Here is a 72,089-nt window from a genome sequence, read left to right on the forward strand (position 1 = left end):
TATACTAGGAATGATATGTACAGAGTAGATATACTAGAATGATATGTTCAGCAGTAGATATACTAAAATGATATGTTCAGCAGTAGATATACTAGAATGATATGTTCAGCAGTAGATATACTAGAATGATATGTACAGAGTAGATATACTAGAATGATATGTACAGAGTAGATATACTAGAATGATATGTACAGAGTATATATACTAGAATGATATGTACAGAGTATATATACTAGAATGATATGTACAGAGTATATATGCTAGAATGATATGTACAGAGTAGATATACTAGGAATGATATGTACAGAGTAGATATACTAGAATGATATGTACAGCAGTAGATATACTAGGAATGATCTGTACAGAGTAGATATACTAGAATGATATGTACAGCAGTAGATATACTAGAATGATATGTTCAGCAGTAGATATACTAGAATGATATGTTCAGCAGTAGATATACTAGAATGATATGTTCAGCAGTAGATATACTAGAATGATATGTTCAGCAGTAGATATACTAAAATGATATGTTCAGCAGTAGATATACTAGAATGATATGTTCAGCAGTAGATATACTAGAATGATATGTTCAGCAGTAGATATACTAGAATTATATGTTCAGCAGTAGATATACTAGAATGATATGTTCAGCAGTAGATATACTAGAATGATATGTTCAGCAGTATATATACTAAAATGATATGTTCAGCAGTAGATATACTAGAATGATATGTTCAGCAGTATATATACTAGAATGATATGTTCAGCAGTAGATATACTAAAATGATATGTTCAGCAGTATATATACTAGAATGATATGTACAGCAGTAGATATACTAGAATGATGTGTTCAGCAGTAGATATACTAGAATGATATGTTCAGCAGTAGATATACTAGAATGATATGTTCAGCAGTAGATATACTAGAATGATATGTACAGAGTAGATATACTAGAATGATATGTACAGAGTATATATACTAGAATGATATGTACAGAGTAGATATACTAGGAATGATATGTACAGAGTAGATATACTAGGAATGATATGTACAGAGTAGATATACTAGAATGATATGTACAGAGTAGATATACTAGGAATGATCTGTACAGAGTAGATATACTAGGAATGATCTGTACAGAGTATATATACTAGAATGATATGTACAGCAGTAGATATACTAGAATGATATGTTCAGCAGTAGATATACTAGAATGATATGTTCAGCAGTAGATATACTAGAATGATATGTTCAGCAGTAGATATACTAGAATGATATGTTCAGCAGTAGATATACTAGAATGATATGTTCAGCAGTAGATATACTAGAATGATATGTACAGCAGTAGATAGTGAGATATGTCAAGAATCCAGTATATAATAAGTGTTGTGGATAATGTTAAAACCAGATGGCACTTGGTTTTATACTACAGCCCTATTCCCTATATAGGGCACTACTTTATACTACAGCCCTATATAGGGCATTACTTTATACTACAGCCCTATTCCCTATAAAGGGCACTACTTTATACTATAGCCCTATTCCCTATATAGGGCACTACTTTATACTACAGCCCTATTCCCTATATAGGGCACTACTTTATACTACAGCCCTATTCCCTATAAAGGGCACTACTTTATACTACAGCCCTATTCACTATGTAGTCCTGCTTTTGACCAGGGCCGTATGGTGACTCGGGAGCCATTTGGGAAGCAAACCGGTCTGTTAGCTCACAGGTGGCACTCCCTCAGACACTATCCCTCAAGAACGCCAGAAGGAAAACCAATCAGAAGGCAGCTCTCTCAGCCAATGGCTGCTCAGCGTCTGTGGTAACTGTAGCATTGGGCCTGGTTGTGATTGGCCAGGTGTTACAGGCAGGAAAGGCTGTGATTGGCTGCCTGGGAGCTGTTGCTTCAGAAGCTCCATGGCAACATAGCTTCAGAAGGTGAATGGATGGAGGGATGGAAAGAGAGGCTGCTCGTTTCACTCAGACACCACCTCTGCATTATTCAACCGGAGTCCCTGAGGACTTGGAGAGAGAGAGAGTCAGTGTGTTGACTGGCAGGCTGGGGTGAGGGAACAGCAATAATTGCATCTCACAGTGCAATTCAACCAGCCAAACAGCTCTTTCTCTCCATTTCTAATTCAAAGGGCTTTATTGGCATGGGAAACATATGTTAACATTGCCTAAGCAAGTGAACTAGATAAACAAAAAGTGAAATAAACAAAAAATGAACAGTAAACATTACACTCACAGAAGTTCCAAAATAAAAGACATTTTAAAATGTCATATTATGTCTATATACAGTGTTGTAACGATGTACAAATAGTTACAGTACAAAAATAAATAAGTATAAATATGAGTTGTATTTACAATGGTGTTTGTTCTTCACTGGTTGCCCTTTTCTTGTGGCAACAGGTCACAGATCTTGCTGCTGTGATGGCACACTGTGGTATTTCACCCAGTAGATATGGGAGTTTATCAACATGGTGTGGTTTTTGTAATCTGAGGGAAATACACATTACCTAGAGTATGTGGACACCTGTTCATGGAACATCTCATTCCAAAATCACGGGCTTTAGTATGGAGTTGGTCCCCCCTTTTCTGCTATAACAGCCTCCACTCTTCTGGGAAGGATCTCCACTAGATGTTGGAACATTGCTGCAATAACAGCCTCCACTCTTCTGGGAAGGCTTTCCACTAGATGTTGGAACATTGCTGCTGGGACTTGCTTCCATTCAGCCATAAGAGCATTAGTGACTTTGGGCACTGATGTTGGGCGATTAGTCCTGGCTCGCAGTCAGGGTTTCAATTAAATCCAAAGGTGTTCGATGGGGTTGAGGTTAGGGCTCTGTGCAGACCAGTCAAGTTCTTCCACACCGATCGACAAACCACTTCTGTATGGACCTCGCTTTGTGCACGGGGGCGTTGTCATGCTGAAACAGGAAAGGTCCTTCCCCAAACTTTTGCCACAAAGTTGGAAGTACAGAATCGTCTAGAATGTCATTGTATGCTGCAGGATTAAGATTTCCCTTCACTGGAACTAAGGGGCCTGAACCATGAAAAACAGCCACAGACTATTATTCCTCCTCCACCAAACTTTACAGTTGGCACTATGCATTGGGGCAGGCAGTGTTCTCCTGGCATCTGCCAAACCCAGATTCATCTGTCGGACGGCCAGATGGTGAAGCGTGATTCATCACTCCAGAGAACGTGTTTCCACTGCTCCAGAGTTCAATGGCGGTGAGCTCTACAGCACTCCAGCCGACGCTTGGCATTGCACATGGTGATCTTAGGCTTGTGTGCAGCTGCTCGGCCATTTAATGAACCTCCCGACTAACAGTTCTTGTGCTGACGTTGCTTCCAGAGGCAGTTTGGAACTCGGTAGTGAGTTGCAACCGAGGACAATTTAAAAAAAATAATGTTTTAACATAGTTAATCACTCTGCAGTCTTGTTCTGTGAGCTTGTGGTCTGACACTTCGCGGCTGAGCCGTTGTTGAACTAGTTGCTGCTGTTGGCCCCTTGGTTAGTGACAAACAACAGATCATCAGCAAAATGCAGTGTTCATGTAATTTCATAATTCCAATATGTTTTCATTAATTTAATTCACTTAGTCTATTTTAATGAGAATTTGTAAGATTCTTATTTGCATAAAATAGACAGAGACCAGTCTTATCAAATTTAGATAATAGTATTTATTCTCGGAGCGCGCTGCCATGTAACCACGAACAACAGTTTATATACAAACGTCTTTCCCCCTATCAACCAAGACCCAACAAGTTGAAAAGTTAATTCCAACCCACTAGCTCGCTCACTCCAGACACATAACTTCTGGAATCTTCACCTTCATCCATCACTATTTAGAAGACAGTTCCAGATAATGGAAAACCCAGGAAAACACTCTCTGCCCTATCTAAACATCCCAGAGCTAAGTTGAGTCGGTTCAACCATAGGTTAACGACCCCTTTTGCTTACTTAAAACCCCACAATTCCAGTCTTCTCTAACCTGGCTGGAATGGTATTTAATTACCACCCTTCTCATGCTTCACAATCCCTTCCTTATTAATCAGATATAATAAAGCAGAGTATAAATTTACTTAGTTACAGTTCTATTTATAATGGGGATATTGTTTAGTCATTTATTCCTAACAGGTAGACATTTGACTTCAGATTCTAGTAGGATGAGGCCGGGTGCAGCAGACTTTGAGTGAGTGAGTGAGAGACTCGCCAATTCACTGATATAAATCAAATCAAATGTATTTGTCACATACACATGGTTAGCAGATGTTAATGCGAGTGTAGCGATGTTGAAGAGAGTGGGACTCAAGCTGCATCCCTGTCTCACCCCACGACCCCGTGGAAAGAAATGTGTTTGACAATTTTAACCGCACTTGTTTGTGTACATGGATTTTATGTCATGTTTCTCCTCCCAAACACCACATTGCATCAATCTGTATAGGTAACCCTCATTCCAAATTGAGTCAAAATATTTTTTTGAAGTCAAGCATGAGAAGACTGTCTTCGTTTTGGTTTGTTTTTCAATTACGGTGTGCAGGGTGAATACGTGGTCTGTCGTACAGCAGTTTGGTAAAAACCCAGTTTGACGTTTGCTCAGTACATTGTTTTCACTGAGGAAATATATGAGTCTGCTGTTAATGATAATGCAGAGGATTTTCCTTTAGGTTGCTGTTGACGTGTCTCTCTCACACACAGATTAATGGGCCCTCAAATCATGACAAACAAAACAGGAAAACAGAAAGGAGAACGCCACACTGCTGTTCGTGCTCCCAGGTGATATTTATTAACGATGTTTTGACCCTTACGTCTTCATCAGGCATCTATATCCCAGGTGGGGGTATGTATATATATGGTCTTCATCAGGCATCCATATCCCAGGTGGGGGTATGTATATATATGGTCTTCATCAGGCATCTATATCCCAGGTGGGGGTATATATATATATATATGGTCTTCATCAGGCATCTATATCCCAGGTGGGGGTATGTATATATATGGTCTTCATCAGGCATCTATATCCCAGGTGGGGGTATGTATTTATATGGTCTTCATCAGGCATCTATATCCCAGGTGGGGGTATGTATATATATGGTCTTCATCAGGCATCTATATCCCAGGTGGGGGTATGTATATATATGGTCTTCATCAGGCATCTATATCCCAGGTGGGCGTGGAAGGTCATATATATATATATGGGCAGTACTCAGTGACATCACTTCCTGAAACAGGAGGTAAAAAAATACCACCTCTCCACCGGCTGGCCTCCTCTCCACCGGCTGGCCTCCTCTCCACCGGCTGGCCTCCTCTCCACCGGCTGGCCTCCTCTCCACCGGCTGGCCTCCTCTCCACCGGCTGGCCTCCTCTCCACCGGCTGGCCTCCTCTCCACCGGCTGGCCTCCTCTCCACCGGCTGGCCTCCTCTCCACCGGCTGGCCTCTCCCCAGACAGCTCAGCCTCTACTGGGGGAGCAGAAAAAGATCTCCTGCTGGGAACAAAGACCACGCGTCCGGACAGATAATGTGTTTTTACCCGCCGATAGAGTGATGAGAGCCTGAGGAATGGAGAGGGGAGTCAGGGAGGGGTTAAAAACACCATCTCACACACCCACAGGGATTAGGCCCGTCAGGCTTGGTGAGACGGACCAGACTCCTCCCCTACACCCTGAGTGTGTGTTGTCTTGCAGGCCAGCAAGCTGGCTGGCTTTTTTTCACCTTGGAAATCACTGGTGAGATGGTAACAGGCGCTCAGCAAAACACAGCACGCGCTCCCTTTTTTATTACCATAGCAACCTGCCCCTGGATACGGGCAGATACAGCTGGTTGGACCACCACGTCATCCTCTAGAACCTAGCGGTTGTTATGGCAGCACACTGAAACCGCGTGGTGGGGGAGGGAACATGAGGGGAGGGTGACGAGGGAGGTCAGCTCCAAGGGCTGTTGTGTAGGGAGGCACATTAGACTGTTGTTGGTAAATAGACAGCAAACATGTAAACACCAGACGTCCCCGGCCCCTCCCCCTTACCCACGTGCTTCTGTCCCTGAGAAACTGCTTTCTAATGTCAACTATAAAAATAAAATAAAAATACCAAAAACAAAAAGGAATCATGTTTTATATAACTTTATTTATATAAATCACTTTGAACAACAAAGAACTGATAAAAGTGAAAAATAATAGCTTGAATGATGTCTGAATTGAAGGCCTGGTTTCCCACAGACACAAGCCTAGTCCAGTAGGGGATATAAAGGCCTGGGTTCCCCACAGACACAAGCCTAGTCCAGTAGGGGATATAAAGGCCTGGGTTCCCCACAGACACAAGCCTAGTCCAGTAGGGGATATAAAGGCCTGGTTTCCCCCAGACACAAGCCTAGTCCAGTAGGGGATATAAAGGCCTAGTTTCCCCCAGACACAAGCCTAGTCCAGTAGGGGATATAAAGGCCTAGTTTCCCCCAGACACAAGCCTAGTCCAGTAGGGGAAACTACAAAGCAGGATCAAGGAGTTAGCCAACTATTTATGATGGAATTAGGTTCAACATTTTGGGGCAGTTTCTCAAACAGACTAAACAGAAAATGTTTTTAATTCCTAAATCTGTGTCCTGGAAACTGCCACGTTGAATACAATTCCATCATAGACAAAGAGAATGGAAGCATAACTTTAAGACAACAGGACATGTTTCTATTTATGAATGTTTTGTTTAGAGTCACATGATCTATGAGAACACTTAACGGTATCCAAACTATGAGTTCTAACACACAGAGAACAGTTAACAGTATCCAAACTATGAGTTCTAACACACAGAGAACAGTTAACAGTATCCAAACTATGAGTTCTAACAAACAGAGAACAGTTAACAGTATCCAAACTATGAGTTCTAACAAACAGAGAACAGTTAACAGTATCCAAACTATGAGTTCTAACACACGGAGAACAGTTAACAGTATCCAAACTATGAGTTCTAACACACGGAGAACAGTTAACAGTACCCAAACTATGAGTTCTAACACACAGAGAACAGTTAACAGTATCCAAACTATGAGTTCTAACAAACAGAGAACAGTTAACAGTATCCAAACTATGAGTTCTAACACACAGAGAACAGTTAACAGTATCCAAACTATGAGTTCTAACACACAGAGAACAGTTAACAGTATCCAAACTATGAGTTCTAACAAACAGAGAACAGTTAACAGTATCCAAACTATGAGTTCTAACAAACAGAGAACAGTTAACAGTATCCAAACTATGAGTTCTAACACACAGAACAGTCTCAACTTGACATAAACCACAAACCGCTTGGAGGGAACAATGGTTTCATCACAAATGGCACCCTATTTCAATAATTAACCCAATAGGGCTCTGGTCAATAGTAGTGCACTATGTAGGGAATAGGGTCCCATAGGGCTCTGGTCTAAAGTAGTGCACTATGTAGGGAATAGGGTCCCATAGGGCTCTGGTCTAAAGTAGTGCACTATGTAGGGAATAGGGTCCCATAGGGCTCTGGTCTAAAGTAGTGCACTATATAAGGAATAGGGCGCCATTTATTGTGCTAGAGGTGTTTAAACCTTGTGGAACAAACAGGTTGTGGCTGTTTGTTCCCCATCAGAACTAACAAAGGGGGGGGCAAAGTGGGATTTAGGTAGAAATGGGGAGGGAGGGTTGAGTTACTTAGTACTGTGTGTGTGTGTGTGTGTGTGTATGTGAGACCTCACAGGGCCCCCCCCCCCCCCATGACGTAGTGTGGTCCATCACTGTCAAGATGCATCATCACATCTGACTTTTACTCTGCTGGTCACCCTCCAGCACCAACAACCTCTGCCCCATAGACAGAGTCACCGCCTTAATCTAGAGAGGGGAGGGAGATGAGAGAAGGAAGGGAGGAGGGGGAAGAAAGGGAGGAGGGAGGGACAGAGGAGAGGGAGGAGAGACAGATGGGGATAGAGAACGGAGGGAGAGAGGGAGGGAAGGAGAGGATGAGAAGTCATTAAATTTACAAGGTGGAAAACCCAAACATGGTCTCTGCCTCTCAGACAGAATACATTAAGAAACAAGTGTCTGAGTAAAGGAAACCCAAACATGGTCTCTGCCTCTCAGACAGAATACATTAAGAAACAAGTCTGAGTAAAGGAAACCCAAACATGGTCTCTGCCTCTCAGACAGAATATATTAAGAAACAAGTCTGAGTAAAGGAAACCCAAACATGGTCTCTCTGCCTCTCAGACAGAATACATTAAGAAACAAGTCTGAGTAAAGGAAACCCAAACATGGTCTCTGCCTCTCAGACAGAATACATTAAGAAACAAGTCTGAGTAAAGGAAACCCAAACATGGTCTCTGCCTCTCAGACAGAATACATTAAGAAACAAGTGTCTGAGCACGTCACAGTTCAGCTGGCGTCGAGTCTAACGACTTTGTTCGCATTAAAACACCTTGGCTTGAAAAAGCGGCAATAGTAGTTCGTCCATTTTTGAGTCGGCGTAGTCGGTATACACTTCTTCAAAATAGAATTAAATCAAAGATCCTGTACCGCGAGAAAATCGGCCATTAATTGACATTTTTGCTGAAGAGATCTTAGGCGACACAATTTGACATCGAACTAAGACGACTGGTGAAGTATTTTTCTATGAAAGAGTCCGTAGCCCCGGCCAGAGTCCGTAGCCCCGGCCAGAGTCCGTAGCCCCGGCCAGAGTCCGTAGCCCCGGCCAGAGTCCAAAACGTCATCATAATATATGCACAAACGCTGCCAAACTGTTTCAGCTGGGAGGCACCTTAAGTCAGACCCCCCCCCCCCCACACACACACACAAATAAATGGAGAAGGACATTCTATTGTTCCTGCTGGTGCAGTGTCGAGGAGTGTCTGAATGCCGTTCCTGAGCAACACCACCATCTAGTGTGTGTTTCTCTCCAAGACAAACACAGGTACTAAGCAGACAAAGAACAAGCCTGAGTACCAGTGTGCCACCAGTGTGCCCTCATGCCTCGTGTCTACGATTGGCTTGTCAATAACCTCGTCTCCAGCCTATAAGCCTGGGATCTCCACAGTGACCATAGAATTCTATAGGACTGACATACTGAGTAAAGTACTTGTCATTTCATTTTTTGGCGAATCACACGACTGCAAGGCATGGGGACTGCGAGGCACGGGGACTGCGAGGCACGGGGACAGTTAGGAGGAAGTTGCTGTGGGAGATGATTGGTTCGTAGATTAAGGCCAATGTCCCGGGTCTCTCTCTATTGGCTAACGAAGACCCAGTTTGGCATGTCTCTCCACCAGACCAGATGTCCACCGGACAACATGTCCTCATCAATGGGCACAACTCTGAATTTTTACTTCAATATAAATGTATGGCATGAAATTACTTTAGTAAAGAGGGGTAGTTTAATGTGGGTGGGTAGTGAGGGAGGCGTGGTTTGATGTGGGTGGGTAGTGAGGGAGGCGTGGTTTGATGTGGGTGGGTAGTGAGGGAGGCGTGGTTTAATGTGGGTGGGTAGTGAGGGAGGCGTGGTTTAATGTGGGTGGGTAGTGAGGGAGGCGTGGTTTGATGTGGGTGTGTCTTAACCAATCCACTCCCACGAGATCATTGCAAGTAATACCTTCTTCAAATACACATGACAGAGCCCTGATCAACAGTAGTGAACTAATGGGAAGCATCACAGTTCAAAGAGGGTTACCTCATCCAGTTGTCGCTCTACAGCCTGTCTGTACTCCAGAGTGACCGGCTGCTGCTTGGGGCTCACTGCTGCCACCTGCTGACTGGAAGACCCCAGGACATAGCTGCACGGACCACAGAATGATTTTACATCAATACAAATTACTTTTAAATTATTTTTTTTAAAGCCAACAGAATAGACAAACTATTGTCTCGTAAATGCATCTAAAATATTATAGCGGGGCTGTTACTACTGGCAACATGATTTATCATCTTGAGTGTCAGAGATGCTGTGTGATGGTGTCCCGGTGTGAGAGAGACCACACTAAGAGATACATATTTCCACACAGATCTACAAAGAATATGAACAATAAAAATAAAAAAAACATTGGTATTTCACCTAACAGAAATGGGAGTTTATCAATCACAGCAGCCAGATTTGCAGACCGTTGCCATGAAGACAGGACAACCAGTGCTGCATAAACAGTGTGAAAATCACCAATATTTAACAGCCAATGTTTACTACAACTATATCAGTCACTGGTTTAAGTCCTGCTCAGACTCCCCCCCCCCCCCCCCCACATCGCTACATGGCTCACCTCTCTATGGCAGACACATTGAGGCAGAACAGAGACCTGATGTGGTCCAGTTTCCTGGGTGTAGAGATGTAGACGATGCCAAGCAGAGAGCTGCAGCCACGACAGGTCAGATGGACTTTCAGGCTGTAACAGGGGGAATATCACGCGACAGGTCAGGGGGGGGGGGGGGGGGGGGATATCACACGGCAGGTCAGGGGGAATATCACACGACAGGTCAGGGGGGGGGGGGGGGGGGGAATATCACACGGCAGGTCAGGGGGGGGAATATCACACGGCAGGTCAGGGGGAATATCACACGGCAGGTCAGGGGGGATATCACACGACAGGTCGGGGGGGGAATATCACACGGCAGGTCAGGGGGGGGGGGGGAATATCACACGACAGGTCAGGGGGGGGGGGGGAATATCACACGACAGGTCGGGGGGGGGGGGAATATCACGCGACAGGTCAGGGGGAATATCACGCGACAGGTCAGGGGGGGAATATCACACGACAGGTCAGGGGGGGAATATCACACGGCAGGTCAGGGGGGGGGGATATCACACGGCAGGTCAGGGGGGGGGGGGGAGAATATCACACGACAGGTCAGGGGGGGGGATATCACACGACAGGTCAGGCGGGGGGAATATCACACGACAGGTCAGGGGGGGGGGGGGGGATATCACACGGCAGGTCAGGGGGAATATCACACGGCAGGTCAGGGGGGGGGGGAATATCACACGGCAGGTCAGGGGGAATATCACACGGCAGGTCAGGGGGGGAATATCACGCGACAGGTCAGGGGGGGGGGGGAATATCACGCGACAGGTCAGGGGGAATATCACACGACAGGTCAGGGGGGGGAATATCACACGGCAGGTCAGGGGGGGGAATATCACACGGCAGGTCAGGGGGAATATCACACGGCAGGTCAGGGGGGATATCACACGACAGGTCGGGGGGGGAATATCACACGGCAGGTCAGGGGGGGGGGGGGAATATCACACGACAGGTCAGGGGGGGGGAATATCACGCGACAGGTCGGGGGGGGGGGGAATATCACGCGACAGGTCAGGGGGAATATCACGCGACAGGTCAGGGGGGGAATATCACACGACAGGTCAGGGGGGGAATATCACACGGCAGGTCAGGGGGGGGGGGATATCACACGGCAGGTCAGGGGGGGGGGGGAGAATATCACACGACAGGTCAGGGGGGGGGATATCACACGACAGGTCAGGCGGGGGGAATATCACACGACAGGTCAGGGGGGGGGGGGGGGATATCACACGGCAGGTCAGGGGGAATATCACACGGCAGGTCAGGGGGGGGGGGAATATCACACGGCAGGTCAGGGGGAATATCACACGGCAGGTCAGGGGGGGAATATCACGCGACAGGTCAGGGGGGGGGGGGAATATCACGCGACAGGTCAGGGGGAATATCACACGACAGGTCAGGGGGGGGAATATCACACGACAGGTCAGGGGGAATATCACACGGCAGGTCAGGGGGGGAATATCACGCGACAGGTCAGGGGGGGGGAATATCACGCGACAGGTCAGGGGGGGGGGGAATATCACGCGACAGGTCAGGGGGAATATCACACGGCAGGTCAGGGGGGGAATATCACGCGACAGGTCAGGGGGGGGGAATATCACGCGACAGGTCAGGGGGGGGGGGAATATCACGCGACAGGTCAGGGGGAATATCACACGACAGGTCAGGGGGGGAATATCACGCGACAGGTCAGGGGGGGGGAATATCACACGGCAGGTCAGGGGGAATATCACACGGCAGGTCAGGGGGGGGATATCACGCGACAGGTCAGGGGGGGGGGAATATCACGCGACAGGTCAGGGGGAATATCACACGACAGGTCAGGGGTGGAATATCACACGACAGGTCAGGGGGGGGATATCACACGGCAGGTCAGGGGTGGGATATCACACGGCAGGTCAGGGGTGGGATATCACACGGCAGGTCAGGGGTGGGATATCACACGGCAGGTCAGGGGTGGGATATCACACGGCAGGTCAGGGGGGGGGGGGGGGATATCACACGACAGGTCAGGGGGGGGGATATCACACGACAGGTCAGGCGGGGGGAATATCACACGACAGGTCGGGGGGGGGGGGGGGGAATATCACACGGCAGGTCAGGGGGGGGAATATCACACGACAGGTCAGGGGGGGGAATATCACACGACAGGTCAGGGGGGGGAATATCACACGACAGGTCAGGGGGGGGATATCACACGGCAGGTCAGGGGTGGGATATCACACGGCAGGTCAGGGGGGGGGGGGGGAATATCACACGACAGGTCAGGGGGGGGGATATCACACGACAGGTCAGGCGGGGGGAATATCACACGACAGGTCGGGGGGGGGGATATCACACGGCAGGTCAGGGGGAATATCACACGGCAGGTCAGGGGGGGAATATCACGCGACAGGTCAGGGGGGGGGGGATATCACGCGACAGGTCAGGGGGAATATCACACGACAGGTCAGGGGGGGGAATATCACACGGCAGGTCAGGGGGAATATCAGACGGCAGGTCAGGGGGAATATCACACGGCAGGTCAGGGGGGGAATATCACACGACAGGTCAGGGGGGGGGATATCACACGGCAGGTCAGGGGTGGGATATCACACGGCAGGTCAGGGGGGGGGGGGAATATCACACGACAGGTCAGGGGGGGGGATATCACACGACAGGTCAGGCGGGGGGAATATCACACGGCAGGTCAGGCGGGGGGAATATCACACGGCAGGTCAGGCGGGGGGAATATCACACGGCAGGTCAGGGGGAATATCACACGGCAGGTCAGGGGGAATATCACACGGCAGGTCAGGGGGGGGGGGGAATATCACGCGACAGGTCAGGGGGGGGGGGAATATCACGCGACAGGTCGGGGGGGGGGAATATCACGCGACAGGTCAGGGGGAATATCACACGACAGGTCAGGGGGAATATCACACGACAGGTCAGGGGGGGGGATATCACATCACACAACAGGTCAGGGGGGGAATATCACACGACAGGTCAGGGGGGGGGATATCACACGGCAGGTCAGGGGTGGGATATCACACGGCAGGTCAGGGGGGGGGGGGGGGGGAATATCACACGACAGGTCAGGGGGGGGGATATCACACGACAGGTCAGGCGGGGGGAATATCACACGACAGGTCAGGGGGGGGGGATATCACACGGCAGGTCAGGGGGAATATCACACGGCAGGTCAGGGGGGGAATATCACGCGACAGGTCAGGGGGGGGAATATCACACGGCAGGTCAGGGGGAATATCACGCGACAGGTCAGGGGGGGGGGAATATCACGCGACAGGTCAGGGGGGGGGGAATATCACGCGACAGGTCAGGGGGAATATCACACGACAGGTCAGGGGGGGGAATATCACACGGCAGGTCAGGGGGGGAATATCACACGGCAGGTCAGGGGGGGGAATATCACACGGCAGGTCAGGGGGGGAATATCACGCGACAGGTCAGGGGGGGGGGAATATCACGCGACAGGTCAGGGGGGGGGGAATATCACGCGACAGGTCAGGGGGAATATCACACAACAGGTCAGGGGGGGAATATCACACGACAGGTCAGGGGTGGGATATCACACGGCAGGTCAGGGGGGGGGGGGGGGAATATCACACGACAGGTCAGGGGGGGGGATATCACACGACAGGTCAGGCGGGGGGAATATCACACGACAGGTCAGGGGGGGGGGATATCACACGGCAGGTCAGGGGGAATATCACACGGCAGGTCAGGGGGGGAATATCACGCGACAGGTCAGGGGGGGGGGGGATATAACGCGACAGGTCAGGGGGAATATCACACGACAGGTCAGGGGGGGGGAATATCACACGGCAGGTCAGGGGGAATATCAGACGGCAGGTCAGGGGGAATATCACACGGCAGGTCAGGGGGGGAATATCACACGACAGGTCAGGGGGGGGGATATCACACGGCAGGTCAGGGGTGGGATATCACACGGCAGGTCAGGGGGGGGGGGGAATATCACACGACAGGTCAGGGGGGGGGATATCACACGACAGGTCAGGCGGGGGGAATATCACACGGCAGGTCAGGCGGGGGGAATATCACACGGCAGGTCAGGCGGGGGGAATATCACACGGCAGGTCAGGGGGAATATCACACGGCAGGTCAGGGGGAATATCACACGGCAGGTCAGGGGGGGGGGAATATCACGCGACAGGTCAGGGGGGGGGGGAATATCACGCGACAGGTCGGGGGGGGGAATATCACGCGACAGGTCAGGGGGAATATCACACGACAGGTCAGGGGGAATATCACACGACAGGTCAGGGGGGGGGATATCACATCACACAACAGGTCAGGGGGGGAATATCACACGACAGGTCAGGGGGGGGGATATCACACGGCAGGTCAGGGGTGGGATATCACACGGCAGGTCAGGGGGGGGGGGGGGGGGGAATATCACACGACAGGTCAGGGGGGGGGATATCACACGACAGGTCAGGCGGGGGGAATATCACACGACAGGTCAGGGGGGGGGGGATATCACACGGCAGGTCAGGGGGAATATCACACGGCAGGTCAGGGGGGGAATATCACGCGACAGGTCAGGGGGGGGAATATCACACGGCAGGTCAGGGGGAATATCACGCGACAGGTCAGGGGGGGGGGAATATCACGCGACAGGTCAGGGGGGGGGGAATATCACGCGACAGGTCAGGGGGAATATCACACGACAGGTCAGGGGGGGGAATATCACACGGCAGGTCAGGGGGGGGAATATCACACGGCAGGTCAGGGGGGGGAATATCACACGGCAGGTCAGGGGGGGAATATCACGCGACAGGTCAGGGGGGGGGGAATATCACGCGACAGGTCAGGGGGGGGGAATATCACGCGACAGGTCAGGGGGAATATCACACAACAGGTCAGGGGGGGAATATCACACGACAGGTCAGGGGTGGGATATCACACGGCAGGTCAGGGGGGGGGGGGGGGAATATCACACGACAGGTCAGGGGGGGGGATATCACACGACAGGTCAGGCGGGGGGAATATCACACGACAGGTCAGGGGGGGGGGATATCACACGGCAGGTCAGGGGGAATATCACACGGCAGGTCAGGGGGGGAATATCACGCGACAGGTCAGGGGGGGGGGGGATATCACGCGACAGGTCAGGGGGAATATCACACGACAGGTCAGGGGGGGGAATATCACACGGCAGGTCAGGGGGAATATCAGACGGCAGGTCAGGGGGAATATCACACGGCAGGTCAGGGGGGGAATATCACACGACAGGTCAGGGGGGGGGAATATCACACGGCAGGTCAGGGGTGGGATATCACACGGCAGGTCAGGGGGGGGGGGGAATATCACACGACAGGTCAGGGGGGGGGATATCACACGACAGGTCAGGCGGGGGGAATATCACACGGCAGGTCAGGCGGGGGGAATATCACACGGCAGGTCAGGCGGGGGGAATATCACACGGCAGGTCAGGGGGAATATCACACGGCAGGTCAGGGGGAATATCACACGGCAGGTCAGGGGGGGGGGAATATCACGCGACAGGTCAGGGGGGGGGGGAATATCACGCGACAGGTCGGGGGGGGGGAATATCACGCGACAGGTCAGGGGGAATATCACGCGACAGGTCAGGGGGAATATCACACGACAGGTCAGGGGGAATATCACACGACAGGTCAGGGGGGGGGATATCACATCACACAACAGGTCAGGGGGGGAATATCACACGACAGGTCAGGGGGGGGGATATCACACGGCAGGTCAGGGGTGGGATATCACACGGCAGGTCAGGGGGGGGGGGGGGAATATCACACGACAGGTCAGGGGGGGGGATATCACACGACAGGTCAGGCGGGGGGAATATCACACGACAGGTCAGGGGGGGGGGATATCACACGGCAGGTCAGGGGGAATATCACACGGCAGGTCAGGGGGGGAATATCACGCGACAGGTCAGGGGGGGGAATATCACACGGCAGGTCAGGGGGAATATCACGCGACAGGTCAGGGGGAATATCACGCGACAGGTCAGGGGGGGGGGAATATCACGCGACAGGTCAGGGGGAATATCACACGACAGGTCAGGGGGGGGAATATCACACGGCAGGTCAGGGGGGGGAATATCACACGGCAGGTCAGGGGGGGGAATATCACACGGCAGGTCAGGGGGGGAATATCACGCGACAGGTCGGGGGGGGGGAATATCACGCGACAGGTCAGGGGGGGGGGAATATCACGCGACAGGTCAGGGGGAATATCACACAACAGGTCAGGGGGGGAATATCACACGACAGGTCAGGGGTGGGATATCACACGGCAGGTCAGGGGGGGGGGGGGGGGAATATCACACGACAGGTCAGGGGGGGGGATATCACACGACAGGTCAGGCGGGGGGAATATCACACGACAGGTCAGGGGGGGGGATATCACACGGCAGGTCAGGGGGAATATCACACGGCAGGTCAGGGGGGGAATATCACGCGACAGGTCAGGGGGGGGAATATCACACGGCAGGTCAGGGGGAATATCACACGGCAGGTCAGGGGGGGAATATCACGCGACAGGTCAGGGGGGGGGGGGGATATCACGCGACAGGTCAGGGGGAATATCACACGACAGGTCAGGGGGGGGAATATCACACGGCAGGTCAGGGGGAATATCAGACGGCAGGTCAGGGGGAATATCACACGGCAGGTCAGGGGGGGAATATCACACGACAGGTCAGGGGGGGGGATATCACACGGCAGGTCAGGGGTGGGATATCACACGGCAGGTCAGGGGGGGGGGGGGAATATCACACGACAGGTCAGGGGGGGGGGATATCACACGACAGGTCAGGCGGGGGGAATATCACACGGCAGGTCAGGCGGGGGGAATATCACACGGCAGGTCAGGCGGGGGGAATATCACACGGCAGGTCAGGGGGAATATCACACGGCAGGTCAGGGGGAATATCACACGGCAGGTCAGGGGGGGGGGAATATCACGCGACAGGTCAGGGGGAATATCACACGACAGGTCAGGGGGAATATCACACGACAGGTCAGGGGGGGGATATCACATCACACAACAGGTCAGGGGGGGAATATCACACGACAGGTCAGGGGGGGGGATATCACACGGCAGGTCAGGGGTGGGATATCACACGGCAGGTCGGGGGGGGGGGGGGGGAATATCACACGACAGGTCAGGGGGGGGGATATCACACGACAGGTCAGGCGGGGGGAATATCACACGACAGGTCAGGGGGGGGGGGATATCACACGGCAGGTCAGGGGGAATATCACACGGCAGGTCAGGGGGGGAATATCACGCGACAGGTCGGGGGGGGGGAATATCACGCGACAGGTCAGGGGGAATATCACACGACAGGTCAGGGGGGGGAATATCACACGGCAGGTCAGGGGGGGGAATATCACACGGCAGGTCAGGGGGGGGAATATCACACGGCAGGTCAGGGGGGGGAATATCACACGGCAGGTCAGGGGGGGAATATCACGCGACAGGTCAGGGGTGGGATATCACACGGCAGGTCAGGGGGGGGGGGGGGGGAATATCACACGACAGGTCAGGGGGGGGGATATCACACGACAGGTCAGGCGGGGGGAATATCACACGACAGGTCAGGGGGGGGATATCACACGGCAGGTCAGGGGGAATATCACACGGCAGGTCAGGGGGGGAATATCACGCGACAGGTCAGGGGGGGGGAATATCACGCGACAGGTCAGGGGGGGGGGGAATATCACGCGACAGGTCAGGGGGAATATCACACGACAGGTCAGGGGGGGAATATCACGCGACAGGTCAGGGGGGGGGAATATCACACGGCAGGTCAGGGGGAATATCACACGGCAGGTCAGGGGGGGGATATCACGCGACAGGTCAGGGGGGGGGGAATATCACGCGACAGGTCAGGGGGAATATCACACGACAGGTCAGGGGTGGAATATCACACGACAGGTCAGGGGGGGGATATCACACGGCAGGTCAGGGGTGGGATATCACACGGCAGGTCAGGGGTGGGATATCACACGGCAGGTCAGGGGTGGGATATCACACGGCAGGTCAGGGGTGGGATATCACACGGCAGGTCAGGGGGGGGGGGGGATATCACACGACAGGTCAGGGGGGGGGATATCACACGACAGGTCAGGCGGGGGGAATATCACACGACAGGTCGGGGGGGGGGGGGGGGGAATATCACACGACAGGTCAGGGGGGGGGATATCACACGGCAGGTCAGGGGGGGGAATATCACACGACAGGTCAGGGGGGGGAATATCACACGACAGGTCAGGGGGGGGATATCACACGGCAGGTCAGGGGTGGGATATCACACGGCAGGTCAGGGGGGGGGGGGGGGGAATATCACACGACAGGTCAGGGGGGGGGATATCACACGACAGGTCAGGCGGGGGGAATATCACACGACAGGTCGGGGGGGGGGATATCACACGGCAGGTCAGGGGGAATATCACACGGCAGGTCAGGGGGGGAATATCACGCGACAGGTCAGGGGGGGGGGGGATATCACGCGACAGGTCAGGGGGAATATCACACGACAGGTCAGGGGGGGGAATATCACACGGCAGGTCAGGGGGAATATCAGACGGCAGGTCAGGGGGAATATCACACGGCAGGTCAGGGGGGGAATATCACACGACAGGTCAGGGGGGGGGATATCACACGGCAGGTCAGGGGTGGGATATCACACGGCAGGTCAGGGGGGGGGGGAATATCACACGACAGGTCAGGGGGGGGATATCACACGACAGGTCAGGCGGGGGGAATATCACACGGCAGGTCAGGCGGGGGGAATATCACACGGCAGGTCAGGCGGGGGGAATATCACACGGCAGGTCAGGGGGAATATCACACGGCAGGTCAGGGGGAATATCACACGGCAGGTCAGGGGGGGGGGGGAATATCACGCGACAGGTCAGGGGGGGGGGGAATATCACGCGACAGGTCGGGGGGGGGGAATATCACACGGCAGGTCAGGGGGAATATCACACGGCAGGTCAGGGGGGGAATATCACACGACAGGTCAGGGGGGGGGATATCACACGGCAGGTCAGGGGTGGGATATCACACGGCAGGTCAGGGGGGGGGGGGAATATCACACGACAGGTCAGGGGGGGGGGGATATCACACGACAGGTCAGGCGGGGGGAATATCACACGGCAGGTCAGGCGGGGGGAATATCACACGGCAGGTCAGGCGGGGGGAATATCACACGGCAGGTCAGGGGGAATATCACACGGCAGGTCAGGGGGAATATCACACGGCAGGTCAGGGGGGGGGGGGAATATCACGCGACAGGTCAGGGGGGGGGGGAATATCACGCGACAGGTCGGGGGGGGGGAATATCACGCGACAGGTCAGGGGGAATATCACACGACAGGTCAGGGGGAATATCACACGACAGGTCAGGGGGGGGGATATCACATCACACAACAGGTCAGGGGGGGAATATCACACGACAGGTCAGGGGGGGGGGATATCACACGGCAGGTCAGGGGTGGGATATCACACGGCAGGTCAGGGGGGGGGGGGGGAATATCACACGACAGGTCAGGGGGGGGGATATCACACGACAGGTCAGGCGGGGGGAATATCACACGACAGGTCAGGGGGGGGGATATCACACGGCAGGTCAGGGGGAATATCACACGGCAGGTCAGGGGGGGAATATCACGCGACAGGTCAGGGGGGGGAATATCACACGGCAGGTCAGGGGGAATATCACGCGACAGGTCAGGGGGGGGGGAATATCACGCGACAGGTCAGGGGGGGGGGAATATCACGCGACAGGTCAGGGGGAATATCACACGACAGGTCAGGGGGGGGAATATCACACGGCAGGTCAGGGGGGGGAATATCACACGGCAGGTCAGGGGGGGGAATATCACACGGCAGGTCAGGGGGGGAATATCACGCGACAGGTCAGGGGGGGGGGGGATATCACGCGACAGGTCAGGGGGAATATCACACGACAGGTCAGGGGGGGGAATATCACACGGCAGGTCAGGGGGAATATCAGACGGCAGGTCAGGGGGAATATCACACGGCAGGTCAGGGGGGGAATATCACACGACAGGTCAGGGGGGGGGATATCACACGGCAGGTCAGGGGTGGGATATCACACGGCAGGTCAGGGGGGGGGGGAATATCACACGACAGGTCAGGGGGGGGGATATCACACGACAGGTCAGGCGGGGGGAATATCACACGGCAGGTCAGGCGGGGGGAATATCACACGGCAGGTCAGGCGGGGGGAATATCACACGGCAGGTCAGGGGGAATATCACACGGCAGGTCAGGGGGAATATCACACGGCAGGTCAGGGGGGGGGGGGAATATCACGCGACAGGTCAGGGGGGGGGGGAATATCACGCGACAGGTCGGGGGGGGGGAATATCACACGGCAGGTCAGGGGGAATATCAGACGGCAGGTCAGGGGGAATATCACACGGCAGGTCAGGGGGGGAATATCACACGACAGGTCAGGGGGGGGGATATCACACGGCAGGTCAGGGGTGGGATATCACACGGCAGGTCAGGGGGGGGGGGGAATATCACACGACAGGTCAGGGGGGGGGGGATATCACACGACAGGTCAGGCGGGGGGAATATCACACGGCAGGTCAGGCGGGGGGAATATCACACGGCAGGTCAGGCGGGGGGAATATCACACGGCAGGTCAGGGGGAATATCACACGGCAGGTCAGGGGGAATATCACACGGCAGGTCAGGGGGGGGGGGGAATATCACGCGACAGGTCAGGGGGGGGGGGAATATCACGCGACAGGTCGGGGGGGGGGAATATCACGCGACAGGTCAGGGGGAATATCACACGACAGGTCAGGGGGAATATCACACGACAGGTCAGGGGGGGGGATATCACATCACACAACAGGTCAGGGGGGGAATATCACACGACAGGTCAGGGGGGGGGATATCACACGGCAGGTCAGGGGTGGGATATCACACGGCAGGTCAGGGGGGGGGGGGGGAATATCACACGACAGGTCAGGGGGGGGGATATCACACGGCAGGTCAGGCGGGGGGAATATCACACGACAGGTCAGGGGGGGGGGATATCACACGGCAGGTCAGGGGGAATATCACACGGCAGGTCAGGGGGGGAATATCACGCGACAGGTCAGGGGGGGGGGGGATATCACGCGACAGGTCAGGGGGAATATCACACGACAGGTCAGGGGGGGGAATATCACACGGCAGGTCAGGGGGAATATCAGACGGCAGGTCAGGGGGAATATCACACGGCAGGTCAGGGGGGGAATATCACACGACAGGTCAGGGGGGGGGATATCACACGGCAGGTCAGGGGTGGGATATCACACGGCAGGTCAGGGGGGGGGGGGGAATATCACACGACAGGTCAGGGGGGGGGATATCACACGACAGGTCAGGCGGGGGGAATATCACACGGCAGGTCAGGCGGGGGGAATATCACACGGCAGGTCAGGCGGGGGGAATATCACACGGCAGGTCAGGGGGAATATCACACGGCAGGTCAGGGGGAATATCACACGGCAGGTCAGGGGGGGGGGAATATCACGCGACAGGTCAGGGGGGGGGGGAATATCACGCGACAGGTCGGGGGGGGGAATATCACGCGACAGGTCAGGGGGAATATCACACGACAGGTCAGGGGGAATATCACACGACAGGTCAGGGGGGGGGATATCACATCACACAACAGGTCAGGGGGGGAATATCACACGACAGGTCAGGGGGGGGGATATCACACGGCAGGTCAGGGGTGGGATATCACACGGCAGGTCAGGGGGGGGGGGGGGGGAATATCACACGACAGGTCAGGGGGGGGGATATCACACGACAGGTCAGGCGGGGGGAATATCACACGACAGGTCAGGGGGGGGGGGATATCACACGGCAGGTCAGGGGGAATATCACACGGCAGGTCAGGGGGGGAATATCACGCGACAGGTCAGGGGGGGGAATATCACACGGCAGGTCAGGGGGAATATCACGCGACAGGTCAGGGGGGGGGGAATATCACGCGACAGGTCAGGGGGGGGGGAATATCACGCGACAGGTCAGGGGGAATATCACACGACAGGTCAGGGGGGGGAATATCACACGGCAGGTCAGGGGGGGGAATATCACACGGCAGGTCAGGGGGGGGAATATCACACGGCAGGTCAGGGGGGGAATATCACGCGACAGGTCAGGGGGGGGGGAATATCACGCGACAGGTCAGGGGGGGGGGAATATCACGCGACAGGTCAGGGGGAATATCACACAACAGGTCAGGGGGGGAATATCACACGACAGGTCAGGGGTGGGATATCACACGGCAGGTCAGGGGGGGGGGGGGGGAATATCACACGACAGGTCAGGGGGGGGGATATCACACGACAGGTCAGGCGGGGGGAATATCACACGACAGGTCAGGGGGGGGGGATATCACACGGCAGGTCAGGGGGAATATCACACGGCAGGTCAGGGGGGGAATATCACGCGACAGGTCAGGGGGGGGGGGGATATCACGCGACAGGTCAGGGGGAATATCACACGACAGGTCAGGGGGGGGAATATCACACGGCAGGTCAGGGGGAATATCAGACGGCAGGTCAGGGGGAATATCACACGGCAGGTCAGGGGGGAATATCACACGACAGGTCAGGGGGGGAATATCACACGACAGGTCAGGGGGGGGGATATCACACGGCAGGTCAGGGGTGGGATATCACACGGCAGGTCAGGGGGGGGGGGGGAATATCACACGACAGGTCAGGGGGGGGGATATCACACGACAGGTCAGGCGGGGGGAATATCACACGGCAGGTCAGGCGGGGGGAATATCACACGGCAGGTCAGGCGGGGGGAATATCACACGGCAGGTCAGGGGGAATATCACACGGCAGGTCAGGGGGAATATCACACGGCAGGTCAGGGGGGGGGAATATCACGCGACAGGTCAGGGGGGGGGGGAATATCACGCGACAGGTCGGGGGGGGGAATATCACGCGACAGGTCAGGGGGAATATCACACGACAGGTCAGGGGGAATATCACACGACAGGTCAGGGGGGGGGATATCACATCACACAACAGGTCAGGGGGGGAATATCACACGACAGGTCAGGGGGGGGGATATCACACGGCAGGTCAGGGGTGGGATATCACACGGCAGGTCAGGGGGGGGGGGGGGAATATCACACGACAGGTCAGGGGGGGGGATATCACACGACAGGTCAGGCGGGGGGAATATCACACGACAGGTCAGGGGGGGGGGGATATCACACGGCAGGTCAGGGGGAATATCACACGGCAGGTCAGGGGGGGAATATCACGCGACAGGTCAGGGGGGGGAATATCACACGGCAGGTCAGGGGGAATATCACGCGACAGGTCAGGGGGGGGGGAATATCACGCGACAGGTCAGGGGGGGGGGAATATCACGCGACAGGTCAGGGGGAATATCACACGACAGGTCAGGGGGGGGAATATCACACGGCAGGTCAGGGGGGGGAATATCACACGGCAGGTCAGGGGGGGGAATATCACACGGCAGGTCGGGGGGGGAATATCACGCGACAGGTCGGGGGGGGGGAATATCACGCGACAGGTCAGGGGGGGGGGAATATCACGCGACAGGTCAGGGGGAATATCACACAACAGGTCAGGGGGGGAATATCACACGACAGGTCAGGGGTGGGATATCACACGGCAGGTCAGGGGGGGGGGGGGGGAATATCACACGACAGGTCAGGGGGGGGGGTATCACACGACAGGTCAGGCGGGGGGAATATCACGCGACAGGTCAGGGGGGGGAATATCACACGGCAGGTCAGGGGGAATATCACACGGCAGGTCAGGGGGGGAATATCACGCGACAGGTCAGGGGGGGGGGGGGGATATCACGCGACAGGTCAGGGGGAATATCACACGACAGGTCAGGGGGGGGAATATCACACGGCAGGTCAGGGGGAATATCAGACGGCAGGTCAGGGGGAATATCACACGGCAGGTCAGGGGGGGAATATCACACGACAGGTCAGGGGGGGGGATATCACACGGCAGGTCAGGGGTGGGATATCACACGGCAGGTCAGGGGGGGGGGGGGGAATATCACACGACAGGTCAGGGGGGGGGGATATCACACGACAGGTCAGGCGGGGGGAATATCACACGGCAGGTCAGGCGGGGGGAATATCACACGGCAGGTCAGGCGGGGGGAATATCACACGGCAGGTCAGGGGGAATATCACACGGCAGGTCAGGGGGGGGGAATATCACACGGCAGGTCAGGGGGAATATCACGCGGCAGGTCAGGGGGGGAATATCACGCGACAGGTCAGGGGGGGAATATCACGCGACAGGTCAGGGGGGGAATATCACGCGACAGGTCAGGGGGGGAATATCACGCGACAGGTCAGGGGGGGAATATCACGCGACAGGTCAGGGGGGGAATATCACGCGACAGGTCAGGGGGGGGGGGAATATCACGCGACAGGTCAGGGGGAATATCACACGACAGGTCAGGGGGAATATCACACGACAGGTCAGAGGGGGGAATATCACACGGCAGGTCAGGGGGAATATCAGACGGCAGGTCAGGGGGGGAATATCACACGACAGGTCAGGGGGGGAATATCACACGACAGGTCAGGGGGGGGGATATCACACGGCAGGTCAGGGGTGGGATATCACACGGCAGGTCAGGGAGGGGGGGGGGAATATCACACGACAGGTCAGGGGGGGGGGATATCACACGACAGGTCAGGCGGGGGGAATATCACACGACAGGTCAGGGGGGGGGGGGATATCACACGGCAGGTCAGGGGGAATATCACACGGCAGGTCAGGGGGAATATCACACGACAGGTCAGGGGGGGGAATATCACGCGACAGGTCAGGGGGGGGGAATATCACACGGCAGGTCAGGGGGAATATCACACGGCAGGTCAGGGGGAATATCACACGGCAGGTCAGGGGGGGAATATCACACGACAGGTCAGGGGGGGGTATCACACGGCAGGTCAGGGGTGGGATATCACACGGCAGGTCAGGGGGGGGGGGAATATCACACGACAGGTCAGGGGGGGGGATATCACACGACAGGTCAGGCGGGGGGAATATCACACGACAGGTCAGGCGGGGGGGGGGGGGATATCACACGGCAGGTCAGGGGGAATATCACACGGCAGGTCAGGGGGAATATCACACGACAGGTCAGGGGGAATATCACACGACAGGTCAGGGGGGGAATATCACGCGACAGGTCAGGGGGGGGAATATCACACGGCAGGTCAGGGGGGGGGGGGATATCACACGGCAGGTCAGGGGGGGAATATCACACGGCAGGTCAGGGGGAATATCACACGACAGGTCAGGGGGAATATCACACGACAGGTCAGGGGGGGAATATCACACGGCAGGTCAGGGGGAATATCACACGGCAGGTCAGGGGGGGAATATCACACGGCAGGTCAGGGGGGGAATATCACACGGCAGGTCAGGGGGGGAATATCACACGGCAGGTCAGGGGGGGAATATCACACGGCAGGTCAGGGGGGGAATATCACACGGCAGGTCAGGGGGAATATCACACGGCAGGTCAGGGGGAATATCACACGGCAGGTCAGGGGGGGGAATATCACACGGCAGGTCAGGGGGGGAATATCACGCGACAGGTCAGGGGGGGGAATATCACGCGACAGGTCAGGGGGGGGGATATCACACGGCAGGTCAGGGGTGGGATATCACACGGCAGGTCAGGGGGGGGGGGGGGAATATCACACGACAGGTCAGGGGGGGGGATATCACACGACAGGTCAGGCGGGGGGAATATCACACGACAGGTCAGGGGGGGGGGGGATATCACACGGCAGGTCAGGGGGAATATCACACGGCAGGTCAGGGGGGGAATATCACGCGACAGGTCAGGGGGGGGAATATCACACGGCAGGTCAGGGGGAATATCACACGGCAGGTCAGGGGGGGAATATCACGCGACAGGTCAGGGGGAATATCACACGACAGGTCAGGGGGGGGAATATCACACGGCAGGTCAGGGGGGGGAATATCACACGGCAGGTCAGGGGGGGGAATATCACACGGCAGGTCAGGGAGGGAATATCACGCGACAGGTCAGGGGGGGGGGAATATCACGCGACAGGTCAGGGGGAATATCACACGACAGGTCAGGGGGGGAATATCACGCGACAGGTCAGGGGGGGGATATCACGCGACAGGTCAGGGGGGGGATATCACGCGACAGGTCAGGGGGGGGGGGGAATATCACGCGACAGGTCAGGGGGAATATCACACAACAGGTCAGGGGGGGAATATCACACGACAGGTCAGGGGGGGGATATCACACGGCAGGTCAGGGGTGGGATATCACACGGCAGGTCAGGGGGGGGGGGGGGATATCACACGACAGGTCAGGGGGGGGGGGATATCACACGACAGGTCAGGCGGGGGGAATATCACACGACAGGTCAGGGGGGGGGGGGGATATCACACGGCAGGTCAGGGGGAATATCACACGGCAGGTCAGGGGGGGAATATCACGCGACAGGTCAGGGGGGGGGAATATCACACGGCAGGTCAGGGGGAATATCACACGGCAGGTCAGGGGGGGAATATCACGCGACAGGTCAGGGGGGGAATATCACGCGACAGGTCAGGGGGGGGGGGAATATCACGCGACAGGTCAGGGGGAATATCACACGACAGGTCAGGGGGAATATCACACGACAGGTCAGGGGGGGGAATATCACACGGCAGGTCAGGGGGAATATCAGACGGCAGGTCAGGGGGGGAATATCACACGACAGGTCAGGGGGGGAATATCACACGACAGGTCAGGGTGGGGGATATCACACGGCAGGTCAGGGGTGGGATATCACACGGCAGGTCAGGGAGGGGGGGGGGGATATCACACGACAGGTCAGGGGGGGGGATATCACACGACAGGTCAGGCGGGGGGAATATCACACGACAGGTCAGGGGGGGGGGGGATATCACACGGCAGGTCAGGGGGAATATCACACGGCAGGTCAGGGGGAATATCACACGACAGGTCAGGGGGGGGAATATCACGCGACAGGTCAGGGGGGGGGAATATCACACGGCAGGTCAGGGGGAATATCACACGGCAGGTCAGGGGGAATATCACACGGCAGGTCAGGGGTGGGATATCACACGACAGGTCAGGGGGGGGATATCACACGGCAGGTCAGGGGTGGGATATCACACGGCAGGTCAGGGGTGGGATATCACACGGCAGGTCAGGGGGGGGGATATCACACGACAGGTCAGGCGGGGGGAATATCACACGACAGGTCAGGCGGGGGGGGGGGGGGATATCACACGGCAGGTCAGGGGGAATATCACACGGCAGGTCAGGGGGAATATCACACGACAGGTCAGGGGGGGGAATATCACACGACAGGTCAGGGGGGGAATATCACACGACAGGTCAGGGGGGGGAATATCACACGACAGGTCAGGGGGGGGAATATCACACGACAGGTCAGGGGGGGGAATATCACACGGCAGGTCAGGGGGGGAATATCACACGGCAGGTCAGGGGGGGGGGGAATATCACACGGCAGGTCAGGGGGGGAATATCACACGGCAGGTCAGGGGGAATATCACACGACAGGTCAGGGGGGGAATATCACACGGCAGGTCAGGGGGAATATCACACGGCAGGTCAGGGGGGGAATATCACACGACAGGTCAGGGGGGGAATATCACACGGCAGGTCAGGGGGGGAATATCACACGGCAGGTCAGGGGGGGAATATCACACGGCAGGTCAGGGGGAATATCACACGGCAGGTCAGGGGGGGGAATATCACACGGCAGGTCAGGGGGAATATCACACGGCAGGTCAGGGGGGGGAATATCACACGGCAGGTCAGGGGGAATATCACACGACAGGTAAGGGGGGGAATATCACACGGCAGGTCAGGGGGAATATCACACGACAGGTCAGGGGGGGAATATCACACGGCAGGTCAGGGGGAATATCACACGACAGGTCAGGGGGGGGGAATATCACACGACAGGTCAGGGGGGGGAATATCACACGGCAGGTCAGGGGGGGAATATCACACGGCAGGTCAGGGGGGGAATATCACACGGCAGGTCAGGGGGAATATCACGCGCCAATGTAAAGATTTTTGGATATAAATATGAACTTTACATAACAAAACATATTGTGTAACATGAATTCCTATGAGTGTTATCTGATGAAGATCAAAGGTTAGTGATTAATTTTCTCTATTTCTGTTTTTTGTGACTCCTCTCTTTGCCTGGAAAAATGGCTGTGTTTTTCTGTGACTTGGCTCTGACCTAACAATCGTTTGGTGTGCTTTCGCAGTAAAGCCTTTTTGAAATCGGACACTGTGGTTGGATTAACGAGAAGTTTATCTTTAAAATGGTGTAAAATACTTGTATGTTTGAGGAATTTTAATTATGGAATTTCTGTTGTTTTGAATGTCAGGAAGTCCAGGATCCAGTTGCAGAGGGCGGGGTGGGTCTCGAGCCTAATGACGAGTTTGGAGGGCACGATGGTGTTAAATGCTGACCTGTAGTCGATGAACAGCATTCTCACATAGGTATTCCTCTTGTCCAGATGGGTTAGGGCAGTGTGGTTGCGATTGCGTCGTCTGTGGACCTATTGGGGCGGTAAGCAAATTGGAGTGGGTCTAGGGTGTCAGGTAGGGTGGAGGTGATATGGTCCTTGACTAGTCTCTCAAAGCACTTCATGATGACGGAAGTGAGTGCTACGGGGCAGTATTAGTTTAGCTCAGTTACCTTAGCTTTCTTGGGAACAGGAACAATGGTGGCCCTCTTGAAGCATGTGGGAACAGCAGACTGGGGTAAGGATTGATTGAATATGTCCGTAAACACACCAGCCAGCTGGTCTGCGCATGCTCTGAGGACGTGGCTGGGGATGCCGTCTGGGCCGGCAGCCTTGCGAGGGTTGACACGTTTAAAAGTTTTACTCACATCGGCTGCAGTGAAGGAGAGCCCGCATGTTTTGGTTGCGGGCCGTGTCAGTGTATTGTCCTCAAAGCAAGCAAAGAAGTTGTTTAGTCTGTCTGGGAGCAAGACATCCTGGTCCGCAACGGGGCTGGTTTTCTTTTTGTAATCCGTGATTGACTGTCGACCCTGGCACATACCTCGTGTCTGAGCCGTTGAATTGCGACTCTACTTTGTCTCTATACTGACGCTTAGCTTGTTTGATTGCCTTGCGGATGGAATAGCTACACTGTTTGTATTCGGTCATGTTTCTGGTCACCTTGCCCTGGTTAAAAGCAGTGGTTTGCGCTTTCAGTTTCGCGCGAATGCTGCCATCAACCCACGGTTTCTGGTTTGGGAATGTTTTAATAGTTGCTGTGGGTACGACATCGCCGATGCACTTGCTAATAAACTCGCTCACCGAATCAGCGTATTCATCAATGTTGTTGTTTGACGCAATGCCGAACACATCCCAATCCACATGATCGAAGCAATCTTGAAGCGTGGAATTAGATTGGTCGGAGCAGCGTTGAACAGACCTGGGCGCGGGAGCTTTCCTGTTTTAGTCGTGGTCAGCTTTTCCAAAAGGAGGGCGGGGGAGGGCCTTATATGCGTCGCAGAAGTTAGAATAACAATGATCCAGGGTTTTACCAGCCCTGGTAGCACATTCGATATGCTGATAGAATTTAGGGAGTCTTGTTTTCAGATTATCACCCGCGGGTCCGGGTTCCACTATTCTAACCCTATAGGACCGGGTTCCACCATTCTAACCCTATAGGACCGGGTTCCACCATTCTAACCCTATAGGACCGGGTTCCACCATTCTAACCCTATGGGACCGGGTTCCACCATTCTAACCCTATAGGACCGGGTTCCACCATTCTAACTAGAGGTCGACCGATTATGATTTTTCAACGCCGATACCGATTATTGGAGGACCAAAAAAGCCAATACCGATCTGACGATTTTTAAAATGCATTTGTAATAATGACAATTAACAACAATACTGAACGAACACTTAATATAATACATCAATAAAAATCTATTTAGCCTCAAATAAATAATGAAACATGTTCAATTTGGTTTAAATACTGCAAAAACAAAGTGTTGGAGAAGAAAGTAAAAGTGCAATATGTGCCATGTAAGAAAGCTAACGTTTCAGTTCCTTGCTCAGAACATGAGAACATATGAAAGCTGGTGGTTCCTTTTAACACGAGTCTTCAATATTCCCAGGTAGGAAGTTTTAGGTTGTAGTTATTATAGGACTATTTCCCTCTATACCATTTGTATTTCATTAACCTTTGACTATTGGATGTTCATATATACATATACACACTTTAGTATTGTGTAACAATATAGCTTCCGTCCCTCTCCACGCTCCTTCTTGGGCTCGAACCAGGAACACATCGACAACAGCCACCCTCGAAGCAGCGTTACCCATGCAGAGCGTTACCCATGCAGAGCAAGGGGAACAACCACTCCTAGTCTCAGAGGGAGTGACGTTTGAAACGCTATTAGCACGCACCCCGCTAACAGCTAGCTATTTCACATCGGTTACACCAACCTCATCACGGGAGTTGATAGGCTTGAAGTCAAACAGCGCAATGCTTGACACACAATGAAGAGCTGCTGGCAAAACGCACGAAAGTGCTGTTTGAATGAATGCTTACGAGCCTGCTTCTGCCTACCACCGCTCAGTCAGATACTTGTATGCTCAGTCAGATTATATGCAACGCAGGACACGCTAGATAAACTAGTAATATCATCAACCATGTGTAGTTAATAACTAGTGATTATGATTGATTGTTTTTTACAAGATAAGTTTAATGCTAGCTAGCAACTTACCTAGGCTTACTGCATTCGCGTAACAACACTCCTTGTGGAGTGCAACGAGAGGCAGGTGGTTATAGCGTTGGACTAGTAAAGTTGCAAGACTGGATCCCCGAGCTGACAATCTGTCGTTCTGCCCGTGAACGAGGCAGTTAACCCACTGTTCCTAGGCCGTCATTGAAAATAAGAATGTGTTCTTAACTGACTTGCCTAGCTTCTTTTTTTTTTAACGGACAAATCGGTGTCCAAAAATACAGATTTCCGATTGTTATGAAAACTTGAAATCGGCCATTCCGATTAATCGGTCGACCTCTAATTCTAACCCTATAGTCCATCACAATGTGACACAGTTAGTACTTTACGAAGGTAAACAGTGAGGAATTTGGCAGAGGTTATTAGCAGCTAGCTAGACAAACAGACATACGCTAACAGACATACGCTCGCTTACCAGCCTAGATCCTTCTTACAGGTACCGGAGAAGTGAGTTTCTTTGCCAACCAAAACATTGTCACTGACACCTGCAATATAAAAAGAGGGAATTGTTCAGTCTCTTTGGGAAATTGGGAGAACAATATCTAATTAGGAAATCAATCTGTCTTGTCCTTAGACATAAGCCTGATCAAAGATGTGTTTGTGGTCTTGCCAATTCCATCATGTACCCCTCGCTGTGGCACATGGAACAGGGTATCACTGTAAAATCTTTTCTATAAATGATTCAAACTGAAATCCCAAAAGGGAGTCGAACTTTGCGTGCGAGATTAGTGTCAATTCACATACGCTGAGTAGGGCAGGCGTCACCAAGTAGATTAACTAACCCCCTGAGTAGGGCAGGGGTCACCAACTAGATTAACTAACCCACTGAGTAGGGCAGGCGTCACCAAGTAGATTAACTAACCCACTGAGTAGGGCAGGGGTCACCAACTAGATTAACTAACCCACTGAGTAGGGCAGGCGTCACCAACTAGATTAACTAACCCCCTGAGTAGGGCAGGGGTCACCAAGTAGATTAACTAACCCACTGAGTAGGGCAGGGGTCACCAACTAGATTAACTAACCCACTGAGTAGGGCAGGCGCCACCAAGTAGATTAACTAACCCCCTGAGTAGGGCAGGGGTCACCAAGTAGATTAACTAACCCACTGAGTAGGACAGGGGTCACCAACTAGATTAACTAACCCACTGAGTAGGGCAAGGGTCACCAACTAGATTAACTAACCCACTGAGTAGGACAGGGGTCACCAACTAGATTAACTAACCCACTGAGTAGGGCAGGGGTCACCAACTAGATTAACTAACCCACTGAGTAGGACAGGGGTCACCAACTAGATTAACTAACCCACTGAGTAGGGCAGGGGTCACCAAGTAGATTAACTAACCCACTGCATTAGCTCACAAGTCAATTTATTACGTGTATTGATCATTCAGAGCTAATAAGGATAATGTCACAGTAGTTCCAGAGACCTGCAATAGAACCAAGACAGTAATATGTGTGTGAAGTTTACATAGTAGTGTACTGTGGGTGTTACTGAGCAGGCTGATACCTATGGATTTTACACATGAAATGAGTTAAGGCTTGTACGGTTCATAAACACGGCCTTCGGAAAGGACTCAGACCTCTTGACTTTTTCCACATTTTGTTTTAGGTTAAAGCCTTGTACCAAAATGTGAATAAATAGGTTTCTCTTCAATCTACACACAATACCCAATAATGACAAAGCAAAAACAGGTTTAGAATTGTGTTAATTTATTAAAATATCACATGTACATAAGTATTGACACCGACTACGTGAAGTCTTCTTGGGTATGACGCTACAAGCTTGGCACACCTTTATTTGGGGAGTTTCTCCCGTTCTTCTCTGCAGATCCTCTCAAGCTCTGTCAGGTTGGATGGGGAGCGTCGCTGCACAGCTATTTTCAGGTCTCTCCAGAGATGTTAGATCAGGTTCAAGTCCGGGCTCTTGCTGGGCCACTCAAGGACATTCAGAGACTTGTCCTGAAGCCACTCCTGTGTTGTCTTGGCTGTGTGCTTAGGGTCGATGTCTTGTTGGAAGGTGAACCTTCACCCCAGTCTGAGGTCCTGAGCACTCTAGAGCAGGTTTTCATCAAGGATCTCTCTGTACTTTGCCCAGTTTATCTTTGTCTCCATCCCGATTAGTCTCCCAGTCCCTGCCGCTGAAAAACATCCCCACAGCATGATGCTGCCACCACCATGCTTCACCGTAAGGATGGAACCAGGTTTTTGCTCTGACATGTACTGTCAACTGTGGGACCTTATATAGACAGGTGTGTGCCTTTCCAAATCATGTCCAATCAATTGAATTTACCACAGGTGGACTCCAAGTTATAGAAACATCAAGGATGATCAATGGAAACAGGATGCACCTGAGCTCCATTTAGAGTAAATAAATAAGGTATCTGTTGTTTATTTGTAATACATTTGCAAACATTTCCAAAAACTTGTTTTCGCTTTGTCCTTATGGGGTAGTGTGTGTAGATTGCAGAGTATTTTTTAATTTAAATCTATTTTAAATTAAGGCTGTAAAGTAACAAAATGTGGAATAAAGTGAAGGGGTCTGAATACTTTCAAAAGGCACCAAGTACACCCTCGATGCAAATACAGTCCAATACATCCACTGTGGGATTAACAGTTTGGTTTGTTGTCAAACGAATTATAGTCATTTTAAATGATGCAACATTGCAACCTTGTTTAGCCGTACTTAGTCCAAATATGGCATAATTCCACTAGTTCATTTGGTACTCCCTGTACATAGCTCCATTCTAGTGTATTCTATGTTAATATTTCTCTAACGTTGCATCCTTGGGATGGGCTCGTAAGCAAGCATTTGATGCTTAAATCCACACCCGTGGCATTCTGTGACTAATCAAAGTGGAGGAGGGACTTTTATTTTGAAGGAAACAGCAAATTCCACCGTTGTGGCTACTTTCATATGGGTAGGGACCGATGACGTCGGACAAGCCGGGCTGCATTCAGCAGGAGGAAGGACAAATTTGACACGGTCAATTAATCCTGAAAATGTAAACAACTTTGAAAGATCCTACAAGTGCAGTCACAAAAACCATCAAGCTCTATGATGAAACAGTCTCTCATGAGGACCGCCACAGGAAAGAAAGACCCAGAGTTACCTCTGCTGCAGAGGATAAGTTCATTAGAGCTACCAGCCTCAGAAATTGCAACCCAAATAAATGCTTCACAGGGTTCAAGTAACAGACACATCTCAACATCGGACAATGTTCCTCCTGCGGCAGCAGCGAATGAGGATTCTTAAGAAATAAATTTGTACCTGGAAGTTAGACAGCCCTTCTGAACGCAGCCCGGCTCGTCCGACATCATTTCTTCGGGGTCCAAAAACGTATTATGTAGAACAAACAAACCGCTCTGATTCTAACGAATCATGTTATTTCTAATCTGCAAAGTCATTTTTCTTTAAGGAGACCAGAACAAATTCACATAAAAAAAGTGTGAGTTACAGATGTGTCATTGAAATCAAGTCTAAGAAGCGGTAGATCTGTTCTGCACTATTTCTATGCTTCCCGCGATTAGCTTCCGTTTTTAGCGTCTTTTACTTTTTGGTTTTGTACACCCGTTTCAAAACAGCTGAAAATACATCATTTTGGACGAAGGAAAATATATTTCACAGTAGTTAAGAAGGTACAAATGATTCTCCTCTACACACTATCCTTGTTCCTTTTGTCACAGAAATGAAATTAGGACAACTTCTAAAAACTGTTGTAACCAGGAAATGTCGGACGGAGCGATGTCTGCATTTTGCATCTTTAATTAACTCTGCATTGTTGGGAAAGGACTCCCACTGTAAAGTTAAATACTTCACCGTCAAGTCTACATCTGTTGTATTCGGCGCAGATGACAAATACAATTTGAACCTCGTTTCGCCATCTGGGAAAGCCGGGCGCTGCAGCGGGGGACTTCAATGCCATTGTTCAGTGTCAAAACAGACACGACAATGAGTATTGCATGGTATGCTGACACAACCAAGGCTATCACACTAACCAAATCTACAATGTAGTCCGCTATCCACTTACGTTTCAGCAGTATTTGATTTTTTTCGTCCTCACTCCCAGCCCAAGACAGCGAGTCACCGACAGGCAACTTGCAACTCCCGCAGAAAAAGACGACCGGTGGGTCGCTATCATCGTCTTCTACGAACTTCCCTTGTTTAGAGTTGTCCTTAATGATGGTTGAGTCAGCATAAACTCCATCGTTGACGGTGACTTCATATGTCACGTTTGAATCTTTGCAAAGTGCTCTTCTCCCCGACATGTTTCTTTTTTTCGAACTTGGGCGGGTTCGGCGACAGACAGTCGCAGACAATACAGGAAATACGTCATAAAAAAGAAAAGCGGAAGTTTCATGTCATCATTTTTTTATTAAAAAAAAAATATATTATTATTTATTTCTTTTAATTATACATTTTTTTATTATGAACACAACAAATACAAAACCCCTCAGAAATATACAAACAAGAGTACATAAACATAACAGACGGGTATTACATATCGAGATTCATTTTCAATTTGTCAAATACTTTTATGGTGCATATTGCTTTTTAGTTTTTACATTTAGTGAAGAATTTAAATATTATTTTCAAATCAAGCTTAAATAATGTGAAAAGGGGTTTGTTCTCTGCCCACTTCATTTTATGGACAAAGAATCTTCCAGGAGAAATAAACAAATGAACAATGAAAGTTCAATCAGGGTCCATATCATTTGGTTCAAAATAAAACATAATATCAGTCTTTCAAAGTAACATTAATAGTCGTTTTTAAAATATAAATCTTCTAACTCCAAAATCTTCTGACATAAGAGCAGTCCCTAAATAAATGGTGAAGAGTCTCTGGGTCACAACCACAACACATTTGTTATCAACAGCTAATTAGAATGTGTGTATGATAAAGGTCTTTACAGGGTAGATTCTATTAATGAGTTTGATACTTCTTTCACCTCATTAGATATACAATATTTACCAGACAACAACGAAACGTTGTTCCAGTTACCTTGTCCTAGGGCTGTATTCCAGTACATTTTAGCAGTGGGAATAGTAACATATTGACATAGTTTCCTTATATACATGTTATTACATTTATAGTTTAAAATGTAAATTCCTTCTAGTTTTATTGAGGCTACAAAATCCTCAACAGTTGCACAGGAGTATTGTTATATTCTCCTAAGAGAAGAATAGCACCTAATATTCGGAGATAAACCTGATACACGTGAGAAGGCATGATCTTTCAATAAAATGGTGGTGTCGTCAGCCAATTGTGAACATTTTATCTCTTTGTCTTGTATCTGAATACCCCTAAAACTATCCTTATTTATATGAAGTGCCATAACTTGTGTGACCAATAAAAATAAGAAAGGAGAAATAATACAAATAAAACTATCCTTATTTTTTTTTATTTCATTCTACTGATGACCTTCCCTTTAAATGCATCTCTTAAAACTGCTACACCTGCAGAGTGGGGAGTCTTACTACTGATGACCTTCCCTTTAAATGCATCTCTTAAAACTGCTACACCTGCAGAGTGAGGAGTCTTACTACTGATGACCTTCCCTTTAAATGCATCTCTTAAAACTGCTACACCTGCAGAGTGGGGAGTCTTACTACTGATGACCTTCCCTTTAAATGCACCTCTTAAAACTACTACACCTGCAGAGTGGGGAGTCTTACTACTGATGACCTTCCCTTTAAATGCATCTCTTAAAACTGCTATACCTGCAGAGTGGGGAGTCTTACTACTGATGACCTTCCCTTTAAATGCATCTCTTAAAACTGCTATACCTGCAGAGTGGGGAGTCTTACTACTGATGACCTTCCCTTTAAATGCATCTCTTAAAACTGCTATACCTGCAGAGTGGGGAGTCTTACTACTGATGACCTTCCCTTTAAATGCATCTCTTAAAACTGCTATACCTGCAGAGTGGGGAGTCTTACTACTGATGACCTCCCCTTTAAATGCACCTCTTCAAACTGCTACACCTGCAGAGTGGTGATTCTTACTACTGATGCCCTTCCCTTTAAATGCACCTCTTCAAACTGCAACACCTGCAGAGTGGTTGTTGCCATATGATAACCAGATATCGTTACCCCATTGATTTTTCCAAAAAGATAGATCGGAAGGACAAGCATGAGTCTCTTGTAGAAAGTAAAAGTCTGCATTATAGGAAAATAGCCTTACGTTTGAGTAAATAACGAATACCCCCGACATTGATTGAACAATGAGATAAAGGCATAAACTTCAACCAACAACCTTGTTATGCGAATATAAGCTTTTCCTAAGGACATGTAACTCAAAAGGATTTCCATCCCATTATTATCCTCTCCAACAAAAAATAAATAAAATATTGGTCATAAAGTTACCAAAGTATTGTTACTCCCACAAGGGGGAGACATTGTGTAGACTTTACAATAAGCAGTTATTCACCTATAGTTAGTGTTGAGTTTACCAGTTCTCAGGTCAGCCTTTTCTCATTATTCACCTATAGTTAGTGTTGAGTTTACCAGTTCTCAGGTCAGCCTTTTCTCATTATTCACCCATAGTTAGTGTTGAGTTTACCAGTTCTCAGGTCAGCCTTTTCTCATTATTCACCTATAGTTAGTGTTGAGTTTACCAGTTCTCAGGTCAGCCTTTTCTCATTATTCACCTATAGTTAGTGTTGAGTTTACCAGTTCTCAGGTCAGCCTTTTCTCATTATTCACCCATAGTTAGTGTTGAGTTTACCAGTTCTCAGGTCAGCCTTTTCTCATTATTCACCTATAGTTAGTGTTGAGTTTACCAGTTCTCAGGTCAGCCTTTTCTCATTATTCACCCATAGTTAGTGTTGAGTTTACCAGTTCTCAGGTCAGCCTTTTCTCATTATTCACCTATTGTTAGTGTTGAGTTTACCAGTTCTCAGGTCAGCCTTTTCTCATTATTCACCTATAGTTAGTGTTGAGTTTACCAGTTCTCAGGTCAAATTTTCTCATTATTCACCTATAGTTAGTGTTGAGTTTACCAGTTCTCAGGTCAGCCTTTTCTCATTATTCACCTATAGTTAGTGTTGAGTTTACCAGTTCTCAGGTCAGCCTTTTCTCATTATTCACCTATAGTTAGTGTTGAGTTTACCAGTTCTCAGGTCAGCCTTTTCTCATTATTCACCTATAGTTAGTGTTGAGTTTACCAGTTCTCAGGTCAGCCTTTTCTCATTCAAGTGTTTGTGTACATTTTATAATACCTGGACCTGGTAATCAGTTTTTGTGGCCTGATAGTTCTGTCCGAGATAGACTCCGCCTCTCACTCAAATGTTCTGATTTGGCCGCATTTCTTTCCCATTGATGATCACTCTTGCACAGATAAATAAATGCAGTTTTCTTTCAGCCACCATCGGCCACAGTTTCTCTATTGTCAAATCAAATCAAATCACATTTTATTTGTCACATACACATGGTTAGCAGATGTTAATGCGAGTGTAGCGAAATGCTTGTGCTTCTAGTTCCGACAATGCAGTAATAACAAGTAATCTAACTAACAATTCCAAAACTACTACCTTATAGACACAAGTGTAAGGGGATGAAGAATATGTACATAAAGATATATGAATGAGTGATGGTACAGAGCGGCATAGGCAAGATACAGTAGATGGATATTGAGTGCAGTATATACATATGAGATGAGTATGTAAACAAAGTGGCATAGTTAAAGTGGCTAGTGATACATGTATTACATAAAGATGCAGTAGATGATATAGAGTACAGTATATACGTATACATATGAGATGAATAATATAGGGTATGCAAACATTATATTAGGTAGCATTGTTTAAAGTGGCTAGTGATATATTTTACATCATTTCCCATCAATTCCCATTATTAAAGTGGCTGGAGTTGAGTCAGTGTGTTGGCAGCAGCCACTCAATGTTAGTGGTGGCTGTTTAACAGTCTGATGGCCTTGAGATAGAAGCTGTTTTTCAGTCTCTCGGTCCCAGCTTTGATGGACCTGTACTGACCTCGCCTTCTGGAGGATAGCGGGGTGAACAGGCAGTGGCTCGGGTGGTTGATGTCCTTGATGATCTTTATGGCCTTCCTGTGACATCGGGTGGTGTAGGTGTCCTGGAGGGCAGGTAGTTTGTCCCCGGTGATGCGTTGTGCAGACCTCACTACCCTCTGGAGAGCCTTACGGTTGTGGGCGGAGCAGTTGCCGTACCAGGCGGTGATACAACCCGACAGGATGCTCTCGATTGTGCATCTGTAGAAGTTTGTGAGTGCTTTTGGTGACAAGCCAAATTTCTTCAGCCTCCTGAGGTTGAAGAGGCGCTGCTGCGCCTTCTTCACGATGCTGTCTGTGTGGGTGGACCAATTCAGTTTGTGGACCAATTCAGTTTGTCTGCTGAGGTCAGATCCTCCGTAAACCTACATTTTTGCTTGATGAGGAATTCACAGTTCTTCGCTCGCCTCCAGAGAAGATCCCGTGTAGATCTGTTCCTCGCTCGCCTCCAGAGAAGATCCCGTGTAGATCTGTTCCTTGCTCGCCTCCAGAGAAGATCCCGTGTAGATCTGTTCTTCACTCGCCTCCAGAGAAGATCCCGTGTAGATCTGTTCTTCACTCGCCTCCAGAGAAGATCCCGTGTAGATCTGTTCCTCGCTCGCCTCCAGAGAAGATCCCGTGTAGATCTGTTCTTCGCTCGCCTCCAGAGAAGCTCCCGTGTAGATCTGTTCTTCACTCGCCTCCAGAGAAGATCCCGTGTAGATCTGTTCTTCACTCGCCTCCAGAGAAGATCCCGCGTAGATCTGTTCTTCACTCGCCTCCAGAGAAGATCCCGTGTAGATCTGTTCTTCACTCGCCTCCAGAGAAGATCCCGTGTAGATCTGTTCTTCACTCGCCTCCAGAGAAGATCCCGTGTAGATCTGTTCTTCACTCGCCTCCAGAGAAGATCCCGTGTAGATCTGTTGGTGAACCGGATGATGGTTGTCCTCGGTCTCTTGTCTTGATCCCAAACGATGGACGATGTTCATGAAGTTTGAACATTGTCCTTGTAAATGTGGATTAGTTTAATTTTCTTATTTTTTTTCCTAATTTCTTTGTGTTCCCTTTGGCTGTTATGTTTATGTTTTGCATGTTACTGTTAATAAAAAAAAAAATATAATAATAAAAAATTTAAAAACTAAATAAAAAATGTTGCATTTCCTGCCAAAAATCGAATCAAATCGAATTGTATTTGTCACATGCGCCGAATACAACAGGTGTTGTATTCGTGAAATGTACTGTGAAATGCTTACATACAAGCCCTCAAACAACAATGCAATTTTAAGAAAATATTTAATAAATTAACTAAAGCAAAAAAAAAAATACAATAATGAGGCTATATACAGGGGGTCAATGTGTGGGGGCACCGGTTAGTCGAGATAATTGAGGTAATATGTAGGTAGAGTTAAAGTGACTATGCATAGATAATAAACAGAGAGTAGCAGCAGCGTAAAAGAGGGGTCTGGGTAGCCCTTTGATTAGATGCTCAGGAGTCTTATGGCTTGGAGGTAGAAGCCTTTTAGAACCTGAGGACCCATGCCAAATCTTTTTTTCAGGAGTCTTATGGCTTGCGGAAGAAGCTGTTAAGAAGTCTTTTGGATCTAGACTTGGCGCTCCGGTACCGCTTGCTGTGCGGTAACAGAGAGAACAGTCTATGACTAGGGTGGATGGAGTCTTTGGCAATTTTTAGGGCCTTCCTCTGACACCACCTGGTATAGAGGTCCTGGATGGCAGGAAGCTTGGCCCCAGTGATGCACTGGGTCGTACACACTACCCTCTGTAGCCTTACTGTCGGAGGCCGTGCAGTTTTTTTAATTTAACCTTTATTTAACTAGGCAAGTCAGTTAAGAACAAATTCTTATTTACAATGATGGACTACCAAAAGGCCAAAATCCTGCGGGGGCTGAGATGAAAATATGTTTTTAAATAAAAAATATAGGACAAAACACACATCACGACAAGAGAGACAACACTACATAAAGAGAGACTTAAGACAACAACACAACATGGCAGCAACACAACATGGTAAGAACCCAACATGTCAGGAGCACAACATGGTAGCAACACAAAACAGGGTACAAACATTATTGGGCCCAGACAACAGCACAAAGGGCAAGAAGGTAGAGAGAACAATAAATCACACAAAGCAGCCACAACTGTCAGTAAGATAGTCCATGATTGTGTCTTTGAATGAATAGATTCATCACTGCCTGCCATACCCTCTGGATGCTCTCGATGGTGCAGCTGTAAAACCTTTTGAGGATCTGAGGACCCATGTTATAGTTTGTTGGTGATGTGGACACCAAGGAACTTGAAGCTCTCAACCTGCTCCACTACAGTCCCGTCGATGAGAATGGAGGTGTGCTCGGTCTTCTTTTTCCTGTAGTCCACAATCATCTCCTTTGTCTTAATCACGTTGAGGGAGAGGTTGTTGTCCTTGCACCACATGGTCAGGTCTCTGACCTCCTCTCTATAGGCTGTCTCATCGTTGTCGGTGATCAGGCCATACCACTGTTGTGTCATCAGCAAACTTAATGGCGTTGGTGCAGTCATGAGTGAACAGGTTCTACAGTGGGGTCTGAACACGCACCCCTGAGGGGCCCCCGTGTTGAGGATCAGCGTGGCGGATGCGTAGTTACCTACCCTTACCACATGTGGGTGGCCCGTCAGGAAGTACAGGATCCAGTTGCAGAGGGAGGTGTTTAGTCCCAGGGTCCTTAGCTTGGTGATGACCTTGGAGGGCACTATGGTGTTGAATACTGAGCTGTAGTCAATGAACAGCATTCCCACATAGGTGTTCCTTTTGTCCAGGTGGGAAAATAGAGATTAGAGATGCAATAGAGATTGCATCATCTGTGGATCTGTTGGTGCGGTATGCAAATTGGAGTGGGTCTAGGGTTTTTCACTGTGGGGACGACATCATCGATGCACTTATTGATAAAGCCAGTGACTGAAACACTTCAGCGAGCAGGCCTTTCTAATCGACCTGGCCGGGGTATCCTGGAAGGATATTGATCTCATCCGTCAGTAGAGGATGCCTGGTTATTTTTTTTAAATGCCTTCCTAACTTAAATAAGCATGCTCCATTCAAGAAATGTAGAACCAGGAACAGCCCTCCCCAGACCTGACTGCCCTTAACCAACACAAAAACATCCTATGGTGTTCTGCATTAGCATCGAACAGCCCCCGTGATATGCAGCTTTTCAGGGAAGCTAGAAACCAATATACACAGGCAGTTAGAAAAGCCAAGGCTAGCTTTTTCAAGCAGAAATTTTCTTCCTGCAACACTAACTCAAAAAAGTTCTGGGACTCTGTAAAGTCCATGGAGAACACCTCCTCCCAGCTGCCCACTGCACTGAAGATAGGAAACACTGTCACCACTGATAAATCCACCATAATTGAGAATTTCAATAAGCATTTTTCTACGGCTGGCCATGCTTTCCACCTGGCTACTCCTACCCCGGTCAACAGCACTGCACCCCCCACAGCAACTCGCCCAAGCCTTCCCCATTTCTCCTTCTCCCAAATCCAGTCAGCTGATGTTCTGAAAGAGCGGCAAAATCTGGACCCCTACAAATCAGCCGGGCTAGACAATCTGGACCCTCTCTTTCTAAAATTATCTGCCGAAATTGTTGCCACCTCTATTACTAGCCTGTTCAACCTCTCTTTCGTGTCGTCTGAGATTCCCAAAGATTGGAAAGCAGCTGCGGTCATCCCCCTCTTCAAAGGGGGGGACACTCTTGACCCAAACTGCTACAGACCTATATCTATCCTACCATGCCTTTCTAAGGTCTTCGAAAGCCAAGTCAACAAACAGATTACCGACCATTTCGAATCTCACCATACCTTCTCTGCTATGCAATCTGGTTTCAGAGCTGGTCATGGGTGCACCTCAGCCACGCTCAAGGTCCTAAACGATATCTTAACCGCCATCGATAAGAAACATTACTGTGCAGCCGTATTCATTGATCTGGCCAAGGCTTTCGACTCTGTCAATCACCACATCCTCATCGACTCGACAGCCTTGGTTTCTCAAATGATTGCCTCGCCTGGTTCACCAACTACTTCTCTGATAGAGTTCAGTGTGTCAAATCGGAGGGTCTGCTGTCCGGACCTCTGGCAGTCTCTATGGGGGTGCCACAGGGTTCAATTCTTGGACCGACTCTCTTCTCTGTATACATCAATGAGGTCGCTCTTGCTGCTGGTGAGTCTCTGATCCACCTCTACGCAGACGACACCATTCTGTATACTTCTGGCCCTTCTTTGGAAACTGTGTTAACAACCCTCCAGGCAAGCTTCAATGCCATACAACTCTCCTTCCGTGGCCTCCAATTGCTCTTAAATACAAGTAAAACTAAATGCATGCTCTTCAACCGATCGCTACCTGCACCTACCCGCCTGTCCAACATTACTACTCTGGACGGCTCTGACTTAGAATACGTGAACAACTACAAATACTCTCCTTCCAGACCCATATCAAACATCTCCAATCCAATATCGACTTTGGCGATGTCATTTACAAAATAGCCTCCAATACCCTACTCAACAAATTGGATGCAGTCTATCACAGTGCAATCCGTTTTGTCATCAAAGCCCCATATACTACCCACCATTGCGACCTGTACGCTCTCGTTGGCTGGCCCTCGCTTCATACTTGTCGCCAAACCCACTGGCTCCATGTCATCTACAAGACCCTGCTAGGTAAAGTCCCCCCTTATCTCAGCTCGCTCATCACCATAGCATCTCCCACCTGTAGCACACGCTCCAGCAGGTATATCTCTCTAGTCACCCCAAAACCAATTGTTTCTTTGGCCGCCTCTCCTTCCAGTTCTCTGCTGCCAATGACTGGAACGAACTACAAAAATCTCTGAAACTGGAAACACTTATCTCCCTCACTAGCTTTAAGCACCAACTGTCAGAGCAGCTCACAGATTACTGCACCTGTACATAGCCCACCTACAGTGCCTTGCGAAAGTATTCGGCCCCCTTGAACTTTGCGACCTTTTGCCACATTTCAGGCTTCAAACATAAAGATATAAAACTGTATTTTTTTGTGAAGAATCAACAACAAGTGGGACACAATCATGAAGTGGAACGACATTTATTGGATATTTCAAACTTTTTTAACAAATCAAAAACTGAAAAATTGGGCGTGCAAAATTATTCAGCCCCTTTACTTTCAGTGCAGAAAACTCTCTCCAGAAGTTCAGTGAGGATCTCTGAATGATCCAATGTTGACCTAAATGACTAATGATGATAAATACAATCCACCTGTGTGTAATCAAGTCTCCGTATAAATGCACCTGCACTGTGATAGTCTCAGAGGTCCGTTAAAAGCGCAGAGAGCATCATGAAGAACAAGGAACACACCAGGCAGGTCCGAGATACTGTTGTGAAGAAGTTTAAAGCCGGATTTGGATACAAAAAGATTTCCCAAGCTTTAAACATCCCAAGGAGCACTGTGCAAGCGATAATATTGAAATGGAAGGAGTATCAGATCACTGCAAATCTACCAAGACCTGACCGTCCCTCTAAATTTTCAGCTCATACAAGGAGAAGACTGATCAGAGATGCAGCCAAGATTCCCATGATCACTCTGGATGAACTGCAGAGATCTACAGCTGAGGTGGGAGACTCTGTCCATAGGACAACAATCAGTCGTATATTGCACAAATCTGGCCTTTATGGAAGAGTGGCAAGAAGAAAGCCATTTCTTAAAGATATCCATAAAAAGTGTCGTTTAAAGTTTGCCACAAGCCACCTGGGAGACACACCAAACATGTGGAAGAAGGTGCTCTGGTCAGATGAAACCAAAATTGAACTTTTTGGCAACAATGCAAAACGTTATGTTTGGCGTAAAAGCAACACAGCTGAACACACCATCCCCACTGTCAAACATGGTGGTGGCAGCATCATGGTTTGGGCCTGCTTTTCTTCAGCAGGGACAGGGAAGATGGTTAAAATTGATGGAGCCAAATACAGGACCATTCTGGAAGAAAACCTGATGGAGTCTGCAAAAGACCTGAGACTGGGACGGAGATTTGTCTTCCAACAAGACAATGATCCAAAACATAAAGCAAAATCTACAATGGAATGGTTCAAAAATAAACATATCCAGGTGTTAGAATGGCCAAGTCAAAGTCCAGACCTGAATCCAATCGAGAATCTGTGGAAAGAACTGAAAACTGCTGTTCACAAATGCTCTCCATCCAACCTCACTGAGCTCGAGCTGTTTTGCAAGGAGGAATGGGAACATTTTCAGTCTCTCGATGTGCAAAACTGATAGAGACATACCCCAAGCGACTTACAGCTGTAATCGCAGCAAAAGGTGGCGCTACAAAGTATTAACTTAAGGGGGCTGAATAATTTTGCACGCCCAATTTTTCAGTTTTTGATTTGTTAAAAAAGTTTGAAATATCCAATAAATGTCGTTCCACTTCATGATTGTGTCCCACTTGTTGTTGATTCTTCACAAAAAATACAGTTTTATATCTTTGTTTGAAGCCTGAAATGTGGCAAAAGGTCGCAAAGTTCAAGGGGGCCGAATACTTTCGCAAGGCACTGTATAATTTAGCCCAAACAACTACCTCTTTCCCTACTTTATTTAATTAATTTATTTATTTTGCTCCTTTGCACCCCATTATTTTTATTTCTACTTTGCACATTCTTCCATTGCAAATCTACCATTCCAGTGTTTTACTTGCTATATTGTATTTACTTTGCCACCATGGCCTTTTTTGCCTTTACCTCCCTTCTCACCTCATTTGCTCACATCGTATATAGACTTGTTTCTACTGTATTATTGACTGTATGTTTGTTTTACTCCATGTGTAACTCTGTGTCGTTGTATCTGTCGAACTGCTTTGCTTTATCTTGGCCAGGTCGCAATTGTAAATGAGAACTTGTTCTCAACTTGCCTACCTGGTTAAATAAAAAAAAATATCTTATCTAGGTATATCTACATATATCTTATCTAGGTATATCTACATATATCTTATCTAGGTATATCTATATATATCTATATATATCTTATCTAGGTGTGTGTGTGTGTGTGTATATATCTATATATCTTATCTAGGTATATATATATCTTATCTAGGTATATCTTATCTGGGTATATCTACATATATCTTATCTAGGTATATCTATATATATCTATATATATCTTATCTAGGTGTGTGTGTATATATATATATATATCTTATCTAGGTATATATATATATATATATATATATATCTTATCTAGGTATATCTATATATATCTTATCTAGGTGTGTGTGTGTGTGTGTATATATCTATATATCTTATCCTATCTAGGTATATATATATATATATATATATATATATATATATATATATCTTATCTAGGTATATATATATATCTTTATCTAGGTATATATATACATATCTTATCTAGGTATATATATATATATCTTATCTAGGTATATATATATATATATATACACACATCTTATCTAGGTATATATCTATATATATATATCTTATCTAGGTATATCTACATTTATCTTATCTAGGTATATCTATATATATATATCTATATATCTTATCTAGGTATATCTATTATTATCTTATCTAGGTATATCTATATATATATATCTACATATATCTTATCTAGGTATATCTATTATTATCTTATCTAGGTATATCTACATATATCTTATCTAGGTATATATATATATATATCTATATATATCTTATCTAGGTATATCTATATATATCTTATCTAGGTATATCTATTATTATCTTATCTAGGTATATCTATATATATCTTATCTAGGTATATCTATTATTATCTTATCTAGGTATATCTACATATATCTTATCTAGGTATATATATATATATATCTATATATATCTTATCTAGGTATATCTATATATATCTTATCTAGGTATATCTATATATATATCTTATCTAGGTATATCTATATATATCTTATCTAGGTGTGTGTGTGTGTGTATATATATATATCTTATCTAGGTATATATATATATATATCTTATCTAGGTGTGTGTGTGTGTATATATATATATATATCTTATCTAGGTATATCTATATATCTTATCTAGGTATATATATATATATATATATATCTTATCTAGGTGTGTGTGTGTGTGTATATATATATATATATATCTTATCTAGGTATATCTATATATATCTTATCTAGGTGTGTGTGTGTGTGTATATATATATATATATCTTATCTAGGTGTATCTAGGTATATATATATATATATCTTATCTAGGTGTATCTAGGTATATCTCATTAGTATATTAGTTATCATTTAAGGCATTGTTGGAGTTATGTATTTCTTTGTTTTTCTTACTTTGAGTATTATAATTATCTCATGTGCTTTTCTCCACAAGGAGTGGATACACAAGGAGTGTTGTTGGGTCTGTAACCATGGTTGCCTCGTGACAAGTCTCTTCCCATTTAAAAATGTAAAAAAAATCAACACCAAGTTCATTAATAGACCCATGTAATTACAGTTTATAGTGCGAGGGTTGTTTTTGTTTGCGAAATGTGCTGTCTGTGCATCGCTATATTGTCTTTAAAAGTGGATCCTCGTTGCATTGCGTCTTGCACTTCTTTTTATGACCACATAGGCTAATGAAAATAAAATGGTAACCGCGTCTATCTGGCTCTCTGTGTGCTGACTTAAAGAAGGGTTAAGGCCTCCGACGTCATGCTGAATGTATCTGAATTTCTTATATCACTTAAGAACAAACATGATTTTTCTGAACATAAATGTAATAACGTTCATAAGGTTTAAAAGTCTAAATTCAGCATGTCAGCATTTGTTATTATTGAAGAATGCCCATTCCTATCGAGTTACACAAATCCACAAGGAGTCAGTAGAAACCATATTTATTTAAGCAAGTCAGCCATTTCAGCTTTGGTTTTTTTAAAAAGGCAGTAAATGAGGCTGAATGAAGTGTTTCGCTGCCAGACGAGGCTCCGCTGATTTCCAGGTGTTGGGACGAAACAAGTCTCTCCAACGTGCTGACCCATGTCCTTCTAACTAACTGTTTCACTATGAGCTCATCCTCCACAGGAAGGACTTGTCTCGTTTCGTCACACTACTGTAGGTTTACATAGAGAACAGACGAATTCCCTCTCAATAGCCGATGCGTTGGCCTCGTACCCTCACGGGGGGCGAGAGGGAGAAAGTTCCAAATTGAGCAGCAGCTGCTAAAAGAAATTAGGCCCTACAAATAATACAATTTAAATGTTGAATGAAATATATTTAAAAAAATAAATAAATGCAAGACTGAATGGGAGACAAAACAAGCAACAAATGAAGATAGACTTGTTCAATTAGCTTAGCTAGTTGGATTGTTTACCAGTTGCTAAAATAATTTCCTTAAAAAAGCTTCACTATATATACAAAAGTATGTGGACACCCCTTCAAATGAGTGGATTTGGCTGTTTCAGCCACACCCGTAGCTGACAGGTGTATAAACACAGCCATGCTGTTCTCTGAAGACACTAGATACAACACAAGACACAACCATGTTTTGGAAACGGTAGGACTCCATTTTGCAACATTGTAGCCAACATCACCAGCGTTGCTATGGAAATCATTTACCCGCCAGACATCCAAAGGGAGAAAGCTGGCAAAGGTTTGTTGATGGGACAGAACCATGGTTTGTTGATGGGACAGAACCATGGTTTGATGATGGGACAGAACCATGGTTTGATGATGGGACAGAACCATGGTTTGATGATGGGACAGAACCATGGTTTGATGATGGGACAGAACCATGGTTTGTTGATGGGACAGAACCATGGTTTGATGATGGGACAGAACCATGGTTTGTTGATGGGACAGAACCATGGTTTGTTGGTGGGACAGAACCATGGTTTGTTGATGGGACAGAACCATGGTTTGTTGATGGGACAGAACCATGGTTTGTTGATGGGACAGAACCATGGTTTGTTGGTGGGACAGAACCATGGTTTGTTGATGGGACAGAACCATGGTTTGTTGATGGGACAGAACCACGAATGCCTGTTTGTACATCTTACCAGTTGCAAAACAAGAGCAAATGTCATATTTAATACCACATGAGGGCACACATGGAAAAGGGTTATTTACAACCATTTCTCTTTCTCAAAAAAAAGAGAGGCATTAACCAAGTCTGTCAGATCAGCATTTTTGAAGAAGCTGACCAGAGCAACACGTATCAAACAGTAAACTTCTACAATAATGGAACTGTGTTGACACAAGGCAAGGATTCAAGTCGCCAGGCTTTAGAGAATATGTTTGCTACCCTAAAAGCAGAAGCTGAACTCATCTCAGAAACTGAGGAGAAAGTAGAGGGTGATGACTGTGAAAAGCAGGCCCCAACGGTCTCTGTGACCCAGCAAGAAGCACTCAGTGTCCCTCTACCTACCTCACCTGCAGCAGACAGAGCCAAGGACATGTCTACAACACCAAGAACACCTGCTATGCAACGGTTCCACAACACCCTCTGTCTAGTCGAAGCAGAGGTCATAGAACTCAGAGAGAACAAGCTTCAAGAGGAGGACACTGTCCAGAAACTAAAAGAATAGATGAAATAGTTCAGGGAGGAGAGCAGAGCATCTATTGCTACATTAGAAAGCAGAATGGACAAACTGAGTCAGACAAATGATGACCTCAGAGACCATCTGAGCACAACGAGAGAGGAGCTAGAGCAGAGAGAGAGATACATTGATACCCTCAACCAGCAGCGAGTCATTATGTCATCTGCATCTAGAGAACATGTCCACCAGTTTGGTACAACACAAGCAGAACCTGAGACCAGCATAACCAGCATGACCTCCACCACACAGCCTGATGACACTGCACCAGCCTCCCAGTCTGCTGCAGCCTAGGTCAACCTACCAGCCTCCCAGTCTGCTCCAGACTCCCAGTCTGCTCCAGCCCAGGTCAGAATACCAGCCTTCCAGTCTGCTCCAGCCCAGGTCAGAATACCAGCCTCCCAGTCTGCTCCAGCCCAGGTCAACCTACCAGCCTCCCAGTCTGCTCCAGACTCCCAGTCTCCTCCAGCCCAGGTCAACCAACCAGCCTCCCAGTCTGCTCCAGCCCAGGTCAACCTATCAGCCTCCCAGTCTGCTCCAGACTCCCAGTCTCCTCCAGCCCAGGTCAACCAACCAGCCTCCCAGTCTGCTCCAGCCCAGGTCAACCTATCAGCCTCCCAGTCTGCTCCAGCCCAGGTCAACCAACCAACCTCCCAGTCTGCTCCAGCCCAGGTCAACCTATCAGCCTCCCAGTCTGCTCCAGCCCAGGTCAACCTATCAGCCCCCCAGTCTGCTCCAGCCCAGGTCAACCTACCAGCTTCCCAGTCTGCTCCAGCCCAGGTCAACCAACCAGCCTCCCAGTCTGCTCCAGCCCAGGTCAGACTACCAGCCCCCTAGTCTGCTCCAGCCCAGGTCAACCTGCCAGCCTTCCAGTCTTCTCCAGACCAGACAACCACCCACAAATACAATCCTTATTGATTCAAATAGGAAGTTCTTAGTCCAGGAAAGATGATTCCCTGGACACCAGGTGTGTAAGTTCTGGTGTCCTACAACTGACAGTGCAATGCAGCTACTCAGTCAGACCAGGATTGACACCCCTGATAACATCATCATCCACACTGGCACAAACAACCTTCATGCCAAAGGTGAAAATTTATCTGGGGCAGTGAGAAGTGTGGCAGAATGGGCACAGGCTATGTTCCCAACAACCAATATTGAAAAGACTTCCCAGGACAGTATGGACAATATAAATCAACAGATCAACGTGGACTGTGCCTCACTGCTCAACGTCAGAACGGCTCACCACCCCACTCTGACATGTCAACACTTATATGATAATATACATCTCGATCAGGACAGTATCAGAACCTTTGCCAAGGACCTAAAAGATGCAACACTTGGCAGGGACCCAAACACCCATCACCCCAGCAACAGAGACCCCCCGCCCCACCTTCTGAAACAACAGTACCTCCACCATCCTCAGGAGAGAAGAGCCAGACACGGCTTATTACAGCACAGCTTTACTAGACCAGGTCCATCACAGCACAGCTCTACTAGACCAGGTCCATCACAGCACAGATTTACCAGACCAGACCCGCCTCAGGACAGCACGGGCAAAAGACCCCTAGAACTATCAGAGATTGGACAGGTGCACCAACTACTGCATCAAATATGCAGACTATACTAGGCTAGACAGACCTTTTAAATCACACACACACTTACAAAATAAACACATACATACTTCTCCTACAAGGGGTTGGAGATTCCACTGTAATTATTTTAAGTGTAATCTTAATAGGAATTGTTGTTTGTTTACAACTATTCTTTATTTTATTGCCACTGGTATTATAATAATATCATATATATTTTTTATTTGATGTACATATTTTTGTATTTCTTGTTCTTAAAAATATATATATATATTAAAAATTATATCATTAACTATCAGCTCTTGGAATATCCAGGGCCTAAACTCTTCACATTTTGGTTATAAAACAACAAATCCAGAATGGATTAAAAACATCAGGGGACAGGACATCCTAACCCTACTGGAAACATGGTGTCGTGAAGACATAGATAGTCAGTGTCCCTCAGGCTATAGAGAGAGTTTACTACCATCAATCAAACACACAACATGTTGAAACGGGGACTCAAGTCATTTCGCATAAAGCAGGACTGGATGAAACTTAAATAAAAAGGTAAAATCTATTGTGACAAACGTGCAGCTTGTGCTCCTCCTTCAGATTCAGCATATTAAGATGATCAGGGTTTTTGTGTCTCCAGACAGAAATCCTTCAATTTCAGGCAGAGGGTAAAGTGCTTCGCTGTGGAGATTTCAGTGCGAGAACAGGTTCCGAGCCTGACTACACTGACGAGGGAGATAACCACCACATATTTGGACACCCCTCCTTGTACAGCAGCCCTATTATAAATAATAGAAACAGTCCTGACCAAATACTGAGCAAGAATGGGAAGGAGTTAGTGCATCTCTGTTGAACCTTAGGCCTGTACATGCTTCATGGTAGAATCCGAGGGGACTCTTTAGGTTTACTTAGGCCTGTACATGCTTAATGGTAGAATCAGAGGGGACTCTTTAGGTCAGTTTACTTACTGCTCAGCTCTTGGGACAAGTGTAGTCAATTATGCCATCACGGACATCGACCCCTCCTCCATTAGTGCATTCACTGTCAGACCACAGACACCTTTGTCAGATCAACGAGTTTCGGAAGAAATTACCCGGCAATATTCATTCAAACAAAACAGCCCAATAAACTCTACAACATGAACCAATCGTACAAGAGTCAATTGGAGTTGTACCTGTGGATGTATTTCAAGGTCTACTTTCAAACTCAGTGTCTCTTTGCTTGACATCATGGGAAAATCAAAAGAAAATGTGTAGACCTCCACAAGTCTGGATCATCCTTCGGAGCAAACTCCTGAAGGTACCACATTCTGTACAAACAATAGTACACAAGTATAAACACCATGGGACCACGCAGCCATCACACCGTTCAGTCTTACTGCTCAGGAAGGAGACGCATTCTGTATCCTAGAGCTGAAGTACTTTGGTGGAAAAGTGCAAATCAATCCCAGAACAACAGCAAAGGACCTTGCTGGAGGAAACAGGTACAAAAGTATCTATAGCCACAGTAAAATGAGTCCTATATCGACATAACCTGAAAAGCTGCTCAGCCAGACTATGGTTTGCAACTACACATGGGGACAAAGATCGTACTTTTTGGAGAAATGTCCTCTGGTCTGATGAACCAAAAATAGAACTGTTTGGCCATAATGACCATCGTTATGTTTGGAGGAAAAAAGGGGGAGACTTGCAAGCCGAAGAACACCATCCCAACCTTGAAGAACGGGCGTGGCAGCATCATGTTGTGGGGGTGCTTTGCTGCAGGAGGGACTGGTGCACTTCACAAAATAGATGGCATTGTGAGGAAAGAAAATGATGTGGATATATTGAAGCAACATCTCAAGACATCAGTCAGGAAGTTAAAGCTTGGTCGCAAATGAGTCTTCCAAATGGACAATGACCCCAAGCATACTTCCAAGGTTGTGGCAAAATGGCTTAAGGACAACAAAGTCAAGGTATTGGAGTGGCCATCACAAAGCCATGACCTCAATCCAGCAAGGAGGCCTACAAACCTGACTCAGTTACACCAGCTCTGTCACGAGGAATGGGCCAAAATTCACCCAACTTATTGTGGGAAGCTTGTGGAAGGCTACCCGAAATGTTTGACCCAAGTTAAACCATTTAAAGGCAATGCTCCCAAATTCTAATCGAGTGTATGTAAACTTCTGACCCACTGGGAATATGATGAAAGAAATAAAAGCTGAAATAAATAATCCTCTCCACTATTATTCTGACATTTCACATTCTTAAAATAAAGTGGTGATCCTAACTGACCTAAGACAGGGATTTTTTTACTAGGATTAAATGTCAGGAATTGTGAAAAACTAAGTTTAAATGTCTTTGGCTAAGGTGTATGTAAACATCCGACTTCAACTGTAAGTTTTTAAAATTCCTCTAGACTCCCCCTCGTATAAAGGTCTTATTAGGTTGGAGGCCAGGCAGGGTTTAACTAAACAACACTAAAACTAAAAGCCTATGTGTAAACACTAATAAAACTATAGCACAATATAGCTAAGTAAATACTCATTTCTGGTAAACTATAGGACTATTCCATAAAATATATCTCTGAGAAAATGGGATGAAATGAAAATTAATTACTTAAAAATCATAAAATGTGATTTTTCTGGATTTTTGTTTTAGATTCCGTCTCTCACAGTTGAAGTGTAACTATGATAAAAATGACAGACCTCTACATGCTTTGTAAGTAGGAAAACATGCAAAATCGGCAGTGTATCAAATACTTGTTCTCCCCACTGTATATTGATCTCAGTAGCATTAATAAGAATAAAGACAAACAGAAAAGCAAAGACTACAACCCTGTCGTAAAGTCAACCCCTAGTCCAGCCAATTAGTGAAAAGAGTTAAGAATTACAACCCTGTCAGTAATCAACCACTAGTCCAGATCATTAGCGAACAGAGTAAAGACTACATCTACCCCTAGTCCAGATCATTAGCGAACAGAGTAAAGACTACATCAACCCCTAGTCCAGACCATTAGTGAACAGAGTTAAGACTACATCAACCCCTAGTCCAGACCATTAGCGAACAGAGTAAAGACTACATCAACCCCTAGTCCAGATCATTAGTGAACAGAGTAAAGACTACATCAACCCCTAGTCCAGATCATTAGTGATCAGAGTTAAGACTACATCAACCCCTAGTCCAGATCATTAGTGATCAGAGTTAAGACTACATCAACCCCTAGTCTATAAGACTACATCAACCCCTAGTCCAGATCATTAGTGATCAGAGTTAAGACTACATCAACCCCTAGTCCAGACCATTAGTGAACAGAGTTAAGACTACAACCCCTAGTCTAGACCATTAGCGAACAGAGTAAAGACTACATCAACCCCTAGTCCAGACCATTAGCGAACAGAGTTAAGACTACATCAACCCCTAGTCCAGACCATCAGCGAACAGAGTAAAGACTACAACCCTGTCAGAAATCAACCCCTAGTCCAGACCATTAGCGAACAGAGTAAAGACTACATCAACCCCTAGTCCAGACCATCAGCGAACAGATTAAAGACTACAACTCTGTCAGAAGTCAACCCCTAGTCCATCCAGACCATTAGCGAACAGAGTAAAGACTACAACTCTGTCAGAAGTCAACCCCTAGTCCATCCAGACCATTAGCGAACAGAGTAAAGACTACAACTCTGTCAGAAGTCAACCCCTAGTCCAGACCGTTAGCGAACAGAGTAAAGACTACAACCCTGTCAGAAATCAAACCCTAGTCCAGACCATCAGCGAACAGAGTAAAGACTACAACTCTGTCAGAAGTCAACCCAGACTACAACCCTGTCAGACATCAACCCCTAGTCTAGACCATTAGCGAACAGAGTAAAGACTACAACTCTGTCAGAAGTCAACCCCTAGTCCATCCAGACCATTAGCGAACAGAGTAAAGACTACAACTCTGTCAGAAGTCAATCCCTAGTCCAGACCATCAGAGAACAGAGTAAAGACTAAAACTGTCAGAAGTCAACCCAGACTACAACCCTGTCAGACATCAACCCCTAGTCTAGACCATTAGCGAACAGAGTAAAGACTACAACTCTGTCAGAAGTCAACCCCTAGTCCATCCAGACCATTAGCGAACAGAGTAGACTACAACTCTGTCAGAAGTCAACCCCTATTCCAGACCATTAGCGAACAGAGTAAAGACTACAACCCTGTCAGAAATCAGCCCCTAGTCCAGACCATTAGCAAACAGAGTAAAGACTACAACTCTGTCAGAAGTCAACCACTACACTCTAAAAAGTAAAGGTGTCTGGAGCATCCTTTAGGGGTTCTTCAAATTGAAACGGTGAAGGAACCCCTATAAATCATTTGAAGAACCCTTGAAAAAGGATATTTGAAGAACCCCTTATAATGGTTCCTCATAGAACCTTTTGGGGTTCATTTTTTAAATCCCTGTCCCTCCATTGTAAAATATATCTTAATAATAACATTGACAATATTGATTTAAATAATGAATTGTTTATTTGGTGGCACAACACATGTGAATTCCTATTTACAAAACATTTGACCAAACAAAACACTTTACATAAATGCAACATTTCCGCTGACACGTCAGACCATAATAAATAATACATTTATTTTGTATAGTGCTTTTCATTACTTTCTTTGAAGAACCTTTTAGCGAACAGAGTTAAGACTACATCAACCCCTAGTCCAGATCATTAGCGAACAGAGTAAAGACTACATCTACCCCTAGTCTAGACCATTAGCGAACAGAGTTAAGACTACAACCCTGTCCGAAATCAACTCCTAGTCCAACCCCTAGGCTTTCATAGAGCTTCCTAGAGCTTCCACTATATTGTTACCACCCCTAGTTCACTCAGAACTGCAGATACTAAGGGCTGGTTTCCAGGACACAGATTAAAACTGATCCTGGACTAAACATCATGTTTTGATTGAGCGTTTTAGTCCAGGTCAGGATTAGTTTGACCTAATCTGTGTCCGTGAAACAGGCCCCAAAGGACTAGGAGTTGTTTTGGGACCAAGTTTTATTTCTGACTGAGGAACTATAGGTCTGTAGAAACCAGACAGAGAAACAGAGAGAGAAAGCCCCTTTACCACAACTCAGCATCTGTCCCTTTCAACAGATACATAAGATCTGTCCTAATGGTCCCTGTCAGAGGACACAGAGTCACTTTTGAAACTTTGTGTGTGGTGTTTACTGTTCCATAGCAAGTGAAATAAACAATGTAAATATATGTTTCACATGCCAATAAAGCCCCTTAGAATTGGACCTCTGATCTGGAGGACTCACTAAACACAAATGCTTAGTTTGTAAATTATGTTTGAGCGTTGTGTTTCCCTGGTTACCCAAATTAGTATTATTTATATATTATTTAAATGGTGCCATCTGATTTGCTTAATGTAATTTGAAATTATTTATACTTTTGATACTTAAGTCTATTTTATCCATTACATTTACTTTTGATACTTAGGTTTATATATTGTTTTTTAAATACTTGTATAATTTTACCGACTTTTACTTGAGTCATTTTTCTATTAAGGCATCTTTACTTTTACTCAAGTATTAAAATCGAGTAAATTTTCCACCACTGACAACATCTTACCAATTATTTCGAAAACACAGTAACCGTATGTTGAATAAAACAGCTTGTCAGGAAAACGTAACGGCTTGGATGATACAGGATGGCAGGAGCAACATTTGATGTATTTAACTAGACAAGTCAGTGAAGAACAAATGATGATTTCCAGTGACTGCCTACCTGGGAACAGAAGGACAGAGTTCGGGTCCTGACCCATCTCTCTAACCACTACCTGCCGCCCCGACTAACTAACCTGACGCGGTGGGAATTCAAACCGGAGCTATTTCCCCGTATTTATCCATCGTTTTAAATGGTACACCGTAGACAAATGACTTGTGCTGCCGGGTTTTTCGTCTCGGTCCTCAATAATAATAACGACGTCTCCTGCCACCGACCGCGGTACGTTCCAACGTGACGTGACGACACACCTTCTCTTACGTTAACCTTAAATCACATTTACATAAAGTTATGGCTCATTAGAATAGAGGAAAAGTGAGTTAACTGACGGAGAAAAAGTGAATACAGCAACTCTAAGATAAACAAATTCAATACAAGATTCCATACAGGTAAATTAGTTCCCTTTGAACGTCATATTTTGGCTAAACAATTCGGATTTAATACTAATAAAAATAATACAAAAATAAAATGAGATGTCTGAGGTAACCTATGCGGAGGAAACCAGAAAAAGTCTGCCTGTCTCTAAATGTTCTGATGTGTGGGAAACAACCCTCACTGTACCTTCTTATAACTGACAGGACGCTCCGCTGAGTGTTATCCAATCACAGGGCAGAAGGGGCTGAACACAGGTAAATTAAACCTTTCATAAGTGATGGGCCTGCGGTAAAGTACATGAAACTCTCAACAGATGTCCGCGGAAATGGTCTGAACATCCAGGACGAGTGGGAAGGACGTTTCATGATACTTACTCCGAACCAAATGACAAACTAAAAAGGTGAGAAATTTACTTTTTTTTTTGTTGCATGTTCTTTATCCTATGAACTTTGTCAGTCAGTAAGCAAAGTGTTGGCATGGTTACACCTTGTTCACCTTTTTATAGTAGCAGTCTCATCAGTGTCAGCTAATCTTGACACATCATAACTGAACTAGCGGTATTGACATGCTGAATGCACCGAGCTGTCTGTTCAGACGACTAGCAAACAGCTCAGACACCCATGCACACCCCACAAGACATGCCTCCAGAGATCTCTTTACAGTCCCTAGTCCAGAACAGAGTCCGGGAAACGCACAGTTCTACACAGCGTCCTGATGACATGGAACTCTATTCCACATCAGGTAACTCATGCAATAAACTACACTTTATGGAACAATGCAGACTGTTTAGAGACAGACACTCGCACACGTACTCTACACACATGTAAATGTTCATATTGTTTTATAGTGGTATTACACATTTTGTGTTGTAGATATGTAGTGGTGTAATGATGTACTTAGTTAGTTAGTTTTTTTAAAATGATGTACCTTAATGTGGTTGGAACCCAGGAAGAGTAGCTGCTGCCTTGGCAGTTGGGGATCCATAATAAACCCCAGGAAGAGTAGCTGCTGCCTTGGCAGGAACTAATGGGGATCCATAATAAACCCCAGGAAGAGTAGCTGCTGCCTTGGCAGGGGTGGATCCATAATAAACCCCAGGAAGAGTAGCTGCTGCCTTGGCAGGAACCAATGGGGATCCATAATAAACACCAGGAAGAGTAGCTTCTGCCTTGGCAGGGGTGGATCCATAATAAACCCCAGGAAGAGTAGCTGCTGCCTTGACAGGAATTAATGGGGATCCATAATAAACCCAAGGAAGAGTAGCTGCTGCCTTGGCAGGAATTAATGGGGATCCATAATAAACCCCAGGAAGAGTAGCTGCTGCCTTGGCGGGAACTAATGGGGATCCATAATAAACCCCAGGAAGAGTAGCTGCTGTCTTGGCAGGAATTAATGGGGATCCATAATAAACCCCAGGAAGAGTAGCTGCTGTCTTGCCAGTAATTAATGGGGATCCATAATAAACCCCAGGAAGAGTAGCTGCTGCCTTGGCAGAGGGGGATCCATAATAAACCCCAGGAAGAGTAGCTGCTGCCTTGGCAGGGGGGATCCATAATAAACCCCAGGAAGAGTAACTGCTGCCTTGGCAGGAACTAATGGGGATCCATAATAAACCCCAGGAAGAGAGCTGCTGCCTTGGCAGGAACTAATGGGGATCCATAATAAACCCCAGGAAGAGTAGCTGCTGCCTTGGCAGGAACTAATGGGGATCCATAATAAACCCCAGGAAGAGAGCTGCTGCCTTGGCAGTAACTAATGGGGATCCAAAATAAACCCCAGGAAGATTAGCTTCTGCCTTGGCAGGAACTAATGGGGATCCATAATAAACCCCAGGAAGAGAGCTGCTGCCTTGGCAGTAACTAATGGGGATCCAAAATAAACCCCAGGAAGATTAGCTTCTGCCTTGGCAGGAACTAATGGGGATCCATAACAAACACCAGGAAGAGTAGCTGCTGCCTTGGCAGGGGGGGATCCATAGTGATTATGTTAAGATAAGTTTAATGCTAGCTAGGCAACTTACCTTGGCCCCTTACTGCACTCGCGTAACAGGTGGTCAGCCACCCAGTCTCCTCGTGGAGTGCAATGTAATTGTCCATAATCACCGGCCAAAAATGCTGATTACCGATTGTTATGACAACTTGAAATCGGCCCTAATTAATCAGCCATGCCGATTAATGGGTCGACTTCTAGTCCACTCCCCTCCCAGAGATCTCTGTCCACTCCCCTCCCAGAAATCTCTGTCCACTCCCCTCCAAGGGATCTCTGTCCACTCCCCTCCCAGGGATCTCTGTCCACTCCCCTCCTAGGGATCTCTGTCCACTCCCCTCCCAGGGATCTCTGTCCACTCCCCTCCCAGGGATCTCTGTCCACTCCCATCCCAGGGATCTCTGTCCACTCCCCTCCCAGAGATCTCTGTCCACTCCCCTCCCAGGGATCTCTGTCCACTCCCAGGGATCTCTGTCCACTTCCCTCCCAGGGATCTCTGTCCACTCTCCTCCCAGGGATCTCTGTCCACTCTCCTCCCAGGGATCTCTGTCCACTCCCAGGGATCTCTGTCCACTCCCAGGGATCTCTGTCCACTCCCAGGGATCTCTGTCCACTCCATTCCCAGAGATCTCTGTCCACTCCAATCCCAGAGATCTCTGTCCACTCCACTCCCAGGGATCTCTGTCCACTCCCAGGGACCTCTGTCCACTACCCTCCCAGGGATCTCTGTCCACTCCCCTGGAAGACAAGACAGGAGAGTTCAGTGGATAGCTAGACAGATCAGATCATTGAGGGATCTGTCTCTTTGTCCTCTCAAGGATCTGTGTGTCCACTGAACTCTCCTACCTTGTCTTCCAGGAATCTGTCTGTTTGTCCTCTCAAGGATCTGTGTGTCCACTGAACTCTTCTACCTTGTCTTACAGGGATCTGTCTTTGTGTCCAATCTCCCCTGGTAAGAATGAAGGGGTTATTGCTGATAGAGCCACTGGTAGCCTTCTATGCTTTCGCCACTTTCCTGGTCTATCCTCTGGTACCGCAGTATGTCTACAGGAGGCTATGGCAGGATATAACCAACAACACCTACCCTGTCTCTGACAACACATCACGCTGCGATCCCTCCAACACCAGCAGCCACAATGAGGTTAGTTACTGTAGAAACCTACCCTGTCTCTGACGACACAACCTACCCTGTCTCTGACGACACAACCTACCCTGTCTCTGACAACACAACCTACCCTGTCTCTGACAACACAACCTACCCTGTCTCTGACAACACAACCTACCCTGTCTCTGACAACACAACCTACCCTGTCTCTGACAACATAACCTACCCTGTCTCTGACAACACATCCTACCCTGGATCTGACAACACAACCTACCCTGGATCTGACAACACAACCTACCCTGTCTCTGACAACATAACCTACCCTGGATCTGACAACACAACCTACCCTGGATCTGACAACACAACCTACCCTGTCTCTGACAACACATCACGCTGCGATCCCTCCAACACCAGCAGCCACCATGAGGTTAGTTACTGTAGAAACCTACCCTGTCTCTCCGACAACACAACCTACCCTGTCTCTGACAACACAACCTACCCTGTCTCCGACAACACAACCTACCCTGTCTCCGACAACACAACCTACCCTGTCTCCGACAACACAACCTACCCTGTCTCTGACAACACAACCTACCCTGGTTCTGATGACAACACAACCTATCCTGGTTCTGATGACAACACAACCTACCCTGTCTCTGACAACACAACCTACCCTGTCTCTGACAACACAACCTACCCTGTCTCTGACAACACAACCTACCCTGGTTCTGATGACAACACAACCTACCCTGTCTCTGACAACACAACCTACCCTGTCTCTGACAACACAACCTACCCTGTCTCTGACAACACAACCTACCCTGTCTCTGACAACACAACCTACCCTGTCTCTGACAACACAACCTACCCTGTCTCCACCATGAGGTCAGTTACTGTATAAACCCTCACCAACACAACTACATATAGGGGTTATAGACCTAACCAACATATAGGGGTTATAGACCTAACAAACACAACTACATATAGGGGTTATATACCTAACCAACACAACTACATATAGGGGTTATAGACCTAACCAACACAACTACATATAGGGGTTATAGACCTAACCAACACAACTACATATAGGGGTTATAGACCTAACCAACACAACTACATATAGGGGTTATAGACCTAACCAACACAACTACATATAGGGGTTATAGACCTAACCAACACAACTACATATAGGGGTTATAGACCTAACCAATACAACTACATATAGGGGTTATAGACCTAACCAACACAACTACATATAGGGGTTATAGACCTAACCAACACAACTACATATAGGGGTTATAGACCTAACCAACATATAGGGGTTATAGACCTAACCAACATATAGGGGTTATATACCTAACCAACACAACTACATATAGGAGTTATAGACCTAACCAACACAACTACATATAGGGGTTATAGACCTAACCAACACAACTACATATAGGGGTTATAGACCTAACCAACACAACTACATATAGGGGTTATAGACCTAACCAACACAACTACATATAGGGGTTATAGACCTAACCAACACAACTACATATAGGAGTTATAGACCTAACCAACACAACTACATATAGGGGTTATAGACCTAACCAACACAACTACATATAGGGGTTATAGACCTAACCAATACAACTACATATAGGGGTTATTGACCTAACCAATACAACTACATATAGGGGTTATAGACCTAACCAATACAACTACATATAGGGGTTATAGACCTAACCAACACAACTACATATAGGGGTTATAGACCTAACCAACACAACTACATATAGGGGTTATAGACCTAACCAATACAACTACATATAGGGGTTATAGACCTAACCAACACAACTACATATAGGGGTTATAGACCTAACCAACATATAGGGGTTATAGACCTAACCAACACAACTACATATAGGGGTTATAGACCTAACCAACACAACTACATATAGGGGTTATAGACCTAACCAACACAACTACATATAGGAGTTATAGACCTAACCAACATATAGGGGTTATAGACCTAACCAACACAACTACATATAGGGGTTATAGACCTAACCAATACAACTACATATAGGGGTTATAGACCTAACCAACACAACTACATATAGGGGTTATAGACCTAACCAATACAACTACATATAGGGGTTATAGACCTAACCAACACAACTACATATAGGGGTTATAGACCTAACCAACACAACTACATATAGGGGTTATAGACCTAACCAACACAACTACATATAGGGGTTATAGACCTAACCAACACAACTACATATAGGGGTTATAGACCTAACCAACACAACTACATATAGGAGTTATAGACCTAACCAACATATAGGGGTTATAGACCTAACCAACACAACTACATATAGGGGTTATAGACCTAACCAACATATAGGGGTTATAGACCTAACCAACACAACTACATATAGGGGTTATAGACCTAACCAACAAAACTACATATAGGAGTTATAGACCTAACCAACATATAGGGGTTATAGACCTAACCAATACAACTACATATAGGGGTTATAGACCTAACCAACACAACTACATATAGGAGTTATAGACCTAACCAACACAACTACATATAGGGGTTATAGACCTAACCAACACAACTACATATAGGGGTTATAGACCTAACCAACACAACTACATATAGGAGTTATAGACCTAACCAATACAACTACATATAGGGGTTATAGACCTAACCAACACAACTACATATAGGGGTTATAGACCTAACCAACACAACTACATATAGGGGTTATAGACCTAACCAACACAACTACATATAGGGGTTATAGACCTAACCAACATATAGGGGTTATAGACCTAACCAACACAATTACATATAGGGGTTATAGACTTAACCAACACAATTACATATAGGGGTTATAGACTTAACCAACATATAGGGGTTATAGACCTAACCAACACAACTACATATAGGAGTTATAGACTTAACCAACATATAGGAGTTATAGACCTAACCAACATATAGGGGTTATAGACCTAACCAATACAACTACATATAGGAGTTATAGACCTAACCAACACAACTACATATAGGGGTTATAGACCTAACCAACATATAGGGGTTATAGACCTAACCAACACAACTACATATAGGGGTTATAGACCTAACCAACACAACTACATATAGGAGTTATAGACCTAACCAACACAACTACATATAGGGGTTATAGACCTAACCAACATATAGGGGTTATAGACCTAACCAACACAACTACATATAGGGGTTATAGACCTAACCAACACAACTACATATAGGGGTTATATACCTAACCAACACAACTACATATAGGGGTTATAGACCTAACCAACACAACTACATATAGGGGTTATAGACCTAACCAACACAACTACATATAGGGGTTATAGACCTAACCAACATATAGGGGTTATAGACCTAACCAACACAATTACATATAGGGGTTATAGACTTAACCAACACAATTACATATAGGGGTTATAGACTTAACCAACACAACTACATATAGGGGTTATAGACCTAACCAACATATAGGGGTTATAGACTTAACCAACACAACTACATATAGGAGTTATAGACCTAACCAACACAACTACATATAGGAGTTATAGACCTAACCAACACAACTACATATAGGGGTTATAGACCTAACCAATACAACTACATATAGGAGTTATAGACCTAACCAACACAACTACATATTGGGGTTATAGACCTAACCAACATATAGGGGTTATAGACCTAACCAACACAACTACATATAGGGGTTATAGACCTAACCAACACAACTACATATAGGGGTTATAGACCTAACCAACACAACTACATATAGGGGTTATAGACCTAACCAACATATAGGGGTTATAGACCTAACCAACACAACTACATATAGGAGTTATAGACCTAACCAACACAACTACATATAGGGGTTATAGACCTAACCAACATATAGGAGTTATAGACCTAACCAACACATCTACATATAGGAGTCATAGACCTAACCAACACAACTACATATAGGGGTTATAGACCTAACCAAACCAACACAACTACATATAGGAGTTATAGACCTAACCAACACAACTACATATAGGGGTTATAGACCAAACCAACACAACTACATATAGGGGTTATAGACCTAACCAACACAACTACATATAGGGGTTATAGACCTAACCAACACAACTACATATAGGAGTTATAGACCTAACCAACACAACTACATATAGGGGTTATAGACCTAACCAACACAACTACATATAGGGGTTATAGACCTAACCAACACAACTACTATAGGGGTTATAGACCTAACCAACACAACTACATATAGGGGTTATAGACCTAACCAACACAACTACATATAGGAGTTATAGACCTAACCAACACAACTACATATAGGAGTTATAGACCTATCAAATCAAATCAAATCAAATTTTATTTGTCACATACACATGGTTAGCAGATGTTAGTGCGAGTGTAGCGAAATGCTTGTGCTTCTAGTTCCGACAATGCAGTAATAACAAGTAATCTAACTAACAATTCCAAAACTACTGTCTTGTACACAGTGTAAGGGGATAAAGAATATGTACATAAGGATATATGAATGAGTGATGGTACAGAGCAGCATAGGCAAGATACAGTAGATGGTATCGAGTACAGTATGTACAAATGAGATGAGTATGTAAACAAAGTGGCATAGTATAGTATAAAGTGGCTAGTGATACATGTATTACATAAGGATACTGTCGATGATATAGAGTACAGTATATACGTATGCATATGAGATGAATAATGTAGGGTAAGTAACATTTATATAAGGTAGCATTGTTTAAAGTGGCTAGTGATATATTTACGTCATTTCCCATCAATTCCCATTATTAAAGTGGCTGGAGTTGAGTCAGTGTCAGTGTTAGTGGTGGCTGTTTAACAGTCTGATGGCCTTGAGATAGAAGCTGTTTTTCAGTCTCTCGGTCCCAGCTTTGATGCACCTGTACTGACCTCGCCTTCTGGATGATAGCGGGGTGAACAGGCAGTGGCTCGGGTGGTTGATGTCCTTGATGATCTTTATGGCCTTCCTGTGACATCGGGTGGTGTAGGTGTCCTGGAGGGCAGGTAGTTTGCCCCCGGTGATGCGTTGTGCAGACCTCACTACCCTCTGGAGAGCCTTACGGTTGAGGGCGGTGCAGTTGCCATACCAGGCGGTGATACAGCCCGCCAGGATGCTCTCGATTGTGCATCTGTAGAAGTTTGTGAGTGCTTTTGGTGACAAGCCGAATTTCTTCAGCCTCCTGAGGTTGAAGAGGCGCTGCTGCGCCTTCTTCACGATGCTGTCTGTGTGAGTGGACCAATTCAGTTTGTCTGTGATGTGTATGCCGAGGAACTTAAAACTTGCTACCCTCTCCACTACTGTTCCATCGATGTGGATAGGGGGGTGTTCCCTCTGCTGTTTCCTGAAGTCCACAATCATCTCCTTAGTTTTGTTGACGTTGAGTGTGAGGTTATTTTCCTGACACCACACTCCGAGGGCCCTCACCTCCTCCCTGTAGACCGTCTCATCGTTGTTGTTAATCAAGCCTACCACTGTTGTGTCGTCCGCAAACTTGATGATTGAGTTGGAGGCGTGCGTGGCCACGCAGTCGTGGGTGAACAGGGAGTACAGGAGAGGGCTCAGAACGCACCCTTGTGGGGCCCCAGTGTTGAGGATCAGCGGGGAGGAGATGTTGTTGCCTACCCTCACCACCTGGGGGCGGCCCGTCAGGAAGTCCAGTACCCAGTTGCACAGGGCGGGGTCGAGACCCAGGGTCTCGAGCTTGATGACGAGCTTGGAGGGTACTATGGTGTTGAATGCCGAGCTGTAGTCGATGAACAGCATTCTCACATAGGTATTCCTCTTGTCCAGATGGGTTAGGGCAGTGTGCAGTGTGGTTGAGATTGCATCGTCTGTGGACCTATTTGGGCGGTAAGCAAATTGGAGTGGGTCTAGGGTGTCAGGTAGGGTGGAGGTGATATGGTCCTTGACTAGTCTCTCAAAGCACTTCATGATGACGGATGTGAGTGCTACGGGGCGGTAGTCGTTTAGCTCAGTTACCTTAGCTTTCTTGGGAACAGGAACAATGGTGGCCCTCTTGAAGCATGTGGGAACAGCAGACTGGTATAGGGATTGATTGAATATGTCCGTAAACACACCGGCCAGCTGGTCTGCGCATGCTCTGAGGGCGCGGCTGGGGATGCCGTCTGGGCCTGCAGCCTTGCGAGGGTTAACACGTTTAAATGTCTTACTCACCTCGGCTGCAGTGAAGGAGAGACCGCATGTTTTCGTTGCAGGCCGTGTCAGTGGCACTGTATTGTCCTCAAAGCGGGCAAAAAAGTTATTTAGTCTGCCTGGGAGCAAGACATCCTGGTCCGTGACTGGGCTGGATTTCTTCCTGTAGTCCGTGATTGACTGTAGACCCTGCCACATGCCTCTTGTGTCTGAGCCGTTGAATTGAGATTCTACTTTGTCTCTGTACTGACGCTTAGCTTGTTTGATAGCCTTGCGGAGGGAATAGCTGCACTGTTTGTATTCGGTCATGTTACCAGACACCTTGCCCTGATTAAAAGCAGTGGTTCGCGCTTTCAGTTTCACACGAATGCTGCCATCAATCCACGGTTTCTGGTTAGGGAATGTTTTAATCGTTGCTATGGGAACGACATCTTCAACGCAAGTTCTAATGAACTCGCACACCGAATCAGCGTATTCGTCAATGTTGTTATCTGACGCAATACGAAACATCTCCCAGTCCACGTGATGGAAGCAGTCTTGGAGTGTGGAGTCAGCTTGGTCGGACCAGCGTTGGACAGACCTCAGCGTGTGAGCCTCTTGTTTTAGTTTCTGTCTGTAGGCAGGGATCAACAAAATGGAGTCGTGGTCAGCTTTTCCGAAAGGGGGGCGGGGCAGGGCCTTATATGCGTCGCGGAAGTTAGAGTAACAATGATCCAAGGTTTCCTCCCCTGGTTGCGCAATCGATATGCTGATAAAATTTGGGGAGTCTTGTTTTCAGATTAGCCTTGTTAAAATCCCCAGCTACAATGAATGCAGCCTCCGGATAAATTGTTTCCAGTTTGCAAAGAGTTAAATAAAGTTCGTTCAGAGCCATCGATGTGTCTGCTTGGGGGGGGATATATACGGCTGTGATTATAATCGAAGAGAATTCTCTTGGTAGATAATGCGGTCTACATTTGATTGTGAGGAATTCTAAATCAGGTGAACAGAAGGATTTGAGTTCCTGTATGTTTCTTTCATCACACCATGTCACGTTGGCCATGAGGCATACGCCCCCGCCCCTCTTCTTCCCAGAAAGATGTTTGTTTCTGTCAGCGCGATGTGTGGAGAAACCCGTTGGCTGCACCGCTTCGGATAGCGTCTCTCCAGTGAGCCATGTTTCAGTGAAGCAAAGGACGTTACAGTCTCTGATGTCCCTCTGGAATGCTACCCTTGCTCGGATTTCATCAACCTTGTTGTCAAGAGACTGGACATTGGCAAGAAGAATGCTAGGGAGTGGTGCGCGCTGTGCCCGTCTCCGGAGTCTGACCAGAAGACCGCCTCGTTTCCCTCTCTTTCGGAGTCGTTTTTTTGGGTCGCTGCATAGGATCCACTCCGTTGTCCTGTTTGTAAGGCAGAACACAGGATCCGCGTCGCGAAAAACATATTCTTGGTCGTACTGATGGTGAGTTGATGCTGATCTTATATTCAGTAGTTCTTTTCGACTGTATGTAATGAAACCTAAGATGACCTGGGGTACTAATGTAAGAAATAACACATAAAAAAACAAAAAACTGCATAGTTTCCTAGGAACGCGAAGCGAGGCGGCCATCTCTGTCGGCGCCGGAAGACAACCTAACCAACACAACTACATATAGGGGTTATAGACCTAACCAAACCAACACAACTACATATAGGGGTTATAGACCTAACCAACACAACTACATATAGGGGTTATAGACCTAACCAACACAACTACATATAGGGGTTATAGACCTAACCAACACAACTACATATAGGGGTTATAGACCTAACCAATACAACTACATATAGGAGTTATAAACCTAACCAACATATAGGGGTTATAGACCTAACCAACACAACTACATATAGGGGTTATAGACCTAACCAACACAACTACATATAGGGGTTATAGACCTAACCAACACAACTACATTTAGGGGTTATAGACCTAACCAACATATAGGGGTTATTGACCTAACCAATACAACTACATATAGGAGTTATAGACCTAACCAACACAACTACATATAGGGGTTATTGACCTAACCAACACAACTACATATAGGGGTTATAGACCTAACCAACACAACTACATATAGGGGTTATAGACCTAACCAACACAACTACATATAGGGGTTATAGACCTAACCACCATATAGGGGTTATTGACCTAACCAACACAACGACATATAGGAGTTATAGACCTAACCAACACAACTACATATAGGGGTTATAGACCTAACCAACACAACTACATATAGGAGTTATAGACCTAACCAACATATAGGGGTTATAGACCTAACCAACACAACTACATATAGGGGTTATAGACCTAACTAACACAACTACATATAGGGGTTATAGACCTAACCAACACAACTACATATAGGGGTTATAGACCTAACCAACACAACTACATATAGGGGTTATAGACCTAACCAACACAACTACATATAGGGGTTATAGACCTAACCAACACAACTACATATAGGGGTTATAGACCTAACCAACACAACTACATATAGGAGTTATAGACCTAACCAACATATAGGGGTTATAGACCTAACCAACACAACTACATATAGGAGTTATAGACCTAACCAACACAACTACATATAGGAGTTATAGACCTAACCAACACAACTACATATAGGGGTTATAGACCTAACCAACATATAGGAGTTATAGACCTAACCAACACAATTACATATAGGGGTTATAGACCTAACCAACACATCTACATATAGGAGTTATAGACCTAACCAACACAACTACATATAGGGGTTATAGACCTAACCAACACAACTACATATAGGGGTTATAGACCTAACCAAACCAACACAACTACATATAGGGGTTATAGACCTAACCAACACAACTACATTTAGGGGTTATAGACCTAACCAACACAACTACATATAGGGGTTATAGACCTAACCACCACAACTACATATAGGGGTTATAGACCTAACCAATACAACTACATATAGGAGTTATAGACCTAACCAACATATAGGGGTTATAGACCTAACCAACACAACTACATATAGGGGTTATAGACCTAACCAACACAACTACATATAGGGGTTATAGACCTAACCAATACAACTACATATAGGAGTTATAGACCTAACCAACACAACTACATATAGGGGTTATAGACCTAACCAATACAACTACATATAGGAGTTATAGACCTAACCAACATATAGGGGTTATAGACCTAACCAACACAACTACATATAGGGGTTATAGACCTAACCAACACAACTACATATAGGGGTTATAGACCTAACCAACACAACTACATATAGGGGTTATAGACCTAACCAACACAACTACATATAGGAGTTATAGACCTAACCAACACAACTACATATAGGGGTTATAGACCTAACCAACATATAGGGGTTATAGACCTAACCAACACAACTACATATAGGGGTTATAGACCTAACCAACACAACTACATATAGGGGTTATAGACCTAACCAACACAACTACATATAGGGGTTATAGACCTAACCAACACAACTACATATAGGGGTTATAGACCTAACCAACACAACTACATATAGGAGTTATAGACTTAACCAACATATAGGGGTTATAGATCTAACCAACACAACTACATATAGGGGTTATAGACCTAACCAACACAACTACATATAGGGGTTATAGACCTAACCAACACAACTACATATAGGGGTTATAGACCTAACCAACATATAGGGGTTATAGACCTAACCAACACAACTACATATAGGAGTTATAGACCTAACCAACACATCTACATATAGGAGTTATAGACCTAACCAACACAACTACATATAGGGGTTATAGACCTAACCAACACAACTACATATAGGGGTTATAGACCTAACCAACACAACTACATATAGGGGTTATAGACCTAACCAACACAACTACATATAGGGGTTATAGACCTAACCAACACAACTACATTTAGGGGTTATAGACCTAACCAACACAACTACATATAGGGGTTATAGACCTAACCAACACAACTACATATAGGGGTTATAGACCTAACCAACACAACTACATATAGGGGTTATAGACCTAACCAACACAACTACATATAGGGGTTATAGACCTAACCAACACAACTACATATAGGAGTTATAGACCTAACCAACATATAGGGGTTATAGACCTAACCAACACAACTACATATAGGGGTTATAGACCTAACCAACACAACTACATATAGGGGTTATAGACCTAACCAACACAACTACATATAGGGGTTATAGACCTAACCACCATATAGGGGTTATTGACCTAACCAACACAACGACATATAGGAGTTATAGACCTAACCAACACAACTACATATAGGGGTTATAGACCTAACCAACACAACTACATATAGGAGTTATAGACCTAACCAACATATAGGGGTTATAGACCTAACCAACACAACTACATATAGGGGTTATAGACCTAACCAACACAACTACATATAGGGGTTATAGACCTAACCAACACAACTACATATAGGGGTTATAGACCTAACCAACACAACTACATATAGGAGTTATAGACCTAACCAACACAACTACATATAGGGGTTATAGACCTAACCAACATATAGGGGTTATAGACCTAACCAACACAACTACATATAGGGGTTATAGACCTAACCAACACAACTACATATAGGGGTTATAGACCTAACCAACACAACTACATATAGGGGTTATAGACCTAACCAACACAACTACATATAGGGGTTATAGACCTAACCAACACAACTACATATAGGAGTTATAGACTTAACCAACATATAGGGGTTATAGATCTAACCAACACAACTACATATAGGGGTTATAGACCTAACCAACACAACTACATATAGGGGTTATAGACCTAACCAACACAACTACATATAGGGGTTATAGACCTAACCAACATATAGGGGTTATAGACCTAACCAACACAACTACATATAGGAGTTATAGACCTAACCAACACATCTACATATAGGAGTTATAGACCTAACCAACACAACTACATATAGGGGTTATAGACCTAACCAACACAACTACATATAGGGGTTATAGACCTAACCAACACAACTACATATAGGGGTTATAGACCTAACCAACACAACTACATATAGGGGTTATAGACCTAACCAACACAACTACATTTAGGGGTTATAGACCTAACCAACACAACTACATATAGGGGTTATA

At 47.2% G+C, this 72,089-nt stretch overlaps 1 protein-coding gene across 1 annotated transcript; it reads right to left on the bottom strand.

The window, feature by feature from the left end:
- Positions 1–7,563: 7,563 nt before the first annotated feature.
- On the bottom strand, positions 7,564–35,527 carry mis18a (MIS18 kinetochore protein A). Its single transcript, XM_036989439.1, has 5 exons — positions 35,223–35,527; positions 31,610–31,679; positions 10,269–10,391; positions 9,692–9,794; positions 7,564–7,863 (listed from the first exon to the last, which is right to left on the bottom strand). Exons 1-5 carry the CDS (start codon positions 35,458–35,460, stop codon positions 7,786–7,788), a joined length of 612 nt encoding a protein of 203 aa, XP_036845334.1. The 5' UTR covers positions 35,461–35,527; the 3' UTR covers positions 7,564–7,785.
- Positions 35,528–72,089: the final 36,562 nt, after the last annotated feature.

Source organism: Oncorhynchus mykiss, chromosome 10, assembly GCF_013265735.2.
Source record: "Oncorhynchus mykiss isolate Arlee chromosome 10, USDA_OmykA_1.1, whole genome shotgun sequence".
In the NCBI taxonomy this organism is placed as follows: domain Eukaryota; kingdom Metazoa; phylum Chordata; class Actinopteri; order Salmoniformes; family Salmonidae; genus Oncorhynchus; species Oncorhynchus mykiss.

What these genes read in the sequence shown, in the direction of transcription:
- mis18a (XM_036989439.1), bottom strand. Translation starts at nt 35,460, where the DNA reads ATGTCGGGGAGAAGAGCACTTTGCAAAGATTCAAACGTGACATATGAA. An exon ending in AAATCAAATACTGCTGAAAC is followed by an intron (nt 31,680 to 35,222) that starts GTAAGTGGATAG and finishes TTTATATTGCAG; the next exon opens with GTGTCAGTGACAATGTTTTG. An exon ending in AATGTGTCTGCCATAGAGAG is followed by an intron (nt 9,795 to 10,268) that starts GTGAGCCATGTA and finishes TGGTCCGTGCAG; the next exon opens with CTATGTCCTGGGGTCTTCCA.